Raw genomic sequence first — 72,089 nt, forward strand, 5'->3', positions numbered from 1 at the left:
ACGATTATAACAAACATGGTGAATCCCCAAATTTTAGTAGTATAGTAACAGGATAATATTTTGAAATATTTTGAAAATATTTTGAAATATTTACTGGTGCACGGTATTTTGTAACTCCTACTTGTCTCAAATCAACTCTCTAACCATTGAATCAAATCATTGTATTACTTCAGAGGAAGTGCAACTGAGAACAAAGTAATCATTACTTTGCTCTAATTTTCCAAATTGTTGTTTTTTATTTTAGAAATTACAAACAGTAAAACTTACTTTTTGTGGTGTACAGTTCTGTGGGTTTTCACAAAGGCATAGAGTAACATATCCACCACTACAGTCATGACACAAAATAGTTTCATCACCTCCTAAATCCCTTGCCCTTTTATAGACAATCCCTCCCCATGACTTGCAACCCCTGGGAATCACTCATCTGATCTGTCTCCAATAATTTTGCCTTTTCCTACAATCCGTGCATAATTTCTTTCACTTTTCAGAATGCATTTGAGAGTCATCTCTGTTGTTACGGGAGTCAAAATTTTATCCTTCTTACTGAGAGTATACAATGGAATATATGCCACAGTTGGTTTATCCATTTACTGGCTGAAGGACATTTAGGTTGTATCTTGCTTTCGGTGATAAGAAATAAAGCTACTATAAACAAACATTTGCATGCAGGATTTATACAAACATGAGTTTCTATTCCTCTTAGACAAATAACTAGAAGTGGAATTTGCTGAGATTTATGGGAAGTCTATCTCTAACTTTATAAGAAAAGGTCAAATTGTTTTCTGCTATGGCTGCACTGTTTTGCATTCCCACCACCAAGGTAGGAGAGTTAGAGCTGGTCTACATTCTCGCCAGCAACTGGTATTGCCAATTTTTTTCTTCATTCTAATAAGTATGCAGTGATATCTCATTGTGGTTTTAACGGGCATTTTACTAATGAATAATTACGCTGAGCATATTTTCATGCACTTATTTGCCATCCACATATCTTCTTTGATGAAGTGCCTGTTCAGTTCTTTTGCTTATTCTTTAATATCAGGTTGTTTCTTTTCTTACGGCTGAGTTTTGAGAGTTCTTATGTAATCTGCAAACAAGCCTTTTGTCAGAAACATGATTTTCTCCCAGTTTATAGCTTGTCTTCTCCTTCTTTTAACTGTTTTCATGGACCTAAAGTTTTTAGTTTTGATAAAGCTCCAATTTTTCTTTTATGAATTTTGCTAAAAACTTTTTGACTGACCCAACAAGTTTTTCTTCTATATTTTCTATGTATAAGTTGTGAGCTATGGGTCAAGATTTGTGTGTGTGTGTGGCACCACTTACTTAAAAGATATCATTTCTCAATCAATTTATCTTTGGATCTTTGTCAAAAATCGATTTCCCATATTTATGTGGGTTTATTTCTGTACTGTCTATTCTGTTCCAATAATCTATGTATATCCTTTCACCAATACCACACTGTCTTGATTACTGTAGCTTTATACTAGGTCTTGTAATTGGGTTGCATGAGATCAGTCAAGATACTTTTGATTGGCAATAATTATGCACTTCAGAGAAGCCTGGGAGACTCAGGGTATAGAATTTACAGTATTGACCCAAAAGTCTGCAATAAAGTGTGTTTCTGTTCTTAGGAAACAGAAACAACTTAAATTTCTCTGATTTTCATAACAAGTTCTAAATGCCACAAATAAGGAGTAACATTTAGCCAGGTCTCACAAAACTATCTTTACTTGCATGTGATCTCATTTGGTATGTGCATTATTGTGAGGACTTGTGAATGTATAAATCAATCACCAAATAATCCAGCTCCTTTTGGTCCCTAACATATACCAGGTCCTAGACTGACCCCTGCCTCACAATATTCAATTAAGAAAGTCTCTGCCTTTAATGGCCTTGGAGTTCGGGGGTGAAAGGTAAGCATAAAATCTAGAGCAACATGATGCAAAATTGCTCTTCTAACTTAAGGGGAAAAACCCACAGAAATGTTCTTGGCTTTAAAAGTCAAGGTAAAAGTAGAAACCAAATTTAATAAAGCTGTAAAACCACTCTATATAGTTGGCATTTTCATATTTTTGTCACCTTACTTCCTGGAGGCATTTAACTTTTCAATACAGTCATTGTAACAAAAACGCAGCACTGTTGAATGATCATAGTAAGTCATCTGTTCAAAGGAAAAATGTTAATTTATAACACCGTTAACGAATGCATTTGCCGTAATTACACATGGATCGATCCGTAGCATTTGAGAGGGGCTGAGTAATGTTGATTTTCAGAGTTTTCCATAAATCACTGAAATGAAGTGCATATACTAAAGTTAAATTGTTGAACGAAGTTGTACTTTTAATTATGCCAATTATTCCCTGAGCTATGTGATCTGGGCAAAGGGAATTAACTTAAACTATGAATTATGTCATACCTCTAGCTCTTGGCTAAATTAGAGATAATTTGCATATGTATGGCTTCACTTCTATTTCTATTTACGTTGAAATGATTTGACAAATGGAAATGGGGAGCTGATACTTAGAAATACTGTGTTTACTACCTGTGGAAAATTAAATGTGCCATAAAATATTCCCAAGGGACCACAGTGGTAAGATACTCTCACACGGGGCTGCAGAGTTGCCAAGAGAAAATCTGAAATCACGGGTCAGCTTCAAGTACAAGTTCCAAATGTATGCGAGGTCTCTGTAGCCAAGATTATTTGGTCTGCCTGGGAAACCTCAGCAAACATAACATTTATCGTTTTGATCCAAATGTGTTGCTTGCTGTCTCAAAAATTTCCGACTCTCATAAATTTCTCTATATATCTCTTTATACTGGTAAACATGGAGAGTAGGAGCCACAAAAATAACCTTTATCCTTGCTGTATTTCAGCCTGGTAGACACTGAGCTCCAGGGGCATGCTATATATAGGATACAGACAGGAAAATTGACGGACCGTGGATCAGCGATAATTCATGGATAAAATTTATATAAAACTTCTTTTCCTGATAAAGGTATGACTCTTCCTTCTAGATTAATGTTACATTTTCTGATAAAGTCTGGTCATTTTATCAGAAAGGTGGTGTTCTTTGCACTTAGGAAATAAAATTATGAAACCAGAGTATAACTGAAAAATGTTTCAATATTTTCATTATGTCAGATTATTTGAAATACTTTTTACTTAAATAATAGATTCATAATCTTTATATCATTCTCCTTTAAATAGTTTCAGATCATACCTTTCTTGTTACTGCCCCCATAAACATCTACACACACTTTAGGCACAACTATTCTGTATTGTGCCTCTGACACAAGCCTTTGCACATGGAAAGGCAGAATGACAAACTAGAAGGAAAATGGGTTTTGAACACTGAGTTCAGAAACTTATCTCAAAAAAACAATTTTAAAACTTGTGTTTGTAGTATTAATAACATTAACATGTATCTAGGGTCTATATTTAAGACTTCAGGCACTGTTTAAAGAACTTAATATAAACAAACTAATTCATTTACCTGTGAGGAATTCTTATTATTTATTATAGAGATGGGGAAAGTGACTACAGGAAGACCAGGGAACTTGCTAGTAAGGGGCAGTTTGCCTGGTTCCAGCATCTGTGCTCTTTAAGCTGTTTGTCATGCTTTTTATTTTCAGAAAGTTTGTGACTATGCCTTCTTTAGAAAACAGAATCAGCTAAAATAAAATATGCCAAAGTGATTTCAAGCTAGAAAATGGCTATCAAAAATTGGATTATTACTAGCTAGTATCTCATTTTCAACAAATGCTTTCATAGGATTTTCATAGTGCAGTTTACCAGTGATTTAAACTTAGGAGGTTATAGAACCCAATTAGACTATTTGTAATCAAAGTAAAAATAGCAAAAATATTCATAGCCTTTCAAGGACCATAGGCTCATAAAGTACTGCTAGAATTAACCAAAGCTATTTTAATTATTTTATAATTTAAAACATGGTAAGGTTTGCAACTAGATGTACCAAAGATGCTTCTTTAAGAAATTTTAAAGTTATTCTTAACAGGATATTTCAGAGTATTGAGAGGAATCTTGGAGACGGTAAGACTGCTTGAATATCCAACGAGCTGTAGAACTGAAGGCACAACAGTGTCTTTTTTGTTTTTCATTTTTATTTATGGCTGTATTGGGTCTTCATTGTTGCACACGGGCTTTCTCTAGTTGCGGCGAGCAGGGGCTACCCTTCGTTGCGGTGCGCGGGCTTCTCATTGTGGTGGCTTCTCTTGTTGCGGAGCACAGGCTCTAGGTGTGTGGGCTTCAGTAGTTGTGGCACGTGGGCTCAGTAGTTGTGGCTCACGGGCTCTAGAGCGCAGGCTCAGTAGTTGTGGTGCACGGGCTTAGGGGCTCTGTGGCATGTGGGATTTTCCCGGACCAGGGCTCGAACCCATGTCCCCTGCATTGGCAGGTAGATTCTTAACCACTGCGCCACCAGGGAAGTCCCACAACAGTGTTCTTTATAAATGGCTCATTAGTTTGAGAGTATACTGGTATGGTTTAGTGGGATATCTATTATTCCTATAGATAGCTTAAATAATGTATCAGCATAGCCAACTATCATCACTTTATCAAGAAAGTGTCTTGCAAAGTTGTTGATTTTTTAATTTTTTCTATGTGAAAAGACATTCTGTGTAGGCGTGAAGATCAGAAAGATTTAATGCCCATTCATTCTTATATTTGTGAAAGGAAAACTATAATGGGGACCTAGACATAAGAAATCTCACAAAGGGCTTCCCTGGTGGCGCAGTGGTTGAGAGTCCGCCTGCCGATGCAGGGTACACGGGCTCGTGCCCCGGTCCGGGAAGATCCCACGTGCCGCGGAGCGGCTGGGCCCGTGAGCCATGGCCGCTGAGCCTGCGCGTCCGGGGCCTATGCTCCGCAACGGGAGAGGCCACAGCAGTGAGAGGCCCGCGTACCGCAAAAAAAAAAAAAAAAAAAAAAAAAAAGAAATCTCACAAGAGATGGGAAAAATTCCAATATTCTTGTAAAAATATTTATTGAATTTTTACCCACATTCCATGGGGGGTTTAGATTAGGAAAAAACAGGTATATTTAGATGGACAATTTAGATGGAAAGGGTTGGATACCGTTCGAAATATAGCAAACAAAGGTGACAGTGGGGCGTAGCCTCTGGGTGGAGCCAGTATTCCTCAACTCTTGGTGAAGGCTGGGCAAGCAGCCCAGGGGAAGAGCAAGGGGCTGATTGGGCAGAATAAACGTTAAATGCTGTGTCCTAGATGGAGGACTAATGTGAAAGCCAGACATTAGAGGGGAAAAAAAACAAAACAAACAAGCAAAAACAAAGCCTGACTCTTCATTCAAAAGTAATTAAGGGGGCTTCCCTGGTGGTGCAGTGGTTGAGAGTCCGCCTGCTGATGCAGGGGGCGTGGGTTCGTGCCCCGGTCCGGGAAGATCCCACGTGCCGCGGAGCGGCTGGGCCCGTGAGCCATGGCCGCTGAGCCTGAGCGTCCAGGGCCTGTGCTCCGCGGCGGGAGAGGCCACAGCAGTGAGAGGCCCGCGTAACACACACACACAAAAAGTAATTAAGGGACCAACTGAGCTCAAATGCCAAACAAAAAACTGAAGACCCCAAGAATATAAAGCAATTATGATTCAGCAAAAGAGAGATTGTTTAGAGTCAATCCTGTGCCACTGTGACTTTTCTCCGTTCCAGACCCACTTCTATAGGGCTGCACTGGAAACTGAATCTCTCCTGGGTCAGATAATCATTGAGCTAATACAGAGGATCTGAATTGTCAAATCAGACTCAGAGATCTTGTTCAGTATGAAGATTTACTAAGAATTTCTAGGATACAAGTAATTGCGAAGCACAAAGTAGAGCGAGGCATGGGATTGTCAAAGAGTTGCCCAGGTCCTTTCTTGCTGGTTCAGACTACATTAACATATGAAGTCTCTAGGTAATGTGTGATGCTACATTAATTACATGGAAGGGAGCTTTTTCAGTCATGAAACATCTCTACTTTATATTCAGGTAGCTATGTAACTCGTGTGATATTTTCCAGAGAGCTAAGCCCTGTAAATCCATACATTTCATCTTGTTTTCTATATGCAAGTTAAGTAAAACAATGACATTGTGCTAATATGGGTCTCCCTTTTGGATTCTTGAGCTACTGAGATCTAAGCTGTCTCTCGAGCTAGAAACTTCAGGCTCTGTGGACTTTTATCTTCTCAATGCACTTTGGCAAATTTACTGCCGAAACTTAATTCCCTATTACCTTGCACTGCTAAATTCTTATCTCTTCTTGGATTATTGCAATGGCCTCCAAGGCCTGCTCTTCCTCCAATCAGTCCTTGAAACTGCCATCAAAATCAATGTCTTTTCCCCCCTCATCAATACAAGTTTTATTTCATTACCCCCCTTGCATTCACTTTAGTTGTTTTCACAATGTCAAAATGCTAAATTTAAGGACCTATAATTCTCTAGCTACTTGAAGCAGACTCCGTAATTTTATACTCTACTCCAGCAATATCAAACTGTTTATTTAAAGTATTTTTGATTCTCCACGTAACTCTGATTATCATTGCTCCACGTTATCTGCCTGGTAAGAATCTAAATATTTCAGAACCCCTTTTGGATGTTGTTATATGTTTCAAGTGTCCTCTATATGTTATGCACAATTCTATACTAGCACTTTGAATTGAAAATAAAATTTAAAAACACACTATTTTCACTTTTTGGTCTACCCTGTTCTACCCTAAGTTCAGGAGACACAGTCTCTCTGGAAGTCATCTCTGTTGGTTAAACCAATGCTATTTATTATATGTCATATATTTGGAAAAAGTTCAAAAGAAAAAGATAAAGTTAGTAATATCCCTTTAAGAATTTTATGTTAAACTAAGTCTCTTAACAGCAAGAAAGGAGCCCATTTTATAGAATTCCTGTAAGTTATGGAAAGAAAACTCACACATTATTTCATGTAATACAAGGTTTGTGTTAGAACCTTGGTTGAGAGAACACAGCAAAGGGAACAGTGTTCTGTGGCTAAAATAATTTTGACTGGCCACGAAATAAAAAATAATCCAAGTTCAAGGGTGGGGGGATGACACAGGTTAATGAGTATTATCCTTTCTTTAATTTAAATGTCACAATTTTTCAACAATGTGTAAAATAGGTATCCAAATAATTGAAAATGCTGTACACCTCAAAATAGAACAATTCTTATTAGGTTCCTTGTTAGTAACAAGACACTACTGAATAAAGCAGACTGTAGATTTCTCAAAACTCTACAACATATACTTGCTTAATTCACAGAACTGATATTGGAAGAAAGCACTGTTTCAACTAATTTATATAACCTATGCAATATATATTAAAGTATTCTTATGATTTAGTATATTCTTATTTCAAAGTGTTCATTAAGAAATAAAACCAATACCTAAAACTGTGGCTATAGGGACAAAGAAACTTGAGGCATATTTTTGAAAAGGAAATGTTTAATCTGTGCGTGATAAACTTTATGTAACGATAAGCAGTTATGCATAATGCATAGGGAAGAAACAGATTTATGTTTCTAAGCCTGAGAAACCAGATCGCATTTGGAACAAACCCTCCCGTGTAGAGCAGTAATTGTTATTAAAGGATACGTTGCACTAAGATAATTAAACTGCTCTTCCCTGTATTCCACAAAGACACAAACTATCAAAGTCTGTAGCATAATCAAGTTTATGTTTCCTCTGAGAAAAACTTTGGACATGAAATGTCTTATTTATATGGTAGAAGAACAATTGAAAAGAATCTCTATCCCAATTCATGTGTCTTTATTTCTAAAATATAAAAGTTTTCGGACATTTAACTTGAATGGATGCAACAGAGCTTGAAAAACGGAAGGGTACCATCTCCTCTGTAATGAAGAACCATGACAATATTTGATGGCACCCTGAATGATTAACAAAGATAAAACCAATGTTATGGAACTTTATTTCTACCTAGTCTAGCTACTGGGTTGGCCAAGAAGTTCGTTGAGTTTTTTTCCATAAAATGGCTCTAGTAGTGCTTAGTTGTCTTTAACTTCATTCAAAACAATTTTGTTAGATTGTATTGTGACAGGTGTCGTATCAGTGTGCATTTTTAGAAAAACGTCAAAATTGGTGAATTTTTGTGTAGCCATTTTAATATTGAATATAGAAGAAAAAAAGCAACGTTTTCAGCATATTATGCTTTATTATTTCAAGAAAGGTAAAAACGCAACCGAAACACAAAAGATTTGTTTAGTGTATGGAGAAGGTGCTGTGACGGATCAAATGTGTCAAAAGTGGTTTGTGAATTTTCGTGCTGGAGATTTTAGTATTTTAAATCTCTGGCTTTATTTGACATAATAAAAAATTAATTATGCAAAACTAACGATTATGCACTGAGCCTATACACAGCCAAGACTACAGAGCTCTTATTGGGTCTGCCTTCCTGTTTGTCTGTTGGTGGGAAATAATTGTTAATGGGCTATACAGAGAAGGAATTATATATATACTATATTAAATCCTATTCCTCTCTGTATTTTTCTCTAAATTCAATTCTATATTTCCATTTATTTTTCTCATCATGTAATAATTTTTAAGGTCTCCGCTCTCTTCGAAGTTACAAAATTATTTGATTTTTTCCTATATTGAGAAAATACCTTTTAATTTTTTTCAGCTTTATTGTATTATAATTGACAATTAAAATTGTAAGATATTTAAAGCGTGCATAATGATGATTTGCTATATGTACACATTGTGAAAGAATAAAACTAACACAGAGTGATTCAAAGTTTTAAAAAATATTTAACACAATTACTTTATTTTATTCTAGCAACATCCCTGCAGTATAGGCACAATTATTATTCCTATTTCAGAGAAGAGGAAAGAGATCTGCATTACTCAAGTGACTTGACAAATGGCTCGACTGGTAGTAGCGTATGTGAATTGCATCAAGGCATTTAGCAGGCTCTTTGTCATACACACTTGAGAAAAGTCCTGGCTAGCGTCAAATTTGGGTTTTATTACTTAGCAGCAGCATGCTGTTAGACACATTATTTAAATTCTTTAAATCTTCATCTTCTCATTCATGAAATGGGGATAATAAATCACTTTAAATCATAATATTGAGAGAAATAAACGAAACCATGCAAGTTAAGATTCTTAGCATACCGTAAGTGCTCAACGTTAACTCTATTATCTCAAAAAAGGAGCTGAAAAATACTAATTTTATCATCACTGTGGAGCTACCTGATTCCATTTTGTGAGCTATGGCCAATATACTTTGGGGGATTATTAAAAAGGTTGCCACTGTTGTTGACCTTCAGAGACATTAAAAATGGCATTGCAGAAAAAAATGAATTAAATCATTGCATAGAAGGTTGGTAGAAGCCACAGTTCCTTCTAAATAAAAATGCAGGGACCAAAAGGCAAATATGTCAGCCCTTGTCATTCTCTTCCCTGACTCTCTGCTCCAAAATACAGAACGTTTTGTTCATCTGATTTATTGAAATAGAGAAACATCGCAAGTATTTTATTTTTTCCAGAAACAGAACACTACCATATGTTACTGAAAATGATTTCACCTCGGGAAGGCTTTATGCAACGAATTCAAGCATGTAAATACATGTCAACTTACCAAATGTTCACAATGGAACTTCTTTCTTTACAAGAGGTAGGATTTTTGTCTTTCTTATTTACTGACGTATTCTAACACACCAAGAAAAGTCCCTGGCAGTTAATGGATTTCCAATAATCTTTCACTGAATTAATGAAAACAACAAATACATAAACAAAATTGAATCTATTATCTATCTATCGATCAGTCTTCAATGACCCACTGTTCTTTATTCATCTTGTATAACATAGGATAAAAGAGAATCAAACGTTCTGAAGAAAGAATATCATTTATAATATTCCTTTCTTATTATCTTCAGCAGTAAATCTTTAAAGTCGGTGTTTAGTTTTGGTATTCAAAATCACATTGCAGTATCATAAATCTTTCCCAAGTCTTTCAATTTCATCAATAACATAGTCAACATCAGTTTGTCTTGTGGCAGGATTAGAAAAGACCATTCGAAAAACATTTACTTTGTCCCCACAAGGCTGGTAGTTTAGCATGGCTGTGCCTTCCTCTATCATTTGTGCTTTCATCTTTGGAGCTATCTGTGTATAAATGCAAATATCATTAAAAGGAAATTTTACAAGTAAATACTGTTCCACATCTTAGATGGCTACATAACTATCATTAGCTTGAAGTAAATTGCAGGCAATTTAAAACTGTCAGGGATAATTTTTAAGAAGCAGCTTAGTACAGAGAAAAGGCAGCACGTTCTGTATTCATACTGTAGCTCTTGTTACTCCATGATTCACGATTACCAAACTCACAAAATAATGCAAGTGTGCTAGAATACATTAAAGGAGGTTGTGTGACATTTTATTTATGTGGCAATTCAAGTAGAAGTATCTGGGAGAGGTAAAATGAAATAGAAAATGGAAAAGCAGTAGTATCTTTTGGTATTCTAACTTCCGCTCTTTGAATCATTGCGATACATCTTGAGTTTTTCTACAAGGTCACTGTTTTGCAGCAAAACATAGTTTCTTTGTAAATTTTACAGAGACAAATTCTATCTGTTTAATTGTCTTGCACAGCTCCTAAAACAATACCATGCACGTGACATTAGATCACATTACGCCCTTGGGTTATTATTATAAGACAAAGTGGTACTGAGACTGGGAAAGGAAGAGGAGGGCATTCTATAACTATTGAATGTGTTCCTCTTCCCGAAACTTCTACTCCTGCACAGTTTACCTTTAAAATGCTACAGATGCTCTCCATTACTTAACTTTCCCATAAGTTTTTATATATGGCAGGGCATATACATACATACATATATATATATATTTGCTTATATAGTCATTATATGGTCAGACATTTCATTTAATGTCCTTCTTTAATATTTTAATTAATCAACATGACCATAAAATAAAAGGTATTAGTTATTGCCTGCAATATTTTTTAAAACGGCTTTATATTTCCCCTTTGCCCTCCATCCAGGAGCACACACAGACCTCTGAGAGGGACTGCTCTCTGGTGAGTGAGTGTGTATATCTCCAGGAAATAGCTCGCTCTCTGTAAACGTATACCCCACTAACTCTCAGCTGGTAGTAATTACCCTAGTAAAAGGTAACACTTACATGTTAAGAAAAAAAATTAAGAGCTTCGCCCAGTACTTGCCTCAAACCACAAAATATTTAAACAAGGGGTATAAGCAAAACAAAACCAAAAAAATTCTCTATTTTCTCTTAAGACTTATAAGCCCAGTGAAATTTTCTGATGACATAAAAAGTTGATGCCCTTAAACACTGATATCAGATAGTTTGTGTTCAACTTCTCCTAGGGCGGATCACATTGCCTAAGATAAGTAGTTGTGATGTTGGTCAACTCAAAAGTGGTGGTGATGCTATTATAAAATGTATGTATATAATGCATGCTTAAGATAGGTTAAAAACTTACAGTAAATGTATAGCTAAATAACACGTAATAGTGGCAATTCCCTTTATTTTAATATACATTCTTAGGGTAAAGATTAAATCTTCTCATTGCTATGACATTTATTTGGATTTTTTTCAGTATTGATCACTGATCTGTAATAAAATCTCTCCTAGATTCTTGCTCAGATGACCTTATGATAAATATTTCAAATGTGATAATTCTTCTCCAAGTACATCTTCTATTGCTCATAAAAATTGTAATTATTTCTATTCTTATCTTCTCCCCACTAAGCCTTCTAGCTTAGAACTCAGATTCTGTCTTATTCATTTTATACCTCTAAATCCTCTGGAACATATGGCAAGCATTAACTGATGAATGAATTAACCAAAGGGTAAAAAACTCAGTAAATTGAATATTAGCATTCAAAAAATATTTTTCAATTATATAAAGGATGACTAGATTAATTTGCAAAATGACTGGTGGGTTGAGATTTCACTTGGTTCCATACAAATATTTTTTAAAAATGTCTTAAGACCACATTACCGCCTTCCACTAACCAATCAAACTAACCCAGACACATTATTTAAAAGGCAATATTAAAATGATAAATACCACACCATACGCACAAACTTACCTTTTGCAGTTCTTGATCTCTTCCAAACTTTTTGGGATATGTTTAAGTCCAGAAGCAGACATTGGTGAACTCAGGCTAAATCAAAAATTAAAAGTTTAGGGCTTCCCTGGTGGCGCAGTGGTTGAGAGTCCACCTGCCGATGCAGGGGACACGGGTTCATGCCCCAGTCCGGGAAGATCCCACGTGCCGCGGAGCGGCTAGGCCCGTGAGCCATGGCCGCTGAGCCTGCGCATCCGGAGCCTGTGCTCTGCAACGGGAGAGGCCACAGCAGTGAGAGGCCTGTGTACTGCAAAAAAAAAAATTAAAATTTTACAAGTATTCTTAAAGTTTTACCTAATTCTTTAGTAATTTTATAAGTATCCTTAAAGCCCTACCTAATTCCTTAATTATCCCAGAAGTATTTAATTTAACTTTTAATATATTTTAAAATAGTTTTTGAGGATCTAATACATGTATCAGGCACCAAATACACAGATAAAGGAAATGGTGTCCTCACAGAGTGCCCAGTCTTCAGCCATCCATCCCATGCCCATTCCTCAAAACATATTAAATATTTTAATGACAGTGCCAATTTTATATTTGAGTAAGGTCATTCAGGACAGTCAGTTAGGGGAGAGAACAATTGAGGGGAGGAGAATATTAGTTAATAGAATGTTATAGTAATTCAGGACAGAATGGAGAGGACTTCACTGAAGCAGTGGCCACGGGTACAGATAGAAGAGTTTAAATTTCCCAAATCTTCAAAAGATAGAATTGATCTTTGCTAGGTTTTCAAGATGAATTCAAGGTTCTGGCTTCAGTGACTAGATGTCTTTTATGTAGATAAAGGGGTATAAGAGAACTTTACTTAAATCAATTTATGAAAGCTCATTTCAGAGAGGCAGATAAATGATCAGAGAATGTACAGTATTAAAAACAAATTTCTTTACTTCTAGTTTCCACTTAAGACTGAGCGAGACTAACCAAAAATAGAAATAATACAATCAGAGGGAGACAATGTAGAAAAAAGACCAAGCACCTTTGTTTCCTAATAGTTACTCTTCCTAGCATGACTTAAAGCATGCCATTGGGTTGGCTGACTGGGCCTTGCAGAGGAAGATGGATAGAATACTAGCAAAACTCTCCATTTTTTCATTAATATCTACTTAGTACTTTAATAATGATTAACCAAGGATTATCATATAATTTAAAGCCCACTTTTTCTTATGTCATCTACTATCCAGAAACCCAACTGCATTCTCTAACATACAAGAAAAAAACTAGGAACAATTAAATTACTCTTAATTCAGTGCCATCAAAATCAGAAAAGCAATTATAACCAAGAGTTTCATCTTAAAAATTTAGTATAATCATCAAATTAATCTTTTGGACCCTCAGCCTGTAAGAAAGAACTCAAATGGAAAAGGTTTTAAAACCAAAATGTTTTGCAGTTAGATAAAATATTTAAAATAATTTTTACATACAACTTTTAAATTATCTCAAACTATTGGATAGGTAACATATTCAAGTAAAAAAAATACTCAGCAAAGGGCTTCCCTGGTGGCGCAGTGGTTGAGAGTCCGCCTGCCGATGCAGGGGACACGGATTCGTGCCCCGGTCCGGGAAGATCCCACATGCCGCGGAGCGGCTGGGCCCGTGAGCCATGGCCGCTGAGCCTGCGTGTCCGGAGCCTGTGCTCTGCAACGGGAGAGGCCACAACAGTGAGAGGCCCGTGTACCCCAAAAAAAAAAAAAAAAAAAAAAAAAAAACTCAGCAAAGAAAGTATAGATACTTTAAACTCTCTCTCACAAAAAAAGCCCACTAATAGAGTCCTTACCTTTGCATCAAATACTAGCTTAAAGTTATCTTTTCTCTTTAAAACTTTATAAAAGTATTTTGTAAGTTCCATATATCTGTTGATCTGTGCCTCAAAGCCATAGGTTCCCTGTAGTTAAAAAAAAAATCAAAAGCTTCATTCAAGTAAGTACCTTTAAATTACACTGAAGAAGTTCCTGAAATGTATTAAATTTATTTAAATGTACTTATTTAAATAAATGTGATTATTATCTTACTAACAGTAGGTATTATATATTCTCACTGCATTCTTATTTCTGTCCCCTCAACCTGCTTTTACTCCCTACTGTCTGTGGAACTTGAGGCAAGTTACTCAGCCTTTCTAAGTTTGGTTGCGTAGATCTACAAATGTTTGATAAATATTTTGACATGAATTTTTTATCTGTCTAGTATGCAGAGCAGATTTTTAAAAATTATATATAATGTAGTGAGGAATAAGAAATATGACAAATAAAGCCCTTGGCATACTGGCTGGCATAGTGCATCTTAAAACTGACAATTGTTAAGCTTCAGCCGTATATCAGGTATGTAGTTTAGTGCTTTGTACTCTTAGTTTAATTTACTCTTAGAAGAATCCTATAAAGTGGATAATGGAGGCACAGAAAAATCGACCAATCTGTCTCCACTCACCGTCTTTCCCTTGGTGATTTCCACTTGTCTCATGGCTCTAAGCAGTATATACAGGTTGATGACTCTCTCCCACTTTCATTTCCGTCTGAGACCTCATCTCTGAACCTCAGTCTCCTGCTTCACATAACTAATAAACATCTCAAAATCAATGTCCAAAAGTGAACTCCTGACCTGTCTGCACCAACTTGTTTCTCCCAGTCTTCCCAATCTCAGTAATATATCAATTTTATCCTTTAGTTGCTAAGGCCCAAAACATCGAAGTTTTCTTATCCTTGACCCTCTTCTTTTTCTCACTCCCCACATCTAATATTTTGGAAAATTTCACAGGATTTACCTTTAAAACGTAATTAGAATCTAATATATCTTAACCTATTCACTGCCACTATGCTGGCCCAATCACTGTCCACTGCATTACTGAAATTGCTTCCTAACTGGTCTCTTTGCTTCTGTCCATACGGTCCATGTATGTCCATGCTGAGGGTATGTGTTCATAGTTACTCTAGGCTTGTGTAGTGTAGAGCCTTGACAACCATATGAGGTGGTACTTCAGTGTCTTCTCAATACTTAAGCCTTTGTGATCAGAGTTGGCTTCATGAGCATACAACCTGTGCAGTCACACAGGGCCCATATTCAGAAGGGCTTCAGGCTTAACTTAATGCTCTGCTGTCGCTGTCCTGAAATTCTTTAAAATTTTATTTTGGACTTGTGTTTTGAAAGTGAAGTCCAGTGGGACAATGGATTACGCCTATGAGCTAAGGAGATACAGGCAACATATATGTCTGCCACTCCTTGCCTCCCCAGGCACACCTAGCCTTTGCATTGCACAATGAGCATGGAATTCCACTGGTCCTACCATTATCTGGCAACCCAGTGACAATGCAAATAGCACGAGGTAAGGATGCTACACCTACAACTAAGTAAGCGGGGATGCTCGGAGCCCCCAAGAGGCTACACTTTCTGTTTAAATCAGAACTTGTTTTCAACAGAGACCGAAGGCAATGGAGTTCTAAGAAAGAGTAATGACGGAGGAACCCTTTCATTTTCTTTCTTACGTTATTTCCTCGTATGACCAGCTCATTCCACGTTAGCCACGTTGATCTCCTTTTTGTGTTTTAGATGCAACAGGTGTGCTTCAGTCTCAAAGATTTTAAATTGAGATTCCCTCTTGCTACACAGCTAAATATTAGCATGATCTCCTCTTCACTTTCTCAGATTTTTGCACAAATGTAACCTTCTTATTGACAATTACCATACTATTTAAAATTATAAATACTTAACCCTAGCACGCAACTTTTTATCCTTTTTCAAAGCCTTATTTTTCTCCACAAGAAATATATATGAATCAAAATGTGTAAAAAGCTTTGATTGATGAACATTTGGTCAGATGCTCCCAACTTTCACAATTTTGAACAAATATTGGTTTGGAGAAGGCATTACTAGTCTTTGAAATGCTTAAGAATAGACATGATTAAATATCAGTGGACTGATATTTTGAGCTAACCACTTTATCATTTGATATTTTTCTTTGAGGGCAGTCTGGTTCAGGGAGAAGCTGTAAGTAATTAGAGGAAGAAAAATTTGCAGAAAAGTTAATAGAAATTATTGATGAAGAATATTCCTACTCTGAATTCTGAAGAAATGGAGCTAAATATCATTGAAATACTTGGCATAGAGTTTATTACTCTTCAGCAATTTTCCACATAGAGCTTTCGGCGGCATTCAATGCATACTAAATTGGCAATGAAAAATATCAGGATATGCATCCTTCTTGTGACTGTACCTTTAAGTTTCTTGAAAAACATCTACAAAGATTGAATAGTAAAGACAATGGCACTTCTATTCTGAACTTAATTGGACTCTGTTAGCCCAGGTCCTCCAAACAGCAGACACCAAGATGAGATTAAAGGTGCAAGGACTTCATTAGTGAAGTACCTGTGTGAAAGATAGTGGGAAGGAGCCAGTCAGACTGGGAGAGCTTTCAGACTGTGCATAAGTCTGACCCTAAGTGAAGGAAACAGGTGGGGAAAGGTGGGGAAGAAGCGTCCTGGAGTATGATGAAATCTAAGTAAAATTCAGAAAGGCCCTTGGGAACTCTTCACACCAACTCAGCTATCAAGAGAGTCTAGTGTCTCTCAGGAATGGGAATGCCTTAGAATCCCTGCCGTGCTCAATCAGTGATTGACTGGGAGAAAACTCTGGAAAGCACAGCCTCAGGGCAAATGCAATTATGAATTTAAGAGAAGCAGATGGGCTCTTGGACAATTAAGCTCCCTATAGCACTCTCCTGGCCAAACACAGTCATTTTATGAATACAAAACCAGTCCAACCCATGTAGAAAATCCAACGAAAAAGAAGCTTTTGCATTCGATTTGCTTCTGCATAATAATTGATGTTTGTAGAATCTTACATTACTATATGATTTTCTTCTTACTTACTTTTGTAACCTATCACAGTATTTTATGGAACTAACTTTATTTTTAAGAAATATGAATTTCATTAAAGATGGCTCCTCTTTCTACTATCAATCAATGAAGTATTCATTCTGTAATTATAGCAAATGAGAAAAACTATTAAATTTTTCATTTGTATCTCTGGACTTCATTCTTAATGCCCATTATTTTGTCAAGAGTACTGATGGAGATTCACATAGCAAATGTTTAAATATTTACTAGTTATAAATCATGCTACAAACTTGCAAGTCAACTCCTCCCATTCAAGCCCATCATGGATATTTACCTGAACCTGATTTCTTGTATATAAAAATGTTCTATAATATAAAAGAATTCCCATTTCACGGTATGCTGAAATTTTTTTCCTATTCCCAGGAATGGCCCTACTTATATAACATCTGTTTATACACCATTTTTATGAAGTAGTCTCCGTATGCAAAAGATGATGAGCCTGCTTTTCATCACTACCCAGTGTGAGTTTTGGCATTCCCATGGTGCTATGAATTGTATTAAGAAAGACGATATGAATTTGTGGAAAAAAATATATTTTGGATTTAGGTGAGTTGTCACCTTTGCTCCTTAGATGTAGTTCTCTTCATCCACTAGCAAGTTAATTTCTTTACCTATTTAACAGATATAACCAGCACAACTGTTGGGAAACATAAGCTAAATAACATACGTAAAGCTTTCTAGCCTAATACATGTTCAATGAATGGTAGATCCATTACTATTGAATGAATGTATTCATTATTTCAATGCCTCATTATCAAAAGAATTTAAGGTGAGTTACCAATGTCAATACGCTATTCAAAGTGGTTTTTTTAATGCTTGTTTTGAACTAGGTGATTATAAGGTTAGGAAAAAGCAGTTGATGAAAGAGATAAATTTAGAAGAGAAAATGCTGCCAGTATATTATATACTAACCAGTATATTATTGCCAATATATTATAGACTAACCGAAGTAGGCTCATGAATTTGCCTCTGTGATTCATGTTACAGAACATATTTTTCTATTAGTGTTTTGTACTAGGAATTCCATATCTACCAAATAAAAATCTAACCAGCTCTAACTGCCTCTGATACTGACATCTGAGAGAGTCCCTTAGGGTCCACAGGGTGGGTAATGTAATGTAGAGGACCAGGTCCCCAATATATTAAAGATGTTGTTAGTTCATGGCAAAGCTTTCATCTGAACAGAACCTAATGCCCATCTTCCTACAGAGTACTGGGAAGAAGGTGATAGGAATAGCTTCCTAAAAGCATGTCAATTATTTAAATTAAATTTTAAATAAGGGGCAGTTAAAAATTATAAATAAGGGGCAGAATGAGGGTGTAGACATGTCCTGCTGTTGTCATAGTGTTTGGAGAGACAATATATGCTGCTCTTGGGCTTACCTGGTGGCGCAGTGGTTGAGAGTCTGCCTGCCGATGCAGGGGACACGGGGTCGTGCCCCGGTCCAGGAGGATCCCACGTGCCGCAGAGCGGCTGGGCCCGTGAGCCATGGCCGCTGAGCCTGCGCGTCCGGAGCCTGTGCTCCGCAACAGGAGAGGCCACAACAGTGAGAGGCCCGCATACCGCAAAAAAAAAAAAGAAACGAAATTGAGTTATTTGTAGTGAGGTGGATGGACCTAGAATCTATCATACAGAGTGAAGTAAGTCAGAAAGAGAAAAACAAATACCGTATGCTAACACATCTATATGGAATCTAAGAAAAAAAAAAAAAAAAGGTCATGAAGTACCTAGGGGTAAGACGGGAATAAAGACACAGACCTACTAGACTAGAGCATGGACTTGAGGATGTGGGGAGGAGGAAGAGTAAGCTGGGACAAAGTGAGAGAGTGGCATGGACATATATACACTACCAAAGGTAAAATAGATAGCTAGTGGGAAGCAGCCGCATAGCACAGGGGGAGCAGCTCGGTGCTTTGTGACCACCTAGAGGGGTGGGATAGGGAGGGTGGGAGGGAGACCCAAGAGGGAGGAGATATGGGGATATATGTACACATATAGCTGATTCACTTTGCTATAAAGCAGAAACTAACACACCATTGTAAAGCAATTATAGTCCAATAAAGATGTTAAATAAATTCACATCCTTTCTCTGAAAACCTTGCCAACAGGTGGGTGTCAAAATACAGATTTTTTTATAATAAGTAGTTTAGTCCATATATAGAAGATTATGCAACATTTCATTGGGGTCTGGGGCTGTATGTCATAATCAAAAACATTAACATCTCTATAGTGAAGTATGAATATCTACATTAAGTGGGTACACAGAGTCAATCTGAGCCTCACAGCAGGTCAGGATTGGTTTCGTCACCTGATGAACTACAAAAAAATTAATTGTTCAGAACGTCTTTAAATTTTAAAATTGTAAATAAGGGACTGTAAACCTATAATTCTTCAATTCTTGCTTAATTGGTGATAATTTATAAGGGAATAAAGGGGATTGTAACAGGTAAGTTGGAGAGTATAGCAGAGGTTAGAGATCATAAAGCTCATACATGTTAGAGCAAAGATTTGAAAATGAATAAGATTAACACTCAGGTCCATCTTCCCTGCTAAATGACACTGGTCATATATGAAGTACTACCTGAAAGCTGAAAGATATTTAGGGGAAACAATTCCAATCAGAGAGGATGAAAACTTGCACTATGACAGAGAAGGCAGGTTCAAAGAAATAAGAAGAGTTGAATATCTTAATTAGATTTTTTAAAGAGCAATTCAAACTTGCCCTAAGAAAGCAGTTAGTATTTGAACGGGAAAAAATAATTGCCATATTTTAACTTAAATAAAAGGACTATATCATAAAATAAAAAATAAAAAGATCAACGGGGAAGGATCAGTTTTCTTCAACAGGGCAAATGGTGCTGCACCACGTTAATTCAATGAGGCCACAATTATTTTGGTTTTGAACATTCACAATGAAGCTAATCATTACCAAGACGTCATTATGTCCCTGCTTGAAAATAGAAATTATTTACTTTTTCCCCAGTCAGGATAGCAGAGCACTGAAGGGGGATACCCATGAGTTTATGTGGATTCCAGGTCACAGAGTTGGCCCTAGGTGACAAAACAGCCCCAGTTAGTGCTCACCGTCTAATGAAAGAAAACAGAAGCCTAAATAGGTTCTTTCTCTTGCACAAGCAATGGCCCGGGTCTCACCTTTCAATGCCACTGAGTTTATAGGAGTGGTTTCTGGACAGCGACAATCCACCTCCGCAAGCTGCCTGTAACAGATACAAAGGATTTGTGTTCCTATTTCTTTTTTTTTTTTTTTTTGCGGTACGCGGGCCTCTCACTGTTGTGGCCTCTCCCGTTGCGGAGCACAGGCTCCGGACGCGCAGGCTCAGCGGCCATGGCCCACTGGGTCCAGCCGCTCCGTGGCACGTGGGATCCTCCTGGACCGGGGCACGAACCCGTGTCCCCTGCATCGGCAGGCGGACTCTCAACCACTGCACCACCAGGGAAGCCCTCTTATTTCTTTTTACATAGCACTGAATGCTTTTTCCTATGTTCATTTTATTTCAAAAGTTGATGAAGATTTAATTGTTATTCAAGATAATTACAAACTTGGCTATAATTATCCTACTTAGAAGAACAATGCATTTAAAATTTTCCTCCTATGAGTTTTCATTGTCTATTCATGACATAGTAAAGTTTTTTTTCTAATTAATTCAAAGGGATACCTTCTGTGTAATTTCCAGAGACAGAAATTTTTAAAAGTTGGAATCAGATTTGGCAATACTACAGAAAAATTAAACATCTACCATATTATATAACTTTAAATTTGTCCAACTCTAGTCAAAGCCAAAGACATTTTTGCCCAAAGTCACTGTACCAAACTAATAGCATCAAAACTTTTGATTTCCATAATAGCTATTAATTAAGAAACATATATTAGAGTAATGGGCTAAGTCCTTTTGATTTAAAATTGTTTTAACTATTTCTTTAAACTGATTTCCTAAATTGTTGGTTGAATATTAATATAGGTTTAGACTTTTTTTAAACACTAGATACATTTGTAGCTCATTCCATGATAGTGTATTAAGTCTAATTTAAGATAATTTATGCAAATAAAACTATTCTTTCTTGACATTTATTCTTTATAAAAATTAGGAAAGAAATTTTTGTCTTGCCTGCCATGTCAATTAAGAAATTTTAAGGACTATTCATAGGATACATCTTTTTAAAAAGGTGAATCATGATCCAGACTCAAGGATGTGACTTACATCCACACGCATCCAGAGTTTGTGCATCTCACAAATATCTGCGATGTCGTGGAGTGGGTTGCAGGCCCCAAACACTGTGCTTGCTGCCAACTGTGGCAGTGACACAAAAAGGAGTTTGGCCCCGGTGATGACAAAAGCTGCATCATTCTTACAATCCCATGAAGTCCACTCCTATGCTAATATTGTTACTTAACCGTTACACTTCTGGACATCAGGAAGCTGGATAACTTTGACTAGGTACTTAAAAATTTCAAATACTCAAAGGTACCTACAGTAATGGAAAAAGTAGCTTAACCATAAGATGAACTAATACCACTACCTCTGAGTCTCATTTATTGTTATTTCTCTCTGAATTTATTTTCAGAAAATCATACCACAACAATAGAGCTGACCAAACCCCTTTCTTAGTAAATATCCTGATAACTTTTCTTTTGATAGTTAACAAACAAAATTATCAGGAAATACTACAATGTTAATTATTTCACTTCAGTTTTAGAAGAAATTTCCTACATTTAGGGATTATTTTATTTCCTTTAGCAATTATCTTATCAATTGTTTTCCACTAACAAAAACAGGTGAAGAGGGCTTCCCTGGTGGCGCAGTGGTTGAGAGTCCACCTGCCGATGCAGGGGACATGGGTTCATGCCCCGGTCTGGGAAGATCCCACATGCCGCGGAGCGGCTGGGCCCGTGAGCCGTGGCCGCTGAGCCTGCACGTCCAGAGCCTGTGCTCCGCAACGGGAGAGGCCACAACAGTGAGAGGCCCGCAAACCAGAAAAAAAAAAAAAAAAAATAGGGGAAGAAAATTAAGATGCATTTGTGTGTTAAATAAATATGGAACTTCAGAACATACCTTCCTTTTAGCTTGTAATATATTTTTCTCTAACTCAGCTGGAATCATCTTTCCCCTTAAAAATGCAAATACACATTGATTTCTTATCAGTGAATAAACAAACCAATTCTACCCATTAGAAGAATACGTAATATTCAAGATTAAAAAATTAGTTTTTATTGTCTCCCAAAGGTATTTATAGGTGTAAAAACAACTATTAAGTAAATGTTTAATTCTCTAAAACCATTGTTAAGTATCATGTTATTTGAGTTAAAGAATGCTTAGTTTACTATTCAATCATCTTAAAATCAGCATTACTTACAAATCAGAAGATTCTGATTTTTCTAAGAAAGATACAGATGATTTCTTTCTTTCTTTCTTCTTTCTTTCTTTCTTTCATCTACCTAATTATTAACCTTTAATTATAAAGACTTCTTAGTATCAAGGTAGAAAAATCAAGTATCCAAATTGGAGGAGTGGGGGAAGAACATGACACAAATTCAGGTGGCCTCACATTTCTTCACAGAGAATTTCTGGGGAAAAAAAACCCAAAAGCCAATATTTTCCTACTCCATCCAGTTTTCAGACTAAAATCCTGTCTATTGATGATTCAGAAGCAACATTTCTCTTAAAGTCAGGAACAAGATAAGGACGCTCACTACCATCAATATTATAGTATTTTTTTCTGAAGAAATACCTATTAGCTAGCTAGATGATTATAATGATGATGATAGACAGATAAAAAGAAGAGGAGAAAAAAACTCTAATTTGAGTACATATGGTTGTATACCTGGAATTCCCAATATTGTTTATTGAAAAACTCTTGAAAATGCTAAGAATGTTGAGCAAATGGGTGGTTACAACAATTAGGTTCCTATTTTTTAAAACTAATTGTTCTGAATAAACATAGAACATATCCTATTCATAGCAGTAAAAAAGATACAAAGTATCTGGGGGAGGGATTCTCAGGAAATGTTCAGGATTTATATAAAGAAAACCAAACGACTTGAGATAAGTATTGAATTATAAACATAAAACATATTTGCAAAATATTTTATATTCATATATTTTATATTTCAAAACTTTTCAATATAAAAATATTTTTTTACAAGTGAATAAATAATAAACCACCAATAAAATATGGGCAAAAAACATGAACAGACAGATCATGGTAAACACAATTGGCTGGTCCATATATTGGCTATACATTGTCCCAAATAACTAAATGTCATCTTTGTCTATCAGAATTTTCAAGTATAGAAGTATTGATAATGTTCAGGCTTCACAAGGTAGATAAGAGTATCAATTAACTGAAAAATGTTTGAAGGGCAAATAAAAATCTTTATGAAATTGTAAGTGCAGACATTCTTTGAACCAATAATTCAACTTCTAGAGATTCACATGAGAAATATTAAAACACAGACACTCAAATATATTTATATAATTATATTCATTTAAGCATTGTTCTTAAATACTAAAATCTAGGTGAAAACCCTTTTAAATAAGATATGTGAAATTATGTTACAGTTATAAAATGGAAAACTCCGAAGTAATTAAAAAAGAATAAGGAAGGTCTGTATAAATTCATGGGCTAAGATTCCTAAGATATATTCTAAAGCCAAAAAAAATAAAAGAATAAGTTGCAGATTATAACACAGAATTTGATATGCATAAATGTATAAATACATTTGATATGCATCAAAATGATCTCCCAGAATATATGTATTTGTAATGTAGTTTATTTATGAAAGGTAGGATTCAAGACAAATGGAAATATATTTTCACTCTGTAGATTTCTAATGCGGTCGAATTTTTCATCTCTAAACATCATTATATTGCTAACTGGATCTACTTAAAACAAGAAACGGCTATGTGACAGTCTCACTGATTTAGGACTATACTTAGTAAAGAAGTCTTAACAGTAGGATGGGATACCTTGGTGCTTGTTTCATAATTACTTCTAGTTAAAATTATTGAAACTAATATGGGAGAGTATTCTTGCTAAAAATTGGGATAATAGAAAAATGGTATTTTAATCTCCATACCAAGCATGATAATAAAAAATGTTGAGAATGTATTAAGGACATACCTTTCATCACATTTTGCTTCAATTACATTATCAGTTCCCATGCCAAGGATTGCTGCAGCTTTTTTTTACTGAATATTGACCCTTGGGCAAAAATGAAAACAAGAAAGGTATTAATTCTCCCGCCTTAAATCATCACTTACATTAGTGCATCACTCACACTAGGGCTTACACGCATAGCTTTGCATGGGTTTGTGCATGGATATATATATATATATATATATATATGTATATATATACACACACACACACACACGCAAGTAGAGTTCTCAAGGCATAGTTCCAGACCCTTATCATTACATTTGTTGAGATGAAGGAGGTTGTAGTACCTCTTTCTAGGAGGCACTATCACAGAACACGACTCTTTAAATGCAGGAGTTTGAATATTCTCTGTATACACATGAATCGTGTCATTTATAAATTTAGTGACAGTATCCTCCAGGTAAATCCTTACATGTTATGGACAGGATTAAATCTTGAATTTCCAATTTTTTTTAAAGAGTGAGGCCTGAAGAAATGAATCAATTCTTATTCTGCTTGCAGTTTTTAATTTTGACTTTGACATCAACTTTGATTTCTTGCCTTCTAGGTGACTACTATCTCCTTGTATCATTTGCATAATGTAAACAGTATCAGTAAGATGGAGGTGACAGCTCAAAGATAAACTTGGCCTGGGTTATTTTTAGCTGCCCGGAAAAGACCAGATATATGAGAGAAACAAGTAGAGAAATTTAAAACCCTAACCATATTTTCATTTCAATGGAGAATGCATAGATGAAATAGGAAATGTTCTTTTTTAATCTGTATTTGCTCATTATATTTAAAAAGTATATGTGAAATGATGAAAATGACATTTGTAAACAAGCATTTTCAATTGTATTAAGTTTTATAGTAAACTACATTAAATATGCAGCAGTGGTCTCTAATTTGATAATATACATTTATATAATGCCAGTTTGAGTTTGGCAAAGGAAAGACATTGCAAACATGGGGACATTTTAAAGAAAACCCTGTGTTTCCAAGTACTTTTAGATAGAATTCTCAAGCTGGGACTACAATTACACTTTAAGATTATAAATGTTACCATGGTAGAAAAGAAAAAAGTGATCGGATTTATTAGAGGGATGAATTGATTTTTTAGAAATATGTATTGTTACTAGGCACAGGGTTGGAACATTAAAACTAAAGGAGACCTCAATGGATATATTGTCAGTATCAGAAACATTTGGCTGAGGACCTATAAAAATAAAGCTTTCTTGTCAACCGACTCTTACAGTCCTAACTGGAAAAAGAAAACATTAAACACATTCGCGTTCTTTTAATTCAACTTTAAAGTGAACCATTATATCTTTGAATTTTCTGTCTTGCTTTTTTTATGGTATAGGTGGCAAAATGTTTTATATTTATAATCACATTTTTTCTGTTAGCTTCTCCTATGTTGAAATAAAATTTTAATACTGACTTATCTGTATTGCTAATCTATAGAGCCTATACCAACTGGAAAGTTGTTTTTCCCCTTTCCAATATTAATCCATAGATCCAGACAGATTACTGAATATATTTAATGGAAAAATGAAGCTAATATTCTCAGTCTTTCAATTACTTTATCAGTGTATCTTAGAAGACTCTTAAAAGTTGGAAAAATCTGAACTTTATACTTACTTGTTCAGAAACAAACAATACAATGCATGGAAGTGCTGTCATGCCTTTTGTTTTTATCTCTGGATATTGCCTATAACGAGCTACTAATATACCATAGAGGTTTGATATACTCCCACCTATGGAAGAGAAATCGTGACTGTCAATCTAGTTTCCAAAATCAGAAATGTTGATTGAAATCATGACAATTTGAGAGTTTTCTGAAACTAAAATTGTGCCAAATCACTGATGTCATTTTTAAAATAGCCTTCCTTGAAAGTGTTAAGAGAAAGCTCAAACAACACAATTCACAACTTTAAGATTTCTAAAAACTTTCTTTATAATTATAACCAACACAATGGCTTATGAACATTTATCTCTGGAAAACAGTCATATTAGTTGAAATACATTTTGAGTGTCTCCTGATATTTCTTTTCGCTCATAAACATTTTTCTTACCAGGTGAAAATATTCCATCTGCTTCTGTTTCTCTCCAGCCAATAATTTCACACATTTTCTTAAGAAGAATTGTTTCCATGACAGTAAATACTGGAGCTATTTCATAGGTAAACCTATAATATAGAAATTCTACTGTGAATTATATTACATGGAAGAGGATAAATAAAATCATGTGCTAGATAAGATTCTACACATTTCTGTATGCTATAATAGACTGTGCAAGAAATGGTTAAGTTTTATATGTTCTGAATGGTCCCTTCCAGATCTAGAGTGCGTTAGTTCTACAAAGGAAGTATCAAGGTTTCCATGGTTTTGTGAGGTAGCTGGGAATTTCATTCTCCACCAAAAGGAATTTGAAAGTAGCTCCATCCCCTCAGCACACACACAACACTGTTTGGGACAGAAAATGTCCAGTTATCAAGAAAATATTTACACATTTCCTAGGGGACAAGTTAGAAAGACAGATATCTAGAGCTACAGACAATATCTTGCAGAACCTGAAAGAGCCTTTTCTAAAAACGGATTGATAAACGTTTTTCACCTAAAGACTCTACTGTGAGCAAACACACCTCAAAAAAAGGCTAAATACGGTTATGTTTTCAATAACAGCTTGAAGCAAGCAGACGTTACAGGAACCACATGGGCCCCATGGAAAAGAATTCAGAGAGCACTGTTACGGGGACTCTTCTCTGAGGCTCCCTGTGAAATTAGCTCCAGAGAAAGAAGCTGGGATTTAAAAGAAGGCTCTAAGCTTTTCTCTACATGTATCCTATGCAATGAACAGTGATGTGTGTGCAATGAGCTCTGAAATCAAAAAGTGGGCTCAGTTATTCTCAAGAAATCCTTTATTTGTTCTTAAAAAAATTGTAAAGACCTCTCTAAGTGTAATTATATATGATGCCGGTATCAGGGACCACGTATGTGCCACTTCAGATGTCCTCAGCTTTCTCTGTCTCTAAGGCCTTTGGATGTTATTCAGGCCCAGCCACCACTGTGACCACTTTCACTCAGACTCACCCACAACCCAATGGAGAGTCGCCTCCCACCCACACTTGCAGTCTCTGACCTTCAGCCCTGGGGTCTTCCTTTTGCCCTTAGTATCACAAGTCATGGAATCAGCTGGTAATCCCAAGAATGCCCAGTTATTATGTGTGGGGAACTTAACATCCCATCGTGCAGTCCTTTGGCTGTAAGAGCCTGGTTGAGAATAAATTTGTTCCCCTTGCTCCCTCCAGAGGGACTGATCTTAGAAGCAGTCACTTACAGGGGGCCATATATCCCAGGAGATCATGCACTCACTTCTGCTTATACTAAGTGGTAGCCAGGTCTAAAATGCCCCTCATGTTACCCTCTGCCCTGTCCTGACTCCCTTCATTTCCCCCAATCCTGCTCCTCTGCAGGGCATGCCCTAATAAAGTGTTAATCTATAAACTCTGGCCCCAGGCTCTGCACAAAAACACAGATTAAGAAAATCCATTACCTATTAGAATTAGGCTTCTAGTTCCAAGAAGAACAAAGTTTACATAGCAAGCCTACGGGATGTCCATTTCAATGAGGCTCATTTCTGCCAGTGTTCTGTCAATTTCAGCTTCTACGCACATTACATTTTTGATCCTATTTCAATTCCATGGAGTAGACATTATTATTTTCAGACAACGGAGACCCATTAAATGGTAGAATTAGGACTTAAATTTGGTTCTCGTTAATTCCATCTCGCATGCTTTTCCATTATCTCAGATTATGGTAGGAGATATCCATGGAGATATCCAACGGAGATATCCATTCATTAAAATGAGAAAAATTCAAAGGTAAAGAACCCTCTCTTAAATCCTTTGTCTTTGCATCTTCCATGTATTCTTTCCACTATTTCTCTGTTTAAACCAAGACTCTATATTTTCTTCACACAAAAAATGATTAAGTTTCATAATAATGGGATTCCAAATAATGGAGCAAGATTTATAAAATGATTTTTGTGTAATAATTTATATAACATATAAAGTGCATCATATAGTCTCAAAAGATATAGGTTTTTTAAAGTATTACTCTATGCATGTTTAAATAAAGGGCCATAATCAAGCAATAAAAATTAAAACTAGCAGTAAACTGTGCAGGTTACTTTTACATGCATTTCACATCTATAAATCCCTGTGCATCATTAAAATCCCAATGACAACTAAACAGTTAAAATAAACCACAGTTTTCCCACATAGCAAAGCAGTCACTTCTCATAAATGTTTAGTTCTTGGTTTTAAAGTTTAAATTTCTACCACCTATCTCTTTTGATAGCTAGTTAAATTATATTAACATCTGACACAGACTGATCCTTTCAATTTCATATCTAATCATTTCCCTATCCCTTTAACCTTAAAATATATTGCCCTAAAATTAATTTTACTTCAAAACGTTGCAGCAGTGTATCTAATTTTCTTGTAACTGTAAGTTTTGCTGTGGCAAAGTTCAAAATTTGTAAGGACTCACATTGGAGTTCAATTTAACTTTCCCTTAATAGTTTACTTTCTTCACCTTCTAGCAGATTGAAGTTCTAATTTATATGCAGGAAACTTTTCACATACTTGTCTGTGTCTTTTTTCGACTCCGTGCTCTGGGCTGTTTTGGGTAGCGTTGAAATGATTCCAGTCCTGGAGCTGGGCTCCCAATCTGCACACTAATAACTCAGACTGAAAAACTGAACTCTACTTACCAGGAAATTCATATCCTGAGATTTTCTAGAGAGAGACTGTCCAGAGGACCAGTCAAAATGTCACTCAGGGAACAGGAACCATCTTTGCATTTCTCTCAGGGTATCAACTATTTTTTTCTGATACAGCAAACATCCTATCCAGCAAAATGTAACTTCCACAACTGACATCTCCACTCTTGCTTATGTGTCTAATAGTCCCACATTCCTTAGACCCAGAAGGATACTGACATGTTGGTATTTGCAGTGGCTGTCAACCATTCCCCTGCAAGTCCAATCGCATCTAGCCCACTGGAGAGCTGGTTAAAATAGCATGGATGTCCTAGAAAAAAAGACAAAATTGCAAATGGGTCAAAGTAAAAACACAAGGCTAAAAAGTAGTTAAATTTTATAGCAGTTTCTCAGTGAACAGGTATTATGGATCAAGCACACTTTACTTATTTCATTCAGTAAATATTCCTGAGCAATTATCATATGCAGGGACAATGCTGGGTATTGGGATCCAGTGGGCATACAAGGTGGACATAGCTGCTACCATGGGGATCTCACTGACTGGTGGAAGAAAAAGACAATAATCAAGTAATGACACAAATGTGTTTAATTACAGTAAAAATCACTACAAAGGAAAGGATCAGGATGTTATAAGACCATTCCTAGGGCATCCACAGCAGTCAGGGGAGCAGAAGAGGCAATCTCCAGAGAAGACTTCTTGGAGGAGGTGATCTTTCAGGGACAATTCGGTTGGTTTCCAAACAGTGGAGGAGGATTATTATGAGCACAAGGAACAGCTATGAGAAGGCACTGAATTGAGAAGGGGCTTGAATGCCAATGCCAGAGTGAGGAGCCCACCTAAAGCAGACCAAGGATGCGGTGTGTAAAGCTACCTCAGTGAATGGGGGATCAACCACCTAAAAGATAAAACAATTTTCCCTCCGAAGTTCCTTATCCATTTTTTGATTAAAACATCAAGTCCCTAGAGATTATCATACTAAGCAAAGTAACTCAAAGAAAGGCAAATACCATATGCTATATCACCTATATGTGGAATCTAAAATATGACACAAATGAACCTATCTATGAAACAGAAACAGGCTCACAGACACGGAGAACAGAGTTGTGGTTGCCAAGGGGGAGGGGGGTGGGGGGAGGGATGGAGTGGGAGTTTGGGCTTAGCAGGTGCAAACTATTATATATAGAATGGATAAACAACAAGGACCTATTGTATAGCACTGAAAACTATATCCAATATCCTGTAATAAACCATAATGGAAAATAATTTTTAAAAAGCACCAAAAAAAGATAAATAATTTCAACTAGGTTCTGAAGAACCTAGGGGCAGGACAGGAATAAAGACACAGATGTAGAGAATGGACTTGAGGACACGGGGAGGGGGAAGGGTAAGCTGGGACGAAGTGAGAGAGTGGCATGGACATATATACACTACCAAATGCAAAACAGATAGCTAGTGGGAAGCAACCACATAGCACAGGGAGATCAGCTCGGTGCTTTGTGACCACTTAGAGGGGTGGGATAGGGAGGGTGGGAGGGAGACGCAAGAGGGAGGAGAAATGGGGATAAATGTATATGTATAGTTATTCACTTTGTTGTACAGCAGAAACCAACACACCAGTGTAAAGCAATTATACTCCAATAAAGATGTGAAAAAATAAAAATAAAAAAACACCACAAATAGATAATTTCAACTATGAAAAAACCAGGTCCCTCTTATAATGATGTTTTGAATTTTTATATTAAGAAAGGATCACCAAACATTACTTGTCAAACCGAACAATCTATATTCAGCTCAGTTTAAATTAATCTTCCCCTCCTTAGCTCCAAAATGGATTGTTCTTTGCACTGGTTTTACACTATATCTTAAAGATGATGTGTATGATAGCTCTTTTTGAATCTCTTTTTTGCCTCTAGAGCCTGTTCAAATATCGTTTGCTCCTGGAAGTATCATTGCTTTAAGAGATTAAGAATCAAGTTACAACGATATTAATTTATTCAGAAAACACTTTCTAAAATGTAGGCTGTATATATAAATTATACATATATCTAATTTTAGCACTCTATGTTTTATTGATGTATAGAGACAATAAATTAAGCATCAATAATGAATATTATCAAATGAAAAAGGTAAATAAAAATTTTATGTTATTTGCCACTGAGATATAACTCTCCAAATCAAAATCATTTTTTTTACTTTTCTCTGTTAATTAATAAGCAATTCATATATGACAATACCAATTTAAAATAAACCAGACAAATGTTTTACATAAAAATGAATAAAATTGGAGTATTTTTCAACACAAATGCAAACTCAAAGCTATTCATTCAGTTCAGTTCAGGCACACAAATTTGAAAATCACCTGTTTTAACACCATATTTTAAGGTATCTGTGCAATAACCAAGCAACTGCTCCAGAGACTCAGGATGGTCAGACAGCTATTAAGTCAAACCCATCCAAACCTTCAAGAAGTTGATGAGGATGATGAAAAGTCCAATATTTTACTCTTAACATCAAAAGTTTTCTCGATGTAGTGCAGAAGAATATTTACCACTTGTAGCAGAAAACATTTTGTTAAATCTTTGCCATCCTTGGATGGCAACAAATCTAGAGAAAAAAAAAGAGAGATAAACAGCAGGGTCAGTAACTAAAGAGCGAAAGAAAATCACCATGAGACTGAGTTTTGATCATTAAATACTAAAGATATTAAAAGGCCATGTCAAATAGCAAATGAAGCAGCATTTGTCCAAATCCAACAAATAATCTTCATTCAAAGTCCCACTGGATAACAGTTTTCACCAAAAAACAGACGATTTTAGATTAACATCATTGGACAGAAGAATTGTCCCTTCAAGTTCTCCTAGATGGACCTTATTGTCAAAAACTGAGCTGGTAAGTGTACTTTTAAAAGTAAGTTGAAGAATCAGATCTTAAGGAAATCATAATTGCTTCAATAAATATATAGATGACATAGAATTTTGTAAAAAGAAAACAAATAACATTTGTTAATGGCGTCCATACCTGAAACATGAGCATTTGATAAATTAGTCATTAAATTCTCAGTGTGAGCTGCTTTTTTTGCATCTTTGTCAGCTGATTGAAATGGATGAACAGATTTTTTTCTCATCTGTTTCCTATCTACGTTGAGAAAGTTATTTGTGATTATTAAAACATGCTGATAATATGTATTTACTGCTTTTATCTGTAATCAAATGTATGCCTCCAAAAAATTCAAAACATTTGAAATTTTTATTTACACATGATCTCTGGTATCCAGATAGGTGTAAACTGGAGAGAAGCATTAGTTCTACTGAAGTTTTGTAAGGCTCTTTAGTTTCATATCAGTTTAGTGTAGAGGATTAGTAATTTAGTAATTAAGACCTATCATGTTTAACTATAAATAACAATGCCTACTATATAAGATCCTGAAGTGCCTTGCATACATATTAGCATTTAACTATAAATTCTACTACATACTAAGAGTCCTAAGTGCTGTACACACATTTTAATCCTTATAAAGACATTTTTCCCAGTATGCACATAAACATTTAAAGAAGTTAAATAATAATAATTAACACTTGTTGAGCACATACTATGGCCCAGGAACTGTTCTAAGTATCTCACATGTATTATTCAATCCTTATAGCATAGGCTTATGATGTAGATAACTATTATTATTAACAAAGATAGCTTTATATATGGTGGAACTAGAATTTATAGACAGGTATTTGAATCGAAATGTCATTAAGTTATCTATCCTCTTTAAAAATTAATATTTGAAAATAGTAAGTCTTGAGGTCTTCTTCAATAAGAGTATTTAACCAGATATCCAATCAAGTAAGTAATTCGTTGTTAAGCATCATTTTATGTTCTGGGCAATGTATGGGAAAAAAGAAAGTACAAACCATAATGTATAAAATCAACTTGTTTACCTATAGCTATATAGAAAAAACACAAAGTAATCAGAAAATGATGTATGGCTAAATTTTGTAGTTTGGATTTTATAAGCTTAGTAGTTAGTACTGTTTCCAGCTCTAATAGATCTTTCTTAAAGTAAAATAAGCTATTTCCCTATATAATCCAGACTACAATTGTTAAAACTGTAGCAAGATTAATTTGGTTTAATTTTTAAGCATTGCTACAACAATTAGCAATTGATAAAACATAAGCATTTTAAATGTTTATGTATGACAGATAAAAGTGTTCTATAATAGCTTTTTCCATAAATAAAAACCTGATACATGAAAAAAACTGTGCATAAGAAAAGAGCAGAAATTACAGAAATGTGAGATGATTTGCAAAGAATGCAGTGTACTTAAAAACAAATTTCCATGTTACATGTTGACCCAGTAAACATATATTAGGTTAATGCTTTGTACAATTTTTTTTCTAGAGGAAAATTGCTTTCTTCGAGTTTCACTGCTATAGACAATGAGAAATAATTGATAATAAGTAAATTTTAAAGTACTAAAGCTTTAAAAGCATTACTTTTAAAAAATAATTAGGGGAAACAAAAATCACAAGGAAAAGGGAAAGTAAAAAGCTTCTGTACATGAAACAGTATTACAGAACGTTTATAAGGAAATTATGTAGAAACCAAAAAATTTGATATTATTGGCATAAGAATTATATTCCACTAATAGCTCAACTACACATTGGATCTACAACCTAAAACTAAATTAAATTAACCTTTAATAACAAAACGCTTGTTTTAAATGCATAAGTAAGATAATGATTGCTAATATGCTTCTGTCAAAATATGTTAATAGGGCTTCCCTGGTGGCACAGTGGTTGAGAGTCCGCCTGCCGATGCAGGGGACACGGGTTCGTGCCCCGGTCCGGGAAGATCCCACGTGCCGCGGAGCGGCTGGGCCTGTGAGCCATGGCCGCTGAGCCTGCGCGTCCGGTGCCTGTGCTCCGCAGCGGGAGGGGCCGCAGCGGTGAGAGGCCCGCGTAACGCAAAAAACAAAAAAAAACTATCTGCAAGTATAAAATTAATTTGATTCTTGACTGTGTTATTGTCTGGACACCCTCCTCTAATTTCCCCATGAGAGTGATGTTCTCAATTTATTCACGTCTTTATCTCTGGTTCCCAAGATGTGGTGGTATATATTAAGTAGCTAATAATGATCTGGAATAAATCAATTATTTTTTTGTTTTTTCCTAAAAACATTTACATTCCTGAAATTCTTCTTCAGGACTCAAAATGTTTACCTATGAAATAGCACCTTTAATCACAAAGTAAAATTCTACATCTAATGGAAACTCTGTTGATACATATAAACTAGGCCACAGTGACAGTGCACCAAGTTCAGAAGTAACTGAATTGGTCCTGCCTAACAAACCTCTTCATCACACATCAAAATCCTTAAAAATCAAATTGAATAAGAACATTTGTTAATAAAAATGGAGTCCTTCAAATGAAATTGCTGTTACTTTTATTAGGAGAAATCAGTTAGAAAAGCATGCTGTTTCTAAATATATCAAGTTATTAAGTCAAGATTACTAATGACAGTTTAACAGCTGGCAACTTGAGAGTTGTTTGATCTCAAAGACAAACATTTTAGAATAGGAGCCAGTTTTCTGGAAATCTAGTTTCAAGCAGTGACAACCTTTAGAGATCACATTTTTTAAAAAAGAAATTCTAAAATTACTGATAATTCAAATATGGCTTAGAAAATATCATAAATAATATGTGAATATATGATTTAATATTTTACCAGCAACCTATGCCTGACATCTATCTTCTTAGAAGATCAGAAGATATTGCTGATTTAGAAGTAGAAAATATTGAGAATTATGTACTTTAGATTAAAGAGTATATGAGTAAACTTTGCTTGTTATAATTATTTTGAGGATACACTCATAAATTTGAGGGCAGTTTCGTCTTCTTGATCATTCTGTGTTTTTCAAACACTGGAATTCTGTACAGAGAATGGGATGTAGAGGGCACTGTTGGACTTAAAAACAGAGGTAGAGAGCCTGTGCGGGATGAAATTCAAGGAATTAACTCAGCAGGGTCCGTTTCTCTCACTTTGTTTACCAGACTAGAAAACAGAAGTCTTTTTTTAAATATTTGATAGTCCAAAATGCTACTTTTTCCTCTTACAGTGTATTAAGAAAATCAGATTGTTGTATTGTTCATACAGGAATTTTCTTACAACAAAATCATTAATAAAATTATTTTAAAAATCAGGTAGAGAGCTTTATAATGTCAGGTGGTACATATTTTTCAGCTCTGGGGAAGATATGTATTGGCTTGGAGAGGTCAAATTTAAGGAAAAGCAGTATGCTTTAGATGTGATTAATCCAGGACTCCCACAATAAGAGAAATTATTTCTTTATCCACACTCAGTAATCCTCAGCTTGTTTTTAACACTCATTTTTTGATGCAGGTGTTAGAAATCTAATTGCCTCTTTTGATTGAGATGAGTGTATTTTTTATCCCGTTTCTTCTCCTTACATCAAAAATGCTGCCAAGTCATTAACAGTCATGAAAAATTCCACCCTAATCCCCAACTCTTTTGGTACCTATGACCTACGAATTCTCTCCTGAAAGGAAATCTACTCATTTTCTTTATTTCTCTCACAGGGACATTCTATCACCTATCACAGTTATTTGTGAGCATGTATCACCCTCTTACTAGACTCCTGAGAGCCACAGTCATGAAGCCACAGTCTAGAGAACCCAGAACCAAGGTCAGCAAGCTGTGCTTCGCAGACTTAGGTGAGAGGCCTCCCAACAAAAGGCCCAGGCAAGGCCCTACTTGGGGAAATGGAACAGAATTTGTACAACTTCCATTTTCAGCATCCTTTACCCTCCACCTGTGATCACGTCCTCACGCTTCTCCCACCAGGCGAGAGGCCTCTATCTCTGGGATTTCACCTGGGCTGGTCCTCACTAGGTAAGGTAAATATATGATTTTCTACCTAAAGCCTTTGAGAATAGAGAGGGCACTACTAAAATACAAATGTCTGAACGTTACATTAATAATTTAAATGTCATTTAACAGAGTAACACTTAACCTGAGATTCACACATGAGCTAAAGAGAAGTTATTGGCCCATATCACAGGGCCTCATTACGCCCCATGCACATACATACTGACTTCCTGAGGGAGATATATTTCCATGATATGATAGCAGATAGAAGCAAATGAACTTTGTGTTTAGTTTTCTGTTAACTGAGAAGAAAAACAATACAGAAATGAGTGCAGACACTCTCTCCAAAGAAAAAGTCTTCAAATCCTCTCAACACTAATTCAAAGGAAGGAGGTAGGAGAACCCACTTCCTGTAACCTTGGAGGTACAGTGTCTCTACCTGCTAGAAAAACAGCGCAATCAGAGATTTTACTGCCAACACATCCACAGCAACCCTGTTCTGTGACGACAGGAACTCTTGTTCCCAACTTGGAGGATGGTTCAAGAAACAGTGGTTTGGGCTTCCCTGGTGGCGCAGTGGTTGAGAATCTGCCTGCTGATGCAGGGGACATGGGTTCGAGCCCTGGTCTGGGAAGATCCCACATGCTGCGGAACAACTAGGCCCGTGAGCCACAACTACTGAGCCTGCGCATCTGGAGCCTGTGCTCCGCAACAGAGGCCGCAACAGTGAGAGGCCCGCGCACTGCAATGAAGAGTGGCCCCCACTTGCCGCAACTAGAGAAAGCCCTCGCACGGAGACGAAGACCCAACACAGCAAAAATAAATAAATAAATAAAATTTTTTTTAAAAAAGGCAAAATTCCTTAAAAAAAAAAAACAGTGGTTTATGGTGTGAATTTGGGTTAGAAAACCTTGTTAACCTCGTAGAGATTAATACCTTCTTTAAAGATCATTCTGAAGATCAAATGAAATAATATTTCCACACTCATTGTCCCATTCATTCAATAAGAAACTAATGAGTAATTACTAAGTGCTATTCAGCATTCTAAGTGCTAGGGATATTGTCATTTTTGTTTTTGTTTTTTTTAAATCCCTTGGTATTAGTATATCAGCTGTTGAGTTACTAATGAAGAGTATTCATTCTGTAAATAGCAGTGATAACTATTTATAACTGCAAATTTACTTCCCTATAGTGCTTACATATGCATCCTAAAGACAAACACTTTTTCTAGGATGTACAAAGTATAAACTGATAATCTTGATTTCATAAACTCAGGGCCAGAGATTTAGTAAAGGGGTAAATTTGAAATTAAATCTTATATATATGAAAGAGAAGATAAATATTATTCTGGATATGGCCATTTTAAAGATACTTGGTTTTCCAGTATTTTAGGAGCATCTTAAGACGATAAGAACATATTATTAATCAATTCATTTAGTTTTCAACTGCTTCCTCAGAGCTAAAAAAAAAAAAAAAAAAGCCCTTCCTTGAATTACGTATATATGCTAAACTAACCAAAATATGCCCTATGCTTACACACTTCTTGATAGTTCCAAAACCATGTGATATTTTTTACTTTCAAAAGAAGGCTTTCATATATTTATTTTTAATCATGAAAGATTTCAAAGACAGTCAAAGTACAGAGAACAATAAAACAATGTACTCACTATCCAGATTTTAAAATTGTTTTGCCATGTTTACCTCAGGATTTTATATATATACATTTGCTATAAAATGTATATACATAAATAATAATGTATTTTATTATATGCAGATTTTTAAATATATAAAAATAAAGTTTATATAAAGTGTTACAGAAAAGATTAAGTCTCTCCTCCATCTCTCCCCACACCCTTCTCCTCATGAGGAAGCCATGTACATCCTTCTCTCTATAATTTATAAATTTATAACGTATTTCCCTACCTGTAAACAACAAATACAATTCCTCAATGTATTTGTAAAATTCACACCATAATATAATTATTATTTACCTTCTTTGTAAACTCAACATTAGGTTTTAAGATTTATCAATTCTGATTGAAACAAATTAAATCCATTTCTATTGTATAAGTGCACCATAGTAAGGTGTTCCTTGTACCTATTGATATACATTTATTTGTTAGTTTGTTTATTTGTTAGTTTGTTCATTTGTTTTTGCTTTTTCAGACAAGGCTATAATGACTATACTAGGACGCTCACCTGCACATACGTTCAGGTCTTTTAAATAGGTTTTAATTCTGTAAGTAGAATGGCAGGATCAAAACACAGGCACAGCTCAGCTTTATTAGAAATTGCCTGTTGCTCCCCGCAAACAGTGCAAACACTTAGATTCCTACAAGCCTTGCATGAGAGAATTTGTTTCCCCATATTCTAGCTAAGACTTGGTATTATCAGAGTTTTAAGTTCTGCCAATCATGTAAAATGGTATTTCACTGTTGTTATAATTTACATTCTCCTGATAAATAATGAGACTTTTCGTATATCTGTTGGCTCTTGGGGTTCCCTTGCAGTGAACTGCCTGATTTTTATCCATTTCATAATTGACTTGCCTTTCTCTTGTTAGTTTATCTATACTTCTCTGAGTTTTAAACTTTTGCTTTTTACATTTCAGACTTTAAGTGTTCTCCATGCTGTGAGCAGGGATCTGATTTAAGTTTTTAATCATATATATAGCTGAGTAGTGAACACCACTTTTTAAAAACATTCATCCTTTTACTAGTCCATTATTTTTTGTAGTGCTATCTCTATTATATTAGAACTTCCTTTATATATTCATAGGTAGTTTTTAGCCTTTATTCTTGTTAATGTGAAGTTTACTGCTTGTTCTTTGTCAAGATTGTTTTGGCTCTTTTAGGTTACCTGTCTTTTCATGTGAATTTTAGGATCTGAATATTAATTTCTACAGCAACAAAAAAATCCAACTGGCATTTTTATAGGGATTTCATTAAATGTGTTGGTAAATTTGGGAGTATTGCTTTATTAACAATATTAGGTCTTCCAATCCATGAACATGCAATAACTTTTCATTTATTTAGGTCTATTTCAATTTCTTTCAACAGGGTTTTGTAGTTTTCAATGCAAAATTTTGCACTTACTGTTAAATTTATTTCCAGGTATTTTATTCCTTTTGATACCATTGTAAATTTAATCATTTTCTCAACTTTATTTTTGGATTGTTCATTGCTGTTTTATAGAAATACAGTTGATTTTTTAATATTGATCTTGTATCATGCTACTTTGCTGAACTCTTTTATTAGTTCTAACAGACTTTTGAGGGTAGATTCATTGGTATTTTCTATACACAAGATCATGTCATGTCATCTACAGGTAGAGATAGTCTTTCTTCTTTCCAATCTGTACGCCTTTTGTTTGTTTTTTTCTTGCCCTGACTAGACCCTTCCAGTATATAGTTGAGCAGAAGTAGGACAGTGAAACTCCTCGTCTTATTCCTAATATAGGTGGGAAAATATCCAGTCTTTCACCGTTAAGTATGATATTAGCTGTGGTTTCTGTGGGTTTGTTTGTTTGTTTGTTTTTTCATCTATGACATTCATCAGTTTGAGAAAGGTCTCTTCTATGCCTAGTTTGCTGGGTGTTTTTATTATGAAAGGTGTTGGATTTTTGTCAGATGATTTTCTGTAGCTTTTGAGATAATCATGTATTTTTTCCCTTTTATTCTGTTAACAAAATGTATGACATTGATTGACAGTGTGAATTCGTAAGTGACTCATGAGTCACATTTTTTTGAGTTTTCAATTTTAAAAGCCATTCCCCTCCCCAGTGTCAGCCTGTACCTGGGGCAAATTACAAGCTTCTTTTCAACTTTCCTAGGCTGGTGAGAAGATTTTTTTCCAGTTTCATTTTCACAGAAGAGGAAGCACCACAAAGTCCTGGCCTTATGGTTTTTTTTTTTTTTTTTTTGCGGTACGCGGGCCTCTCACTGTTGTGGCCTCTCCCGTCGCGGAGCACAGGCTCCGGACGCGCAGGCTCAGCGGCCATGGCTCACGGGCCCAGCCGCTCCGCGGCACGTGGGATCCTCCCACACCGGGGCACGAACCCGTATCCCCTGCATCGGCAGGCGGACTCTCAACCACTGCGCCACCAGGGAAGCCCTGGCCTTATGGTTTTATTTAGGATTTTCGGAACTAAGACTTAGTAAGTCCAAAGCCCCATGTGGAATCAGAACCTCTGCTCCAAATTTTCTAGGCTTTATATCTCGTCCCGTTGCCTCTTCTTCCCACTTTCAGGGTTTGCAAAATCATCAGCTCTAGTCTCTTGACCTGGCATTGAGGTCTTATCTATTTCCAGCACTCAAAAGTGTTTTTTCTTTATAACTCAGCTGTATATTTTAAGTGTTTTTATAATTTATTCATCATTTTATTATTTGTAATGGACAGGATCCATTTTGGTCTGTCCTATGTTTTGCTGGAGACATTGATATTTATTCTTTCGCATTCTAGTGAATATATGCAACAGTAATAAAAACTAAATCATTGATTCTTTAAATAACAGTATTATTAATAAATAACAATTAGTTATTAGCAAATAACTATTAGTTAATAGTAAAAATCATACAATGTAATGTATATGATCTCCACCTTATATTTTAGAATGCTCTCTTTTTTTATTAGAAGCCAAGAAACACAATTCAGTAGAGAAAAATGCAAATTTGAATACTTTTCTTGACTAAAATGGACAATGTGTGAGGATTTATTTTTTCATCCAAAAATAAACTATTCCACTAAATTGATACAAAATAATCATTATATTTGAATATATGCCTATGATATAAGTATGATATTCAAGGGCAAGAAGGTAGAGGAACAATGAAAAGATTCCCCGAATATTGATAGAAATGTCACCGGAGCGCTACCGGAGTTTACCTGGTAGTTACACACACCCCAGACATTGTCATGCTTGTTTACATCACATCTTGGCCTTCTCTGTTTGTAAGGTTCTCTAGAGGAAAGGAAAGCAAGGCATGAAATCTTGCCACCTCCTGGGACTCTTTCAGGATCTTCCCTGGGCATTTACCAGGTGTAGGCCAGCTAAAGACGACAGAGAAATAAAAGGTAGCTCTTCCTCATGAATAGTTGGAGTTCTCTTGACAGTAAATTACATTAACTGTTGACACTGCTCTTTCTACAGTAAAGTCATGGAAGTTCATTATAAGTGCACTTTTAATAGAAGAAGCGTTGAACAATGCCTGGCACACAGTAGGAACTCAATTTCCTATCTTTATTCTTCCTAGTTATATTGTAGTAATTACCATAATATGCTAAGAACTTGTGCATCAATCAGTGTAGAAAGGAGACATGCCCTGCGGCGACTGGCTAAGGTTCACTGCCACAGGGATAACGTGGATACATTTTTTTCATGGTATTACGGACGCACATGCACTGAGTCTCATTTCCCTTCACTACTTGGAGGAGCGTATCTCTCACATGCCCTAGGCTTTCAATTAGCCTTCGAAACAGTCTTGTAAGAGTGGTGCCAGTTTTCCTCCTCTTTAAAGATGAGGCTCAAAGAAGATGGGGATATTCTCGTAAGTAAGGGGTGGAGCTTGGATTAAAATCCTAGTTTGCTTAACTCCAAAGCACTATATTAAAGGGGAACATATTATTAAAGGGGAACATATTTCTAATGTCCTTGTCCAGCAGTGATGTCACGGGAAAGAAATGGTTGTATGCATAAAGATGAGTGGCCAGGGTTCTGACATGTATGACCTATTCACTCTTTTAAGCCATTGTGAATGCCTGGACTGTTTACCTTTAAGGGAGGTGCACCCTGCTCAAGTTTAAAGAAACTGACAACTCTGTGGGAGTGTCATTAATAACAAAAATGCTTTGCCTCTCTAAACTTTACAATTATTTTTACAAGGAAAACAGTTTGATATTTACAGGACCTACAAACCCATGAAGTGAGTGAATGGGACTATGCTAAGATTCGAATCATTTTCTCTCTATGGCTAATGGCTTCTATGAGTATATATATTAATAAATGGGGCATATCACCCTTCGGTAATGCACTTGGGTAAAGCGGTAGGATAAGAAGTAGCAGAAACTATTTCATCGCCCTAATGTGGTGAAACTGATGGTACTAAGATTGAATTTCAGAGAACACAAGTGATGACAGCTCACAGAAACAAATTCAAAGGCAATAAATATATAGCATTTACACGATTCCAGGAAACGGGGTGTATGAGTTAACAGCACAGAGCATGAGGGTGATGTTCTATCCCGAAAACACGCCCATTGCTGACTGCCTGCCGACATTTCCATCTATAGCTAATAATCTTGATTTCTGAAACAATGTATGCTAGATAACATTATTTGAACTGTATTCTTTATTTCTGGGTGCGTGAGTTATTGGTTGCTTTATGTCAGTGACAGACTGGCCTTTAGTTTGTTTCAGTTGAAGGACATAGTGGAAACCTCATGAATAGAATCAGTTTGCTTATCTTCTATTAACTTACAAGAATCTTCAGTTCAATCAAAGGGCAATATCTGAATATTGAAAAAAGGGAAATTGATGTTTTCCTTTGTTAGAGACATTTGTGTCATTTATGTGTTTCGTCCTACGAATCAGCTTTCTGACTCGCAGTAATCTGATCTAAAAATATAAAAATGGGCAGTTGTGAATCTTATTCTTGATGATGTAATTATTTTCTACTTTCTGACTTTGGACAAAGAAACTTCTGAATTCATGATGGCAAATCACCAACCACTCTTCTCTTATAAGCACTAATTTTTTTCTACTACAGGTTTTCCTTCTTTTAGTTACCTGAATTCTACACACTAACATTTGATGGCTTTGGATTCCAGAAGGATAAATAAAAAAGCATGTTTGTATAAGTCAAGATTTTCTCTGTTCTTGTGAGAGAACTAAAAATCTTGTGACTGAAAAACGTGTTGGCTTCTCAGAAAATGTATAGACTAAAGTTTAGAAAATATAAATATGGCTGATAATTTCAAAATAGGAATGAGAAAAGATTTTGTTCATCTGGACAGATATTTTATTTTCCTCCATTTACTGCTCATTAGGATTTCTTATATACATTTGAGGTTTATTTGAACAAATTTAAACTTCAGTGTCTTTCCTGCTGCTTGTTTCAAATTCATACATTTCTCTATGAAATACTGGTGATAATCAGGGCTCATATTCAACCAGTTCTGAAATATCATACGGGTTATGAAAATACTGAAATAATAGTAGAAGCCCTACCCCTATAAGATCGTCTACTATACAGCCCCACCCTTCTGCCAGGGACCTTGAATATATTTGGGGTTGGAAATATTGGGAGCTTAAAATTGAAATAATATGAAATATTATGCCAACTGAAATAATATGAAATGGAAGCTGATTGAAATTTGAAGGGTAGTAGAGAGTAAACTTCAAGAGTTAATTAGTTCAAAATATATTTCGTGATAATTTATGTTCTATTTTTGTATCTAACTTTAAAAAGACAAATACTGCATGGTCTCACTTTAGATATGGAATCTAAAATACAGTAGTCTCCCTTACCCACAGAGGATACTTTCCAAGACCCCCAGTGGATGCCTGAAACCATGAATAGTACCGAACCCTATATAGATTATGTTTTTCCCTATACATACATACCTATGATAAAATGTAATTTACAAATTAGGCACAGTAAGAGAATATCCATATTGCCAGCATCACTACTCTTGCCTTTGGGGGCCAATACTAAGTAAAGTAAGGTTTACTTGAACAAAAGAACTGTGATACTGCAACAGTCAATCTGATAACGAGACGGCTACCAAGTGACACTCGGGTGGTGGCATGCACAGCCTGGAGACACTGGGCAAAGGGGAGATTCACGGCACAGGACAAAGCAGGTCGGTGCGAGATTTCACCACACTACTCAGAATGGCATGCATTGTAAAACTTATTCCTGGAATCTTCCATTTAATATTTTCAGATCACAGTTCATTGAGAGTAACTGAAACTGCAGATAGAGAGACCTCAGCTAAGGGGGGACTGGTGTAGTCAAACTCATACAAACAGAGACTAGAATAGTGGTTGCAAGGGACTTGGAGGAGGGGAAATAGGGTGATGCTTGTCAAAGGGCACAAAGTTTCAGTTACGGAAGATAAGTTCTTGCGATCTAATGTACAGCCTGGTGACTACCGTTAATGATACTATATTGCATAGTTGAAATTTGCTAAGAGGGTAACTGTTAAATTAAGTCTTGAATCACACAAAAAGGACATGGTGAGGGACCTTCAAGATGGTGGAGTAGGACGCGGAGATCACCTTCCTCCCCACAAATACATCAGAAATACATCTACATGTGGAAATTCTCCTATAGAACACCTACTGAACGCTGGCAGAAGACCTCAGACCTCCCGAAAAGCAAGAAACTCCCCACGTACCTGGGTAGGGCAAACGAAAAAAGAAAAAACAGAGACAAAAGAATAGGGACTGGACCTGCACCAGTGGGAGGGAGCTGTGAAGGAGGAAAGGTTTCCACACACTAGAAGCCCCTTCGCGGGTGGAGACTGCGGGTGGTGGTGGGGGGGAAAGCTTCGGAGCCACAGAGGAGAGCACGGCAACAGGGATGCGGGAGGCAAAGCGGAGGGATTCCTGCACAGAGGATCAGGGCCAATCGGCACTCACCAGGCCGAGAGGCTTGTCTGCTCACCCGCCGGGGCGGGCGGGGCTGGGAGGTGAGGCTCGGGTTTCGGTCGGAGCACAGGGAGAGGACTGGGGTTGTCGGCGTGAACACAGCCTGAAGGGGTTAGTGCACCACAGCTGGCCGGGAGGGAGTCCGGGAAAAAGTCTGGACCTGCCGAAGAGGCAAGAGACCATTGTATCAGGGTGCGCGAGGAGAGGGGATTCAGAGCACCGCCTAAATGAGCGGATATCCCCCTGGAGTGGACCCCTGAGAGTCAGAGAAGGGAAGCTGGTGGCCCAGCCTTCCAGGGACAGGTCTCAGGGTCACCTTTGACTCACAGATCCTGCTGCTGGGCTTGGGCAGAGCCTATCTGCATGGAGTTGTTGGTTTGGGGCACGGGCCAAACTCCAGGTGGTCTGGCCCTGGAATGAAGAGTAGATTACAACTTCAAAATGGGGCATACAGCAATGACTGAAACATGCCAAGTTCCTGCTGTCATGTAGCTTTTATTCTAGCTGAGGAAGACAGACAATAAGTAAATAACGAACTATGTCAGGTGATGGCAAGTTAGAAAGTTTTGGTGAGATAAGGAGGATTGTGGTGGAGGGAGGGTGGTGCTCTTTTACACAGGGTGTCAAGACAGTCTTTTCTAATGAGATGACAGTACAGCAGAATGAAGTGAGAAAGTAAGTGATATGACTACTTGGAAGAGGTGGGGTGAAGGAATCCTAGGAGAGCAAATAGCAAAAGTCCTGCTGTCCGGGCTTCCTTAAGGTGTTCAAGGATCCTCAAAGGAGACCAGGGTGAGTGGGGAGGGTGGAGCCACGGGGACAGTAGGAGATGAGGTCAACAGGAGGCTAGATTGCATAGAAGCTTACAGGCCATTGTAAGGATTTGTCCTCTACCTTCATCAAGATAGATGGAGCCATGGGGGGAGGCATCAGCGTAGAGAAGTTAGATGAACTGACTTAGGTTTTAAAAGGATCATACCGATTGCTGCGTTAAGAAAAGAGCATAAGATGGCAAGGGCAGAAGCAAAAACAGAAGTTGGGATTCTGTTGCAGTAATCCAAGAGAGATGATGTGCTCAGACTCAAATGGTCAGAGAGGATGGTATGAGAAGGTGTCAGATTAGGGAAACATTTTCAAGGGAGAGCCAATAGGAGTTCCTCCTGGATTCAATACAAGATGTAAGAGAAAGTGGGGAGTCAGAATTCCTTTTTTTTTTTTAAAGCTGGAACTACAGATGAATTGGAGTTTCCACTAATTGGGGTGGGAAAGATTGCATGAGAACAAGGTGTGGGATATGTGCACATGGGGGTGAGTGGGATGATGAGGAGAATCCAGTAATAGCGACTGAGAGGGGCACGCAGTCAGTGCAACAGTAGGAAACCCCCCAAAAGAGTGGTGTACAGTAGGTCAAATGAAGAAAGTGTTTCAAATAAAAGGGAATGATTCAGGTACAAATACTGCTGAGAAAATACGGTGAGGACTGAGAACTGACCATGGGGTAGGGGGCGATCAATGGTGACCTTGGCCAGAACGGCTATGGTGACAAAAGCCTGATTAAAGAGGGTCCCAGAGAATAGAGAAGAGGCAATAATGAGGTGACAATTTGAAAAAGTTTTGCTATAAAGAGTGGCAGAGAAGTGGAATGGTAGCTGTAAAGTGATTTACAATCAATGAGCGATTACGGCATTTTGAAATCCTGATAGAAAAAGAAAACAGCTACAAAATAGATTCGAGAGAAATTGGCCTTGGACAACAGCACACATGGTTTATCCCTTGAAACATGAGGCAAGGTGGAGTGTATAGATACAGATGCTTGTAAGGAGGGCAGATTTGGAGGAGGTAGCAGGTAGAAGTTATTTTCCAAATGCTTTCAATTTCTAGGGAACAAAGAAGGTTATCAGCAAAGAATGAGGGGAAAGGAAAGAGGAGCTATTGAAAGTTTGATGAGAGAGAGAGAGGGTATGAATAGTTTATAGGAAAGTGGGCGAGTGAATTGACTGGGAAACTCAAGTAGGATTGCAGGACTTATTTGAGGGAGAGATTCTGAATTTAAAGTGAGAACAATCATAATTAATAGAGATGTATTTTGTCCAATACAGGAATTAGAGTGTTTCTCATTATACTTAACTTTTACCACCCTGTATAGCCAACTCCACCACAAAGAGATAAATTATCACTCCATGTATTACAATAATTTTATGATAAGAATTTCTAAATGGAATTATATGCAAACTGTCTTGAAACTTGATTTTTTTAACTTAAAAATATACAATGAGCATTTTTATGTCAACAATATACACTTATGTCATACTTTAAATGCCTAATATTTCCTTGAATTATTCCATTTTATATTATTTAAGCATTAATTAACAGTCAACTTTTCAGAAATGAATTTATTCTATAAAATAGTAATTTAAAAAGTGATGATGGCTTTTATTATGGTGTGCTTGAACGGATATGAATGTTTATGACTTTCTTTACCTCCTAATACTGCATTAATCTGTTTGAAAAAAAAATAGTGACTTAGCAAGCGCCCTATATGCAAAGCATAGTTTGTTTCATTGTGACAGTAAAATCTGTTGAATTATCATAAAAAAAAGTTAAAAGCCCAAGGAAGTAAACAATAGTTGTATTAGAAAAATGTTTATTTTCTTGGTCTTTATAAGGTTATAACTTGACCATTTTCAAAGTCAAACTAACTTAAGAGTCTCTAACCTCAGATTTTGTTTCAGATGCCTCCCAGGTGATCTTGGGGATTGAATTTCTAATAAGGGAGAAAACCATCTAGCAATGATGATCAGCCCTGCTGGGTTTCATGCTAGGTTATTGCTTCACAGCAGGCTAAGATCATCCTCATAATACAAGATAATCAGACTAAGTTTTTCATGGAGAGGAGTATCATAGTTAAAATTTCTATGAATAAAATAATATTAAGTACCATTTGTAAAAGCCTGCATTTTATCTTATTTATCTCACAGGGTAACCTTATGCTATATTTAGATATGTATCATGAGATACCTAGAACTCAGAGAGATCAAGTAGAACTTTTAAAGGCACAGAGTAAATAGAGAAGGCGGAATTCACATGCGCCCGTTCAACTGCAAAGCTCATACTCTGTTCCTGTGCTGGTGCCTTGGAACAAAGGTGTCTATTCGTAGTCCTGCCTTGACTTCCTGAGGCAAGCGCAGCAGGAATACAGAGCAGCCATGGAATTCTAACGTGCCTCGGAGAGAGTCAAGTCCTTCCCTTGAAAAGCACGAGTTTTGTTCTTTTGAATTGTTCTGAAAGCAAAACATGTGTACATTTTTCACTAGTCAGTCCGAAGTCGGATAGGCCGATGAGAATCTAATGTGAAACACTCTGAACGACCTTAATACTTATAATACCACCTGACTGTTGTTCACCTGGAAAGTCTTAATAAATACTCAAACTGCTCACTGAACGCTGCTTCCGCCTTCCTCTCGGAGCAGGAAGTTGCGAGTCGTATTGATCAGAATAATGGTCTGTATTTCCAAACCTTTTCATTGCCCTTGAAAATTAAAACTTAGCTCTTTTCCTTAGCTTTAAATTTTATAGAAAGAATTCTGTAAAACACTTGAGGTCGAGGATTAATTTTTCTAGAGCTTAAATAATGAGGAAAATTATTACTGGCTCATTATTGCATTAATAGCATTAAAACATTAAATTATTCAATAATGATAAGAAATCATGGTGATAAATCTTAAATCAATTACATCCAGTTAAGAATCCCAATGCACCAATAATAATGAGCTAATATTAAGGAAACACATACAATTAAATCTCAACATTTTATCAAGAATGGCCAGTTTTTAAAACTGCTTCTTATGAGAATTTATTTAATCACATCTAGTTTTTTCCCTTGTTGGGCTTCCTCTCTAGATCAATAAAAGATAAAAAGAATATTAAACAAGACTAGTTCCTCATACAAGCCCCTTTAAAACCATCTACTCTGAAGTCAAGGCTGAGTAGAATTCAGCCACCAGGGATAGAAGATATGAAGGTTATTACTACATCCAACCAGGACCATTTAGTGAAATCTTTCAGTAATGGTAATTATGCAGAAAAAGAAAGAAAATTGGTTCCCCACAATGGCTGCCAGTACCAATGAATTTATTAGGAAGCAAAGAAGGCAATCACCTACGTGACGTTACTTCAAATGACATCCAATTCAAGATCTATTCATGCCTACAAGGTTTAATTAGAGCCTTTCCTCCAAGCAACCAGTTAATACAGTTGCCCTTCCTAACATGGGCTCCAATTAAATTCCTGAATGAGAAACCTGAGCCAGGAGGAAAAATAATTTTTTTTAAATGAGTGGGCACTGGGGGCAGGGGGAAGAAGAATTCCAGAAGAAAGACCAAAGCCAGGTGTTCATTAAAGGCAGAGTGGAAGATCCAAGGAATGAATTCAAAGATGAGGGCCAGGTAGTCAGCAGAAGCAGATATACACCTCAAGCACATAGACTTCAAAACTGGAGTGCTTACTCAGCTCAGGAAGGAAACCTCTTATATTCACTCCTACAGAACAGGAACCACAGGAACCAGCCTTTTCGTTTATTTTAAACCACGCCTGAGAGCCAGACTTCTGACACATAGATTCAGAAGCCTGAGATGAAAAAACTACAAGGTACCTTAGAGATCACAGTTTAACTAATGAGTTTGACAAATGAAAGCACTCATGGCTAGAGAAACGAATGAAGTCGCTTAAGCTGACACAGTGAATAGCGGACTTAGTACGCGAGTCCAGACGTAGATGTTCAAAATCTCACTCTCCGTACACCATAGCACATAAATGGAAGATGCTGACCCAAGAAAATTCAAGTTCTGATGAGCATAAAGAATGGAATGACATTTGGATGAAAGACAAACATCTGATTAAAGCTAGCCATTCTAGGGGGCCAAAGTAAACCAGAGAAATAGCGTGAAAACACAGGGAAAACAGTTGAAGAAGATGAACGGGTCACAGGGGCCCAGAGATGGGACACAGAGGAAAGCTAAAGGTTACTTCTTTCTCTGCTTTGTCGAGATTGGACCTATCTCCAATAGTTTAGCTATCGTCTAAACTCCACAGCAAAAATAATGCTGAGTTCTTGTCACTCTTGTAGTTAGGATCACTTGTCTATGAGAATAAAGGGATGACACAGCAGACAAGGAAAATATCAGAAGAAACATGTTGCCTGTTTTGTCCAGGCCCATGTTTGTCAGTTGTGTCTTTTGGGTGCAGGATGCCAAAAACTATTTTTATTTCCCTTCACCTCACCTCTGTTCAAAGGAAAAAAGGAATGTTTCCTATCCAACTGAGGCCACTTTGCAATTCACCTGTATTAGTAAACATGTGGAATAAAATGTTCATTCCTTGATAATGTCTTGCCTCATCACGTGGCATAAGGCCTAAAATTAAGGCTCAATATCAAGTGCTACCTTGATATCTGGTGAAATTGAGAGGGCACTGAATGGCCCAACTGCTCCTTACTTGCTCCTGAGGATAAGGTCCCCTAGCTAAACAACCCTCCTTATCAGAGGGACCTAGAGCAGTTCCTGCTTAATCCAAGAGTACTGTAGTGGGTTTCAGTTTGCTGCTAGCTGGGAATTATTCAAACAAGCCAATCACATCCTCGAGTGGGAACGAGGGGTCACCTCACCTTTTTGATGGTCCAGAGCCCATCTCCTCCAGCCCCTTGTTGATTGCTCTATTCCCAAGTGCAGCCCAATGTGGTCCTGCCCAGGCTGCGAGTGTTTGTGATTAATAAACTGCTGTGATCTCATCCATCCAGTGTCTGGTGTCACGTGTTCAGCCATCCCCATAACTCTAGTGGAGGAATCCCTCCCTCACTGATGGGACACATAGGCGGTGATTAAAACATCATATGTTTACCAACTCTCCAAACATCCCAAATCACTTTGGTAGATCTCCTTCTAGTCAGAAAATCCAGTAAGTTCATCATTTGCAAGGCTCTCATGAGCACTGACGGAGAGGATGCCTCCACTACTCAATCCTTCCTATGCTACTAACTCACCCCTGTACTGCACACTTTGGGGAAACTGACCACCACCCAGACAGGTAACAGCTTTTCATATTTAGCGAATATGATGTTTGACTTAACTTCCCAAACATATCTGCTTCCTTTAAAATCTCTGTTTGTATTCCTTTCTTTTTTTTCAATTGTTTTACCCTATGTCCAATTTTTCCCATCTCTGTTATATCATGAAGGGCCAAGTGGGTAATAGTACTATGTTAATAGTATGACTTTGTACAGAAAATTCTGAAACCACATAGCTGAGTCATGCTTACAAGATAAATAATTCATCATCCAACAAATATTTATTAAATGTCTTCTACAGACATTTATGTTTATTTATGTTTCCCCGTTGATTCACTTGATCAGAGAGATCCTCTACATATGCACCCACTTTATAACTGGTCTTATACTAATACACTGTGTTATTTGTTCATCAGTGCCCTATTTTTAATTCTTTAAAGATTAAAGGTTGTCTCAACACAAAATTGGCCCACTTTGAATGATTAAATTGGTTCTCCCTTTTGAGAAGGACAATTAAAAAACCAGGTTAGATTCAATTGATTATGTGTCTCATGTACTCAAAGTTGTCCTATTTTCATTCCAAGGGCATTTTAAAACTTAAGATCAAAAGCCAAAAGAAGATTAATTTTAAGTTCATTTTAAAGAAACTTGACATCAGATGGTTTTCAGGAATAGAAATTCTATTTCTCCAACGTGCTAAAAAAAAAAAAAGTCAAACAATAAACATCATTCAGTGAAGGACTGCTCAGTATTACATAGACATTGCAGAATTACCGTTTCAAAAAACACAGCAGATCCTTCTCAACCCATTATTGCTATTGTTCAGAGCATTATTCTAGGGGCATCTACAACAGCTTAGGCATTTTCATTTACATTTTCCAAAGACAGCAGTAATGAAAGGGTTCAATTCAGGTGTTTATTTTTGCCCTATGAGTTGATCAAAGAGTTTTTAAGTCACTGCAAGGGTTCAAGTCCCAGCCTGCTATTTATTTGTTAGCTTCTGTAAAGGTCAACTTCCTTATCATTAAGTTAGTGGAATTATAATATATCTATGTCATCGGGTATTAAAGATGCAGTCAGCCCTCTATCACCGGGGTTCTGCATCCTTGGATTCAACCAACCATAAATCAAAAATATTCTAAAAAACATTCCATAAAATTCTAAAAAGCAAAATTTAAATTTGCTGTGTACCAGCAACTATTTCCATAGTTTTGACGTTGTATTTACAACTATTTCCATAGTTTTACAGAAAGACTATGTATTAGGAAGCGGTAGAAGCAGTGGGTTCTAAGCTGAGTGATCACAGAATCTTTTTTTTTTTTAGGACAGATTTCTGTGCTCTACCCTGTACTTAATAGATCAGAATTTCTAAAGGTCAGGACCTTCATACTTGTGGTTATGGAAAGAACCCCAGGTGAACAGATTGACCAGACAGGTTTGAGACTCACGCAAGGTGCACAGCATCCATCTAATTATCTAGGCCCATTATCTTCAAAACTTATTTGTTTGTATGTTTGTTTAGCAATGCACTTTTTTGTAGTTATGTTTATACAGAAACAATATGCTAGTCAGATTGAAGAGGATGTCTTCTGGTTAAAAAATAATTTGTGATCTAGAACATCAAAAGCTCCCATCTCTTCCTTACTCCTTAGTGAATTCTGAAGTCCTGCAGTCCCTCAGGGTCCATGGAACACATGTGTAAATACAAAACCCACAACTCTCTAGATATACAGTTTCACCTTTGAATTAACTAAAACTGCCAGAAGTCTACGTGTGTGCAACTCCTAAGCGTGCTCCTGGTAAGGGCACTACACTGATGGGTGCTTCAATATTAGGCTCTCAAATTAATCAGACTTCACCACAGGAAATATTTGCTATAAAACTTGTTGAGGACACTCTCTGATGTACTACCCAATGGACCTCTCATAATATCCCAAGCGAGAAATTCCCCTTCAGATTTAGTAAATGAAAAATCTGTATTGCTGTGAAAACTTGGATTATTTCTGTCTTTCTGGACAATGAGTTTCAGTTTGTGAGGGTAAAAACGTAGGGATTTTTTTGGAGCCACTATTTTGGGTAAGCAGAGTGTCTGACCTCAAGGAACTCTGTCTAGTGGGAACCAGAGTCTCAGAAAGCTAATTCTAAAGCAATGCAATAAATTAAATGCAAGAGATATACATAAGTTGCTATGGAGACAAGAACATAAGTTCTATAAGTAATTACATTTCCATTTTTGCCTTAGCTACAGGAGGTAAGAGCTAATTGTGCTCAATTATAGCAACATTAACATTTACCAGAGGCATACTTGCTTGTTCTTTTCCCCCCAGTCTTACTTTACCTGTTTTATACTTTTTAATTCATACTGTCATATACCTTTTTTCTGTAAAATCAAAATTAAAGCATTGCATTAAAAATATACAACTTATAAAATTTCTTACCAGATATTTCCTGCTTTTTTAAACTTCTCTTACAATTACAGGATAAAAAGACAAAATCATGAGTATTTAGTGGTGATATTACATTCCAGAAACTCATGTATATTCTAAATAGGAGAGTATTAAAAGATAGGAAAAAAATGAAAGTTGAAAACTAAATGTGAGGCATTATGTATAATTTATATAATCTATTCAGTGGTAGAGTAATAAGGGAAGTAACCCACAACCTCATTTCTCTAAGAGGGGCAAATCTATTGCCTTAATTACGCAGAAAGCCCAATGCTCTTTATTATGGATCTAGTTGCATTTTAAAGAGCTACCTGCAAGCTAGTTAATAAAATAATCCTCAGTATTCTGTTCCAAACACATTTTCTTGTCCCATATTATAATTTCCCACTGTCTCACCACTGCTGTAACAGATCTAATGCTCACCTGTGGACAAAAGACTGGGCAACACTACACTTAGGACACAAAGTCATAGATGGTACATGTTACTGTATCCATGAGGAAGATGCTGCTTACTCACAGCCAGGAATGCAATTTCAATTTTTCCTTCCCCGGGGATGCTCTATACACACTGGTTTGTTCACTCTATACAATCCCCTTCCAGGCAGTTTAGAAAATAAAACAATGCTAACTGGTCCAAACAATTATAGACCCTACAACCTGTGCTCTGTGGTGCCCAAGCTGAGTGACAATGGCTTTACCTTCACTTTTCCCTCAATTTGTTTTCTACAAGGTAGTGACTATAATAATGTAAACAATAACGTACATTTTCATCTTCTCTTTCATCTCCATTCTGTAAAAGTCAAGCATGTTCCAGAGAGTGGTTCTGTAAATTATAGACATGATAAATAATAACTGAGATCTCAGGTCTGTCACTCACTGAGTGATTGCTCCTGCGACATACTTGACCTTTTTGTGTCTCAGTTTTCTTATCCATAAAACAGGGATTCTAAATCATACTTATATCATAGGGTCAGTGACAGAGTTTGACAAATTTAAAAAATGTAAAGTGCTTAGAATCATGTATTGGTACAGTAATTGTTATGAAAGGGCTATTGTTAGTGGTGACGGTATTGTTATGCTATTATTACGTTCTTTAAGAACAATACCAAAATGCATCAGTGATGTGTGTGAAAAATTTGCCAGCCTAATGACAAAACCTCCAAGTTGCTAATTCCAAAACGTCCCTGCACCGTGCATGCTATGTTTTGAGGAATTTTTTCTTCAGTGAGTCAGACTGATTTTAAAATTTATAGCATCTGATGAACTGGTATGTTCCTTCTTCTGTGTTAATGGGACTTAGACAGTAGTGTTTCCATTTCTTCAAAAATAAATCTGAAGTTGCCTGCAGCAGTCATGTGAAATTTAAGGCTGCCAGGTATGTGCTTCTTTCCCAGATCTTTATTTCTACTCTCAGTCTGATTCTGTATTCTTAGCTATGTTTTAGTATATGTGTTCATGTATATGCTCCCTTAAATACTTTGTGGAAGAAGGAAGTTATTAATAAATAATACGAAATAAATTTCTTTTTGTACTTTGCTAAAGCACCCCTTGTTACCTATGGGAATAAACGGAATCTATGGATGATCATTGTTGCAAATCTCTCTGCAAAGTGTTTTGAATTACACCTTTTTCCCAGTCTTGGCAGAACCTGTGATCTATGCTTTAACCAAAGGTTCAATGAATGGAGAAGTAGATGATAAAAACAGAGATAAGAGAAACAAAAGTATGAATCATTAAAATGCTGCAAAATTACTTCCTAACTGTATGAGTTGATCCTGTTACTCATCTTGAAACAAAGTATAAAGTAAGCAAAGGAATTCCAAACTAAGAAAAAAATAGACTTTCTTTTATGATTTAAAAAAACACACAAACATTTAGCATATTTAAATTCTAGTGGCGAAATAAAACTGTGTGTGTACTTCCCACTTCACCGTTTCCAGGTAATCATGCCTGCAAAAAAGACATGATCTCATGGTTCTTTGGGGAATGATCCCTTCATCAGCTTCCAGGCACCAATGATGGGTCCCCAGTGCAGGACCCGGACAAGATGGCCGCTGCAGGCTCAGGCTGACCCCAGTCACTGGGGTGACAAGTGTCAAAATTCCCAAATAAATTTCCTACCCAGATCAGCATACATACAGTATGTTATGGGAGACCTTCTCCAAAGTAAAATGATGCTTTCTGGCCTCCTTTCTGCAACAGCAGTAGGTTAAATGTCTCCTGCTGTAACCTATCCAAAATAATAATAATAAATTTGTATTAAAAATGGAATTTTATACTCCTAAGGCCTGTTACTATCTTCAAAGCCTATACATACAACAACCCTGGTTTTGTTACCCTCTTAAAATTATCTAGTTGGCAATAGTTCTGAAGCAGCCTAAGTTATTAAGGGAGTTTTATTAAAAAGGGCACACTCATACATACACACACCTGATGGAAAAAGTCCTCTGATGCTCAACCTCTGAAACAATTTCCAGGTCACTCAGCTTGAACTTGCACAAACAGAGGTATAGAAATTATTATAAAAGTGGAGCTTAGCATCAAATTATTGGTTACTTTGCATATAAAAGGCATGCTCTAGGTTTAGCCCTTTGCTATCTCTAAGAATTGGCTAGCACCGGGAGGGGTAGACTCTCCCCAGACAGGGAGACCACAGATGCTAGAATCTCAAGAATACAGAAAATAAGAAAATATAGTTAACATAATTGAGCCTGTGATGAATGGATGCCAAACAGACAAATGCAAAATCTAAGGACATACAGTTGAAATAATCTATCACTATATCTATGTTTGTATCGACAGCTATAACTATATCTCTACCCAGATATTAACAGTAGCTGTCTATGAATGTGGGATTAAGGGTAATTTTTTTAAACAGCTAACATTCATTGAATATTATGCTTTTATTGGTAATCTAATTACAATGTCTCTTCCCAACAACCATATTTGATAGGTCCTGTTATTATTTGCATTTTAATGAGGAAATTAAAGCTGAGAGAGGTGAAGTGACTTTCTCAAAGTCACACAGCTAGCGAAGGTCACTCTAGATGTAGTCAACCAGATTCCAGAGTATTTTGTTAACTAACAAATAACATAGTTTTCCTAATTGTACATTCGAACATGTGTTACTTTTATGAATAAAAGGAAACACGTTTATTCACACATTTGAAAAATTAGGTCTGTGTACAAACATGTATGAATATATAAATCATATATAAACACATTATACATACACAAATGTCTACATATATGTATGCAAATGTACATAATTATGAATATATGTGTGCACAAGCATTAAGTTAATGTCTTGAGACCAAAGTTCTCAGAAAGCAAAGGTCTTGTAGAGTAGATGCGGGCAATAGAATATGATATAAAGATAGTAAAATAGATTCTGTCCTCACTTCTCCTTACTGTGTGTGTGTGTGTGTGTGTGTGCATGTTATTTTAAACAGCGGTATGTGTGTTTTGAAGGTACTTAAAGACATTTTCAAACCCATTTATGTACAATATTTTTGAATAACAGACAAGGAAACAGACGGCATCGGATCACTGAACCTCCTCCTTTCAATGATCAGATACAGGCAAATAGAATGCTACTTAACAGCAGCAGAATTTCAACTACATCCCGCATCACAGATTCAAAGAAAAGACATTTAATTATTGAAGTCACTTGCAGATGTAAAAAAAAAAAAAAAAAAAAAAAACAAGGATATATTCAGCTCCTAAGCAAATGAAAAGAAAGCTTCGAGAAAAGCCCATTTTGTGCGATGTTGTTCTGATGTAATATTCATGCTATTTGAAATAACGTCTCCATTTCCTTCAGGATGGCATTTTAGCAGCACTGAAAACCAAAAGTACATTCTTTGGAATGACTACACTGAGAAAGGAGGAGGAAAAGTATGCTTTGAAAAACTGGAATTCACATATCAGCAAGAGGCTTGACATTTGGTAAGAGAACAAACATTTCCCTAGTTCTTAAACTATCTGAAGCTTCCAGTTTGAGTTAATGTCAAGCCCAATAATGGGGAATTCAGCCATACCAGAAGGAATCCTTTCATCAATTAATGTGGGAAGTTTCCCATTTGCATTCAGGAAGACAGGAATCACAAACATTGGAATCAGGTCCACTGAATTTTGTTGCCTGGTGGGTTGTATCTGACTTTCTGCCCCAATCTCCCCTCTGAAGCATCCCAGGCTTCACCTGACTGCCTTCTCAAAAAAAGAAGTTTATTTTAAAAAATTCTTAGTTCCAGTTTTCTACATGGCTTGTTAACTCAAATATTAAGACAGTTTTTTATAGATTTGGCATGGTAAAGCCCATTCTGGTTAATAAGAGTCGGGTGAATAATAATATATGAGTGTACAGTTTTTGGACCTCTAATATCTTATAGGGAAAATATTATAGTATTTTGGAATAAATGTGTTAAATAAACCAAAATACTGAAAAGTTAAATGCTACCATTAATGTTTATTTTGGTTGATTACTGTACTAGAAACTTAATATGTATGACTCCTTTAAAGCTAACAAAATGCTAATGGCATTTCTTATGTACATTTAAAGATGAAGAAACTGAGACTAAGAGGGATAAATACCTCCCCCAAAACTTTCATAATTGACAAGCCAGGATTTGAAATGCAGTGGTTCTTTGTAAGAACGCTGGATAAAGAAAGATCTTGGTGGACACAAAAGGACCATTTTCTAACTCTATAGTTCCAAGCAAGTTATTTACCTTCTATTACCTCCATTTCATCATTTGTTACATGAGGGAAGTGATAGTATTTACTTCACATGGTTTTGTAAGGATTAAATATGTTAATTTGTGTAAAGTGGTTAGCACTTGGCTGGCACAGAAGTAGTTTTTATTATATGATAGCTCTTATTACCAGCCTCTGTAATCTACAGCAGTAACCACAGATCATTTTATCATACTCTCTCCAACTGTTAGGGAAACTATATGGATTTAGAAGGTGAAGGGTGTAAAAAGCCTATGGTAAGACAGGCAGCATGAACAGCAATGAATATTACACGAAGACAGTTGACTACATTTTTTTTTTTTTTTTACTCTAGCCAACTGTAGAGAAAAGGGAAATCCAGAGACTAGAATATTTGATGGACCTGAAACCTCTGATTCTACCGCTAATCACACCAGACTATCTTTTATAGGCACTTGTTTGGAACATCCACCAGCCTCGAATTTAAGATTTGGGTGGAAAAATGAGTAATAGAGGTATAGGCCAAGAGGCACTGTGCATGGGCCAGTGGATTTGCTGATGTTTCATAGATTACTCAGTGGATGACAGAAGAGAGCAGAAGACTTTAATCCACATTTTGTTCCATCTCCTCTCAAAAAGAAGTTTCTTCAGGTGTCAAGGAAAATTGTACCAGATCGAATTAAACAGACAAGAAGACTTTATTCAAGACAGTTGAGATTGCAACGAGTCAAGATGATTGCAACAGGGGAGAGAGGTTGAACTTAACTCTGCTGAAACAAAAGGCTGGAGGAACTTTAAATGCTGAGGTGAGCTAATGGGAAAGTACTGAAGGACATAATTCAGTGTGGAGGCCATGTGTGTTTGCAAATTGCCACTTATCGAACTTCGGCCCCTACTCCCCTGTAGGGACTGGGAGATGGGGACTCTACCTTTCCTGGTGATTACACGTTCTAGAGAAGGCGCCCAGGTCTTTGAGAAAGGCATTCCTGGGTTGTTAAACTGGCAAGAGTCTAGGAGAATATTTTCATAAAAATTTATATGTGTATTATATTGCCCTTCCATGTAGAAAAAAAAATACAGATTTATGCATCTATGTTTCCAAGGAATGTCTCTATGAAACTGTAACTCCATCCATTAGTTTTATCCCCTATAGAGTCATAAAATGCAAAGTTTGCATATGTGGTCTCCGAGAAAAACAAAATATGAATTTAAATACTATCTTTACCACTTATTAGCTGTGTGGCCTTAAACAAGCTATTTAACCAATCTGTGCTTCATTTGTTTAATCTATAATTTATGGATAATGTCACAATCTGTTCGTGGGGTTACAGTGACACCACTTGGCACACAGAGAACGCTAAACTAATGTTAGCTACTATTACTCCCAAAAGTTCCAAAGCGAAGAGAATTGAGCTGATAAAATAAATGGTTTTCTAAGGAATTGCCATCACATTTCTGAATAAACATATGATTTGATGGTTAAGTGCAGAAGGTAGGTTGTAAACTAGGAAATGTACAGCAATCTTTTTCTTTAAAGTATGTATTCCATCAGTAACAGAAGGGAGAGGGAAAGAGAAAGAGAAAAGGACTAAGAATGCATAGCACGTGAGAGAAAGAGATAAGAAAAATGACACTTTTGACATTACCCTTCATAGGTGACCAGTACTGGAACAGCTTTGGAGGCCACCCTGATCTGATGCTCAGATTAAATTACAGAAAATACCAGGCAACCTAATCATTCTGCATTTGTGTGTAATTTTAGCTGGCCTCCTTGCAAAGAACTGCTTTGTTTCTACTCTAGAAAGATTGGACTTTGACAGACAGAGAGAAAAGTTCTGTGGTCATATAAAAACTATTTCTGCATTTACTTAACTGGCAACAGCATAGTTTTAAGATCCTAAAAGCTCTGCTGCTTTTACTACAGAGAAAAGTTACTCCTACCTTAGATCATTAATTATTGGGAACATTTTGATTTTGTTTCACCAGAAATAAAGTAATGCCTTTAAAAGATGAAGAATGGCTAACAAGCTTGTCAAGTACAACCATGGAAGAGAAAAATCAATATTCAGTGCTAAGTGAAGTTTTTTTCTTTTTTAAGATGGCTCTGCCCTAAATTATCATCAGTAGCTACATAAGCTTTAAAGGATCTAGAAAGAACAAAGATTCTAGACTTAGCATTTCCATATCATAGAGTATGATGCTGTAATTTTAAAAATGAGTTGATTCTCTAGATACCGACTTGGAAAGAGCACTAGGATATATTTCAGTAAAAAGCAAAAGGAAGTTGCTGAAATACATCTAAAATACGACATCATTTATGTAAAGCATATGCAATATATATACACAAAATATTTCTATGTGTAAATTCATGTAGTATAAATGCATGGAAAAAATTCTGGAATGCCATACTTAAAACAGAAGTTATCTCTAGGGAAAAAAGAGTAGCTTTAGCTTTAAGAGTTATGTCTGCATATTATAATATACTTTTTATTTTAAAATAGTATTTAGAATACTTTAGTAATTTAAACATCAATTTAAAAGTTTCAATAGCTCGTTATATATTCACATGTTCTTGACTCACTAAAACTGGCCTCTCTGATAAATAGATTTTTGCATAATGACCTATATGAAATAAAAAGTGTTAAATGTATCTTTTCTACACGATTTCAAGGGAATTATTCTCAGAAATTAAAAACATCTATGTACAAGAAAACCATTCTAAGAATGTAAACATGGCTGGTAGTTCCTTTATCTTTCATCATCATTTTTCATCTTAGATTTAGAATCACCTAAAAACATTTAAAGTACAACAAAAATTGCTTTTCTAAAATTAAAGTAAAAAAAAGGTATACTAAAATATCTTCCTGAAGTTATTAGGAACAAATATCAGTGAATTTATTAAAATCTTTTTAGACATATTATTATTATTTTCAGTTTTTAATAGGTTTGGTATTCAAATTTCTCCTAGCTATACAAAGTTATACTTCCTTTCATTTGCCCTGAATTTGACTATTAAAAAGGAAAGTGTTAGCACAGAGACAAGAATTATTTCTATGAATGAAATACTTTTGTATTTATATCTCTATTTAATATAGCTTATAAGTCTTGAGAATTCACTTTTACTGTGCCCAAATATGTCCAGTGATGAAATTAATTCCTGTTTGTAGTGTATTACAGTTAAGCATAGAAATAGAGAACAGAAAGTTTTTGAGTGTTACCAGTTTGACCGTCAGCTGCAGGAGGACAGGGACATGGTCTTGTTGTTCAGAAACACTACCTAACACACACTAGATACTCGGTAAAGAACAACTCTGTCACTTCTGAAATCCTATACCCTCCATTTCCTCTCATTTGCTTGCATTTCACAAATGGCCACATCATTTTATCAAATCGTGGAGCCACTTGGAAATTGGGCATAGAGCTTTGCATAATCATTCATGTCATGCCTGTGACACTTGGTGATTATATATAACGGTGATTATATATATATAACTCCTCTCTGAGGAGTCCTGAGGCAGGAGAATGTTAACCTAGCTGGCCTTAGAGCCAAGTTCTACTACAACCATTTCATAGAGAAGGACACTGAGGGAAAAAAGTTGCTACATCTGCACCGGGCCCCTGTGCAGACAAGGAGGAAAAGCAGAAAACTCAGCTTGAGTCAGTGAGTTAGTGACTAGAAAATGAAACACTCGACTTGTCTAAAATTAACCTCCTTGAAAACCAGCTCAATTGATTTCTGAGCCTAGACACAGAAGCCAAATTTAACTAAAATTTCACTAGGTGGAAAAAAAAATCAGCTTTTGCTTCATGACAGATTCTCTATATCTCTGAAGATAAAGATGTGACTGTTTCTCAAGAATGGAAAGCTGTTTGGTTTGTTGGGTTTTCTTCTGCTTCTCAGTTTTATGTATTTTTTAAAATTGAAGTACAATTCATTTACAATACTATGCTAAGAATGGAAAGATGTTAATAGCAGTAGGCATTGGGTGATATAGGAACATAGAAGTTCATTGCTATTCTCTCTACTTCTCTATATATTTTAAATGTTTCATATTAAAACTTCTTTTAATGAAACATGTAAAGTTTAAAAAAAAAAAAAAAAAAAGAAGAACTCACCCATACCTGCCTTGGATTTTCCTCCAGGTCTCCTAAATCTATTCTCCAAAGCTATGATCTGTTCCAACATAGTTTCCATTTCTTTGAAACTTTGTTCTGCACTTTTAGATATCTCTACTATTTGAATTCCAAAGAGGCCAAGACATACTCTTAGTAATTTATGTATAAATAATAATAATTTATAATCATCTCACTTAATCTTCCTTTAACTTTGTGTATTGGTACTATTACCTTCATTTTACAGATGAGGAAATTAAGACACAGAGATACATAACTTAGATAAATAGAAGTATTCACATAAAATCAAGAGAATGGCAGAATGCATTATATTGCCATTACTATCTAGCATCTTACTAGATATTTTGTCCAGGGCACAAAGAAAATGAAATTGAATCATTGGTACAAATATTGGAAAGAGACAATAATTATTATCCTATATATATATATATATATATATATATATATATATGTTATTGTCTGTGGAGAAATTACAAGAAAAATCTATCGACGCATTATTAATATGGATAACGTGGTTCAGTAATGGGAAGTGGTACAATTAAGCAGCAATAATGCTTATTATTATATAGAAGCCAAAAATGTTCAAAATATGATCGAAAAATTATTCCATCATAGGAGCAATAAAATACATAAAATGTCTAGAAATCAATTCAACTAGAAATGTTCAGGACCCATATGAAGCATATTACCAAACTTTACTAAAGGCAAAAAACACCCACCTAAATAAATGGAAAACCATTTTCCATGTTTTTGGGAAGTCATGTTTGATGGGCAGGCTTGGCAAGGTAAACATTTTCTATGAAATTGTTTACAAATTCATTGTGATCCCAGTCAATACCCTCAGTGGTGTCGCATGTCGCACTTAGGACTCGGCAAAACCATTTGAAAGATAATTGGGATTGAGAAGAGTCAGCCTAGCCACAAACAGTTTTGAAGAATAATGACAGGAAATCGCTTGCACCACCCCATGAATCTATAGAAGCCAAAAGAGTGGAATACTAGCACACACAAAAAGATCAGTGGCACAAAACAGACAATAAATACACAGATTGTTGTACTTGTTCATAATGTAGCTAACATTTGTGTGCAAAGACTGTAACCACTGTGACAAACAGTGCCCCAGTTGCAGGTCAAGTGCGATAATTCTTCTGAAGTCACCTTGACAAAGACTAGGGTGAAGAAAGAGTTGGAATCTAGAGCATAAAATTTAAGGAAGCACTCACTCTCAGGGCAGTGCAAGTGCCAACTCCGTATGTGCATGAACCTGACAGAAAGATACCCCTTAAATTTTATACCTATTTTTACTTAACCCTGGCCAAGGGCTGGGGCTCACTCTCTTTCAAGTGAGCTGTTGAAACTACTCCACAGCAGCCTCACTAATTTTATCCATTAACACCTACATCATAATCCCTGGTCATTAGATCTTATCCGCACCTCTGTTCCCAATAAGTTCTGTATATTCTTGCTTCTGACTCAACCACTCCTTCGGAAAGTTTTTTACTGTGCCTTGGCCAATATAGATCCATTATCAGCAAACTCCACAAACATCCTCATCTTTCAGAGAGTACTTACTGTACTGGTTTGTCTTAACTGAACCTGAGAACACAGTGTCCCCTGAAATTTGGTGAAGTCATACACTTAGGTCTCAAGATCAGAAGACAGGATCTATGTTTTTTCTTTTCTTTGAATTGCAAGATAAATCACTACAACTCTCTTATAAAGCAGATAATTCTCTATGATCTTTTTACGAAAAAAAGAAAAACTCCTGCTCTTTACCACCATCCACTCTTTTTTTGGTTTTTTTTTTTTTTTTTTTTTTTTTTTTTTGCAGTACACGGGCCTCTCACTGCTGTGGCCTCTCCTGCTGCAGAGCACAGGCTCCGGACGCACAGGCTCAGCGGCCATGCCTCACGGGCCCAGCCGCTCCGCGGCACGTGGGATCCTCCCGGACCGGGGCACGAACCCGCGTCCCCTGCATCGGCAGGCGGACTCTCAACCACTGTGCCACCATGGAAGCCCTACTTTCAAAGCTTTTGATGCTGGAGACAAATTTACCATGCCACATAAAAGCATAGGATACAATTTTTTTTTAAAGCACACAATCTAAGACTTCAATTTGGCTCGTGGTGAACACTAATTCAAAAACGATTAATGTTCTGTTTACATTGTAGTGAGGCCATGAATTCCTTCACCTGCCATGGCTGAAAAAAAAGGACAACCAGAATCTTGTAATATACTCTAGAATAATGATTTTCAAACTTCTTTGACCATTTCCCATGTTAAAAAATTGATTTTACATTTAGTTCAGCACATACATACAGACAGTAACAAACACATACAAAACCCCCAAAGTTCTAATGAAAAAATACTTAAATTTAATAGAAGTGATGCATTATATTTTCTCATCTATTACATTCTAATTCTTTTTTTAACTGTTGCTGCCTACCTATTATTTCACGACTGGTTTCGACCTGCAGTTTGAAGAATAATACTTGCATTGAGAGGGTTTTTTCCCACTGGAGTTTTTGTTGAAAATAACAGAAAGATAATTTTGCTAATTTAAGTAGAAAATGAATTTATGAACAGGATACCAGATATCACACGCAATCAGCAAAGAAGTAACAGAAATTAAGGGAGTCCTCTGGGTAGCAGAGAGGAAAGTCAAGGTCATGCCATTGCAACTGTCTGGTTAAGGTACAGCTGCTGTGCTGTCCCCACTGGTCATCCACCGGCAGTGAACATCATTTCATAGCCACGGCAACTGCGGTAGGACTCTTGACTCCACTGCTGTGGCTTCAAGTAATTTCTCCTATGAGTGTGTGTGTGTGTGTGTGTGTGTGTGTGTGTGTGTGTATCCTTCTCCAGATGTGAAGTCTGGTGGAAGCATATATTTGACTTAGACCGTGTGTATAGCAAGGATATTTAGAAGCTGAGCTGCCAAAAAATAACAAATACACAGTACAAAGTTCTTTTCAGTCTCTGGTTACTTAGTATTACTTGTAACACTGGATTCAGCAGAATCCTCAGGAAGCAGTAGTTTAGTCTTCATCTCTTCTTCTACCGATGGCTATGCAATAAGACCTGAGGGGGGAAGGACCGAAACAGAGACTTTCTGAATCATCACTTAAGCCTCGATAGCCAACAGGACAAGATCTTCTCTGCTGTGAAGGGAGGAGGACCAGCTTCTGGTCAGATGGAGCCTGAGGTCTGGTAGCAGATGCCCTGCCCCTCCCACCTCAGTGGGCTGAATTATATGAACCATATGAAAGTTTCCCTTGGCTTTTGGTTGGGTTTGGTCAAAGACGAACTTGGCAGGAGATCAGACGGAGGGAGAAGATGAGGTTCGTGTATTTATTTCCCATCACCTTCCCTTTGAGAGCAGACAGGTTCCCTTCTCTGAAGGTTACTGATTCTCTCAAGGCAGCTCACTCCTCAGGAATCTCTCCTTCCGGGCTCCAGTAACTGCAACCCTCTTCCTACCCCTCCAGCTCTAGAGGAAGTAACAGTTCCAGTTCCTGCATGATCTATGCCCATGTCTTTGTAAAAAGCCTCTTTAATAATTAACCTCTCTGTGAATTACCCTATTCCAAGTATGCTAACTGCTTCCTCTTGGGAACCAGCTTAATACAGATCATAGCTTGACTTTACCAAAATTACATAGGCTTGGTTGAGAAAAAATTATTTGACCTCAGTTCTCTATAAAATGTGTACCCTACGAATGATTGTGCTGCCTAAGAATACGATTATTCAGGTTATAATAAAAATGATAAATTCTAAAAAGTATTATACAGATCATTAGGAATAGGGTGAAATTCATATTGCAATATGGCCAAATTTGATTATAAAGATCAAATGTGATAAAACATAATAAAACATAGATGTTAATTATGTGAAGAATAAAATGGGCACAATAAAATTTTCTCACTCCACTTCATTAAAAAGACTTTTAGTACTGCTATTTTTTTAAATAATCATTTTAATTCCAAGTAGAAATAATGAAATCTTGGATATGTTTCAATAAAATCACCACACTATATTAACTGAGCAGCTAATTTGATTAAAATAATTGTCTGGCAAAATTAAATCCTTAATAAAGAAACATCTCAGTGTACCAAAGAAGATACCATCTTTGAAACAGTAAACAATGTTTTGGTTTATTTGCAGTGCTATGGCTGAAAGAATAAAATAAAAAGATTGTACCTGAATATCATTTCAGTTTTCCTCACTCTCTTGAACCTCAAAGATGCTCTAAGAGAGATGAGGGTACCTGGTAGCCATGGCAATGCACTATGAAGATGCCCAGAGCTCCAAAAAGGGCCTAAACGGATGATGCCACTATAGCTGAAGCAACAGCTTACATACAGGACACTGGTGAAGACAACTCCAGGGGACTTCAAAAAATACATGAGCAGCATTCTCCTTTCCACAAGCAAATATGGAAAGAATACAGGAGAATTGTGTTATTGCTCTTAATGTTATCTCCCCATCTGTACCCTTGGTAAGTTTTAGAAAAACCCGTGCTACCTAAAAAAGCAAAACGTAAGTCTGTAACAACAGCTGTAAAATATATTTTTTTGCTCAGAGTCCTGAGTGACTGCATGTGTGTCTTGGGTGTAGGAAGAGTGGTCATTCAGGGGCAAATTTCTCCATCATCAGCTAGTCCATTCTAAAGTCACCATGGTCACCTCTGTCTACTCAGTGGAAGGGGAAAAAGCACAGATCATCCTTCTTGGGGGGTCTTTTGGGATAAGAAAATAATTTTTACAAATATTCCATTAGAACTTAGTTACCTGAACCTACCTAACTACAAATATATTCTAGCTGTGTTACCAGAAAAGAGGATAAAGTGGGTTTTGGTTAACACTTAGCAGATGCTGTCATAAATTTATCCTGTTTTTTCCTCACTTAATTCATTACCCTCTTGTGCAAATTTTATTTGAGTAAATCAGATTCAGTAGCTTCACAATATCCTGTCATGTGAACATACAGTAACGCACTAAGCCATTTTCTCAATTAGCAGTTTATCAAGTTCAGGGGTGTTCCAAATCACACTGCTATGAACATTTTTACACATAAATTATGATTTATCATAAACTCATTTCCTCAGACAAAATGTACAAAAGAGGAAAACAAAGTCTAAAGACACTTTAAAGTGTCTTGGTAATCTTGCAAATTGCTTTCCAGAAAGACTGGACCAATTTACATTTCCATGGGAGGAACATGAGGGGACTGATGGTTTTAATCAATACCCTTGATGGTATTGATTGAAACCATATCATTTATATTTGCCATTCTGATAAACAAAACAGTCAGCAAAACACTGGTTGAAAGTACATTTCATTGATTTTTAGAGTGGTTATGGGGCAGGAGATAAATGGGCCCCAGGCCGAGCAGCTGGAGTTCGTCCCCTGTGGACAGACACTCCAAAATAGCAGGAGGGAAGAGAAGCTGAGCCCTGCCCAAACAATAGGCCACACATTTCTCATTCTCGAGGTCAAGGAGACCTTCCTGACTACACATGTGCAGAAAGGCTCCTTGAATGTCAAAAAGGGATGGGACGCCACCACAAAGTAGGTGACGTCAACCTACCCATAGGCCTCTTTGCTAGAATCCAGCTTGGCTGAAAGATTCGTGCACACACTGGAGGACCCTGAGATACATCAAATATGAACTCAGAACTAGGTAAAGCAAGATGACGGCCAAAGGAAACCCAGAGGAAATACCCCATTAAAGTGGTTCAAACTACAATGGGGGCGCGACTCTCCCTCTGAGCCCACCCGTATGTCTATCCACACGTACTCTTTTCCCTCCCGAAAAACACTATAATTGTTTCACTGCTTTCCGACTCTCTGTGGAAATTCATTTCCACCCAGCTGATGGGCCAGGGCCTTGTCACTGGCCACTGGTCTAGTGGCTAGGATTCCGCGCTCTCACTGCCGTGGGCTGACTTCAATCTCTGGCCAGGAGCTGAATTTCTACTTCAAGCCACTGCAGGCCAAGGCCATCCGAGATCAGTTAAATATGTTTTCACAAATTTCTTTGCATTTGTGTTTTCTCTTTTGTGCTTTTTTCTTAAGTTCTACATATTAGCTTTAAGGTATTTTGAATAAGAAAATTTTATATGTATCATCTATATATTAAGGCAGGCTGTAAACCTCCTTAATTTTATGCCATCTGTGTATCAAAATTTCAATCAGATATTTTTGACTTTTCAATTTCATGAATTTTCCATTGGGTAAATGTGATTATTAATTTTATGAGTTAACTTGACTGGGCAAGTGTTGCCCAGATTAAACATTATTTCTAGGTGTCTGCGAGGGTGTTGATGGATGAGATCAGCATTTGAATTGGTGCACTCGGTAAAGTCGATTGCCCTGCCCTGTGTGGGTGGGTATCATCTAATCTGTTGAAGGCCTGGAAAAAAGACAGAGGAAGGAGGAATTTGGCCTTTTTTCATGCCTCAGTGCATGAGCGAGAACACATCTCTTCTCTTCTTGCCCTTGGTCTGGGATTTATGCTATAGGCTCCCTTGGTTCTCAGGACTTTGGACTTGAGCTGAATTACACCACTGGCTTTTCTGGGTCTTCAGATTACAGACAGCAGATCACGGGATTTCACAGCTTCCATATCATCTTATGTGTCTACTCATCATTTTATATGTATTATATATTCAGTATATTATATATATACATGTATGTAAAAATAACACACACACACCCTATTGCTTTTGTTTATCTGGAGATCCCTGACTAATACAGTGAACGGTCACACATATAAACATAAATACATGAGTGCAGTGGAAGAAATCATAAAGAAAATTATCTAGACAATAGCATCCTACCTCAAAATAAGGTAAAATTTCATTTTTCAGAGTATTTTCGCTTTTTCTTTCTTCTTCCTTTTTTTAGAACATTTGACTACTTAATCCATCTCGAATTGATTTTGAAATAGGGTGTGAGCAAAGAAAAAGAAATTAAATACTTCCCTTACCGCTGCCTTGCCAATTTTCTCAACACATTTAATTGAATGATCATTGAATCATCTATGGAATCACTGAGTCATCATTAAATCATCATTTTGCTTAGTTTGTAATAGATTAGATTAAACTGATGCATTCAAGTGATAATTGAGGTTGTGCTTATTACCAACATCATCCCTTTATGGTCAGCCTATAATGCTTCACAAGAAGAATAAACAGCATAATATAGCAATTGGCATTTAATTTGAAGAGTTGTACATTTTGTCTCAAAACTTTATATATAAGTGTTCATCATAACTAATTAAGTTCCCAAATAGGAGGTGAAAATAACGTGCCTGGACTAAATTGGATACTCATTACAGCAGAAGAAAAAGAAAATGTCCCTACTTTTTTTCTAAAACAATCTTTTCTAATATAAATGCATTTCAATACATGTAAACAAAGAAGTCTGGCTAAAGGGTCAACATAACACACAAAATTCATTTTCTGAGAGATATGAGGATTAGTTGAACCATCAGTCACTTCTCAACCTTTCACTGGGAACTACTCCAATTTGTAGACTAAAAGCAAGATCAACACTCTTCTATAAAAACTATGCTATACAGAAATAATTACAGCGCACCTGAGAAACCGTCACAGCACCTCAAAGACCTTTCCGTCAGTTAATATCTTTTATCTGTATAACAAGGAAATATAAACTTTGAATCTTAACACTAAAATAATTCAAGATACTGGAATTATATAAAATATTCATTCGTGGCCTTAAATGTATGAGAAAGGTTGATTCTGGCTACAAGTATAAATAATAAATAAAAGAAACACCTCACAGTAGCTATAAATTGGTATAAGATTTTTGAAGAACTATTTGTCCATATCTATTACAACCCATAGACATATCCAATGATTCAGTGATTCCACTCCTAGGTAAATATCCTACAGAAATGTGCACCAAAAGATGTGTGGACAAGAATGTTGATAGAAGCATTAGTCATAACAGACAAACACTGGATAAATTGTGGGATAGTCATTTTAGAATAGTCAACTAACTATTCTAAAAACATTACTCTTAATAAAGCGCACAGACAAAATGTTGAATAACACCAGCAAGAACACATACTGTATTATTCTATGTATATATAATTTTTAAATTACCAAAACTAATCCATGGTGTTTGAAGTGAAGACGGTGAGTACCTTATGAGGGGGCTGCTGATATGGGAACGGGGAGAGTGGGAGAGAGGAGCAAAACCACACAAAATAAATGTACTAAGAAAAGAGATGTATGATCACGACTTTATTCTGGCACCTAGCATCCCCTGCTGGAGGCTGAGCAGCACTTCCTCCCCCTCCCCACCCTCGGCAGAAATTTACAGATGTCTGGACAAGTGACACGTAGGCACCCATGCATACTCACGTAACAATCAACAAAATGATTCCCCAGGGAGGGCTCAGGTTTCAACAGGAGGGAAACAAGAGCAAAGGAAGATGGTGGTTTGTGTTTTTGCGGTGGTTATTGGGTGGAGCTAGGATGGGGTACCCACCAGGAACTAGCCTGGTTTGAATTTTCCACCAGCGCCAATGGAAGGAAGGCACTGGGCTTTTTTATCAGATTGCACAGATATCTGGCAGAGGAAAAAGGGGAGGGGTGATTGAAAGTTTTCAGAAGTCAAACATCAAAAATACTGTCTATTACGATTACAACTGTGTGTTTATGTAAACGTATGTCTCTGTGAAATTTTATGATAGAGTTAAAATAATTTTTCATAGCAATTCACATAAAAAGAGAAAAAAAAACAATTAGTTGGAAAACAGCCTCCCTGCTCTACATATAAATTATGTCCTGCTCAGGAATAGATGAAGCACTAGGATCCTGCAAAACAACTTGTGACATGCACATCAGATGCTTGTACTAGGTAAGTGAAAATTATGTTAACTTCTATGTATATGTTCAGTCCTCACAGCAGATTTTGTAGTTGTACAGTTACATTCCTTCTTTCATTAGCTGTTCAGTGAGCATAAATATTTTAGGTAACCAAAAGATCTTCTATTACTTGTTTTATTTATACATGATGTATGATTTATGGCTTCAGCAAGATAGCAAACTTGATCAAGACAGAGGACAAAGTGTTTAGCAAAAAGCACTATTTCTTAAAATTAAATTATTGGAGAGAAACCTTCAAGATGGCAGAGGAGTAAGACATGGAAATCAACTTCCTCCACACAAATACATCAAAACTACATCTACATGTGGAACAACTCCTACAGAACACCTACTGAATGCTAGCAGAAGACCTCAGACTTCCCAAAAGATATATATATATATATATATACTTTTTTCCCCCCTTTTTCTCTTTTTGTGATTGTGTATGTGTATGCTTCTTTGTGTGATTTCTTGTGGGTAGTTTTGCTTTTACCATTTGTCCTAGGGTTCTGTCTGCTTTTTTTTCTTTTAGTATAGTTTTTAGTGCTTGTTATCATTGGTGGTTTTGTTTTTTGGTTTGGTTTTTCTTTCTTTCTTTCTTTCTTTTTAAATTACTTTTTTATTTTTAATAATTTATTTTAATAACTTTATTTTTTTCTTTCTTACTTTTTTTTCTCCTGTTTCTTCTGAGCCGTGTGGCTGACAGGGTCTTGGTGCTCGGGCTGGGTGTCAGTCCTGTGCCTCTGAGGTGGGAGTGCTGAATTCAGGACATTAGTCCACCAGAGACCTCCTTGCTCCATGTAATACCAAACGGCAAAAGCTCTCCCAGATACCTCCATCTCAACACTATGACCCAGCTCCACTCAACGACCACCAAGCTACAGTGCAGGACACCCTATGCCAAACAACGAGCAAGATAGGAACACAACCCCACCCATTAGGAGAGAGGCTGCCTAAAATCATATTAAGGTCACAGACACCCCAAAACACAACACCAGACATAGTCCTGCTCACCAGAAAGGTCATTTATACTTTAGTCCCTCTCCACAAAATAAATCAAAAGGCAGAAAAAGAATGGTTGGGGCTTCCCTGGTGGCACAGTGGTTGAGAGTCCACCTGCCGATGCAGGGGACACGGGTTCATGCCCCAGTCCGTGAGGATCCCACATGCCGCGGAGCGGCTGGGCCTGTGAGCCATGGCTGCTGAGCCTGCTCGTCCGGAGCCTGTGCTCCACAACGGGAGAGGCCACAACAGTGAGAGGCCCGCGTAACGGAAAAAAAAAAAAAAAGAAAAAGAATGGTTGAGTTTTTTCAGCTACGTATTTTCATTTCTCTTG

General features: G+C 36.6%; 1 protein-coding gene across 1 annotated transcript; it reads right to left on the reverse strand.

Moving 5' to 3' along the window:
- Nucleotides 1–19,970: 19,970 nt before the first annotated feature.
- On the reverse strand, nucleotides 19,971–50,321 carry LOC116739063 (glutamate decarboxylase 1-like). Its single transcript, XM_032603138.1, is given in 15 exon segments — nucleotides 19,971–20,082; nucleotides 20,185–20,249; nucleotides 21,252–21,422; nucleotides 22,104–22,158; nucleotides 24,172–24,252; nucleotides 25,433–25,437; nucleotides 25,831–25,946; nucleotides 26,265–26,377; nucleotides 29,194–29,284; nucleotides 31,335–31,410; nucleotides 31,412–31,462; nucleotides 31,464–31,619; nucleotides 45,975–46,052; nucleotides 47,616–47,783; nucleotides 50,160–50,321. Coding segments are annotated over 15 exon segments (1,500 nt in total).
- Nucleotides 50,322–72,089: the final 21,768 nt, after the last annotated feature.

The sequence above is a fragment of the Phocoena sinus genome, chromosome 14, assembly GCF_008692025.1.
Source record: "Phocoena sinus isolate mPhoSin1 chromosome 14, mPhoSin1.pri, whole genome shotgun sequence".
NCBI classification, from domain to species: domain Eukaryota; kingdom Metazoa; phylum Chordata; class Mammalia; order Artiodactyla; family Phocoenidae; genus Phocoena; species Phocoena sinus.